Source organism: Columba livia, chromosome 27 (assembly GCF_036013475.1).
Source record: "Columba livia isolate bColLiv1 breed racing homer chromosome 27, bColLiv1.pat.W.v2, whole genome shotgun sequence".
Taxonomy (NCBI): Eukaryota; Metazoa; Chordata; class Aves; order Columbiformes; family Columbidae; genus Columba; species Columba livia.
In genome coordinates, this window is record NC_088628.1 from 4,542,771 (window position 1) to 4,610,772 (window position 68,002).

A 68,002-nucleotide genomic window follows, 5' to 3' on the forward strand; every position below is an offset into this window, starting at 1 on the left:
TAGACAAGTCCCATTCCCTTCCCTTCCCAGGGACAGAGATAGGCTGACCACCCTGTAATTCTCCCACTTCTCATTCCTGTCATTTTTGAAGATGAGTTTGTTGTCTGCTGAGATGAATGTCACCGGACCAGTGGGGTTTGTTCCTAGAGTCACACACAAAAATGTCAAGGCAGCCACATCTGGCCTTGTGAACTCCTTAAGCACCCAGGGATGCTCAGGGGCAAAGTCTTCCCCTTCTGCTAACAGAGGCAGGAGTGACAGTGTCTCTCCGATCTCTGGTTCCCACTACCAAAGGATAGGTGGCAGCTCAGCCCTGTGGTGTGCCTTGTTAGTGTAGAGTCATCTGAAATGTCCCACTTCATGAGGAACGGGCATGGGGACATTGGTTTGAGGAAGCACACTGCAGTGCTGCATTTACGTGGTTTCCCATGGGCTGTTGCTCAGAACATGAAGTGACCTTGAGATATTGTCTGTCCCTCAGGCCTTCGTGGAACACTGAGGAACAGCTGACTCAGAATGTGCTCACTCGGGTTCATCTCACTTCCCGTACATGATATTGTGCTGGTTTGACTGAAAATGGGTTCATTTTCTTCATGCAGTTAGAAACCTTTCTTTTTCATAGCTAACATGCTCTCTATTTGGACTTAGCTTGAGAACGAGCAGATACCACCCCAGAACAGTTATTATGTTCAATTGCTCTGCTTTGAGAGCCAAGGACACTTTGAGAGCTCTGCCGGCAGGTGTGAGGCATGAGAGAGGTGGGGCAGAGGTTGACTGACATCCACATTGATCAATAAGAGTATTCCATCCCATTAGCGTCATGCTAGTGATTTAAGGAGTGTTGCTGTTCCGGGTTTCTCCCTTTTCCCCTTCTTCCACCATCTCTTGCTCTTGCTGACGAGCTGGGGGAGTTCGGTTAGGATGTTTAGCTTGGCCTTTTGTCATCCTGCAGAGACCGCTGGGCTTTTCTGGCTTTTTCCTCTTTCTCTCTGGGATCAGCTTCAGGACCAGGTGTGACTTGCTGGGCTTGCCTGCTCAGTTGTGGACGGAGTTTGTTTGGAATTGACTTGAGTATCTTTTATTTCTATTATATCTATATATATGTATGTATTGACTAATTGTGTATTAGTATTTTGTTACCTTATTTAACTGTGTTTATCTCAATGCAAGTCTCTCCCTTCCCTTTTGATTTTCTCCCCTGTTGGGGTGGTAAGGGAGGGTGGTGAGCGGCTATCATGGTGGTATTGCCAGCTCGGGTTAAACCACAACAGAAGTGCATGCTCACATCTCCTCTGTACAATGCAAACATGGACTTCTGACCTACTCATGCAGTGTCGTTCCATGGAAGGACAAAGATCTTTCACCAGGCCTTAGGGAAAGGTTCTCAGGAAAAATACCTGCTGCAAGGCCTTTTAATTTGTTTCAACACACGTAGAGCAAAGCTCCTCATTTACACAGCCGCTCAGTCAAGAAGTCACTGCATCCTTGAGCTCCTGGTTCCTCATGCAGTAGATGAGGGGGTTCAATGTTGGAGGCACCAATGAGTAGAGAGCTGTCATTGCCAGGTCCAGGGATGGGATGGAGAACGAGGGGGGCTTCAGATTGGCATACATGGCAGTGATCAAAACCAGGGAGGCCGCGGCCAAGTGAGGGAGGCACGTGGAAAAGGCTTTGTGCCGTCCCTGCTCAGAGGGGATCCTCAGCACGGCCCTCAAGATCTGCACATAGGACACCACGGTGAACACAAAACAGCCAAAGAACAAAAAGTCGCTAATCACAGGAAGCCAGACTTCCCTGAGGTGGGTGTCTGAGCAGGAGAGCTTGAGGATGTGGGGGATTTCACAGAAGAACTGGCCCAGGGCGTTGCCCTTGCAAAAGGCAGTGAAAATGTGCTGACCGTGTGCAGCAGAGCACTGAGAAATCCAGTGGCCCAGGCAATGCCGCCGTGTGGACACAAGCTCTGCTGCCCAGGAGGGTTCCGTAGTGCAGGGGTTTGCAGATGGCAACGTGGCAGTCATAGGACAGGACAGTGAGGAGAAAATACTCTGCTGAAGCTAAAAAGAAAACAGAAAGACTTGAGAAGCACACCCTGTGTAGGAAATGGCCCTGGTGTCCCACAGGGAGTTGACCATGGATTTGGGAAGAGTGGTGGAGATGCAGCCCAGGTCGAGGAAGGAGAGGCTGAGCAGGAAGAAGTACATGGGGGTGTGGAGGTGCTGGTCGCAGGCTATGGTGGTGATGATGAGGCCGTTTCCCAGGAGGGCAGCCAGGTAGATGCCCAGGAAGAGCCAGAAGTGCAGGAGCTGCAGCTCCCGTGTGTCTGTGAACGCCAGGAGGAGGAACTGGGTGATGGAGCTGCTGTTGGACATTTATATGTGCATTTACACTCTAAGGCTTGATAGCCCATCCACAAGCACATACCTAAGTGGTTCAGATGAAGGATGGTCTTGCACAAGTCACCCTTTGTGTCCCCCGGTGCCATGGACACAGGGCTGGTCTCTCCAGAGAGTGGCAGAGGATGCACTGGATCCCCTTCTCAGGACAGACCCCTTGCCGGAAAGACACAGGCACGGGGGTAACTCTGAGTAACTCATTCAGATGAAAAATATCTGAACAGCACCGCAGCCATTGGTCCCAGCCAGCGCGGGTTCCTGAGGGGATCTGGGGGTTCTGGTTGACAGCAAGTTGAACATGAGCCACTTTTGTCTCTGGCAGCCAGGACATTCTCTGATTCCATTATTCTGCCACGGTGCAGGATCGGGCCCATGGCAGGCAGCACTTCACTCGAGGCTCCTGGTGATGCAGCTCCTGGGAGAGCTCAAGAAACGGCGGCAGTTGCCCATAAGTGCAATTTTTGGTCTCTCCCCATCGCTCTCTGGCCGGCTCCCTGCCCCCATTCTGTAATTCCCCCCTCTCTGTCTTTAGCCCATTGTGCTGGTTTAACTGCAATCGAGTTACTTTTCTTCAGACACTTAGAAACTCTTTTGGTTTAGTTTGGTTTTGGTTTGGTTGTCATAGCCAGCACAGCCATTGTTTGGGTTCTCTTTGGGAACAATAAGATAGGATCCCATGACAGAATTAATGTTTTTCTTCAAGTAACTTTCCAGTACTCTTGAGGTTATTTCTTTAACTGTATTTATCTCAATCCACAAGATCGTCCCTTCCCTTTTGATTCTCTCCCCTATTTGGAGGTGGGGAGTGAGAGAGCGGCTACCGTGGATGTGATTGCTAGCTTGAGTTAAATTCCTTTAGTAATATATTAATTTCTTAATTCATTTAACAAATAATTTACAAAGGGCAAACCCTGGCCAATAGATGAAGGGGATTATAGCAGTTCATACATGGAAGTACGGAAAGAGGAGGGGTAGTTACTGAGGATGCACTGGATAGTGTGGCACCTGAGCATGGCACAAATGGCATGAAATGGCAGGAGAACCCCAACAGCATCCTGGGACACCCACTCACCAGCCCCGTCTCTCAGGAGCCCCTCGGAATCCTCCAGCAACCCCCAGGAAATGCTCTTGGCCGTCAGCGAGCTGCCCCGACCCCCTGCCCATCCTACACGCTGTTACAGCTGCCAGGAACACAGAGTTCCAACTCTCCCCCCCAGCCCTGGAATGCCAGTGCCGAGGGGAGGGCAGAATAACAAGGGGCAAAACACTTCAAAATTCCGCGTCGACACTAATTAACCCGACACAAACGAACCTCTGACACAGATGAGCCAGATCAAGAACAGGAACGTTCATGGGCTGAGGAATCAGGTTTGCACATCTTCTACACCGATCTGAACCGACACAGCATTTTTTATTTTTTGCCTTTGTTTCTGCTCTGGTTTCAGCTGAGGCTTTCTGGTTTTGCCATCTTCCCGTGAACCCGCACTCGATAAATGCAGGTATACTTCGGGTTTCCCCAGTTGCTCTTGACAAGAAATTTGACGTATGAAAAGGCTCTGGGCAGCGCCTGTGAAGAAAAGAGGCAAAAGGAAATGGAGGCGTTAAGAGCCAGAGTGCAGTCAATGGATCTGCCCCTGCCAGCCCGGCTCCTGCGCAGGAACCAGCTCCCAGAAGTGCTGCGGGCCCCTGTGCCCAGCGAGAAAGCGTTCACGCTCTTCCTGCTGCGGACGTGCGGGCAAACCTGCTTTGCTCCCTGGCATCTTTCCCCCGCGTGTGGACCGTACCTTCAGCGGGAACGTCTGGATGGGCTCTTTCGCCACGTTGTACATGAACATCCCAAGCAGAGTTTCCTCTTCTCCATCCGCATCCAGTCCCTCAGGGGCAAAGCACAAGGAGAGCAGCTCAGACTCATCCCAGCACCGCGGGGACATACGCGCTGGATCAGCCCCGTCCCGTTCCCAGCCTCTCCTGGGACCCCAGCGCTCGTCTGGTACTGGTTGGGCTGGAGCTCAGTCTCCGCCTGGAGTTTTGGCGAAGAACCCTGAGGTGCCCTGGCCAGACTAAGTCTTGAGACCAAGGAAACCTCTCGAGCCCTTGAAGTGTCATGCCAGGGCATGGCCGGGCTCAGGAGAGAGCGGGACACAAACCTCTGAGGATGCACAAAGTCACTGTCACGGCTTGGCCCCAGGGCAGAAGCGCCCAGCAGACACTTACAAAGACGGCGACATCTCTGGGGGCGCTAATGACGGACCCAGAGGGAGAGGCTTCCTTGGAGATGTGCTGCACGGTGACGGCGCTCAGGTGGACTCGTGCTGGCAACCGGATGACCACCTGGCCGTGACGCCCTTGGAAAGGCCAGCAGTTCCCTGGGGAAACATCGGGCTGCACCCAGAACAGCAGAGAAATGAAGCGTGAGAGAGCGCTGGGGCCAACACAACTGCTCCTGGAGCTTGCAGCACAGGCACCGGAGTGTCTGTGGGGTCTGCTGCAGCTGGGAAACGCCCCTGAGATAGGCTCCAACTTCCCAGGAAGGAAGGAAACCAGGACTGAGGATTTCTGCTGCCATACCTGCAGAACAGCCTCAGGAGGGTTGGCAGCATGAAATAACTGTATAACGCCGCAGATCCAATTCCCTTGGCAGCCGTAGGTCTGGGAAGTTCTCCGCGTGTCGATGGCAGCACCTGGAAGGAAGTGGGGGCATTTGACTGCAAGCGGAGCACTCGGTGCTCAGACGCGACCTGTGAGGCCGCTGCCAGCTCCTCGTTTTTCAGTCCTGTCCTCATCACCAGTTTGGAGAGCAGCGCCGGGAGCACGGCTGGGCTGCTTGTGTCCGTACCAGCGCTCTGCAGGGCCCAGTCAGACATCTCCACGGAGACTTGCGAAGCCGCCTCGGACGCTGCCTGGTTGAGGAACAGCACGGTCAGCAGTCCAAGCCCACCAACAACCCCAAGGAGGCTTTCTCGGGGCTTCTGCCCAGCCAAACCTCCTTCCCCAAATGCACGCTCACCTTCCTCGCGCTGATGAGCTGCACCCTCAGCTGAGCCACCTCCTGCAGCAGACGCCGCATATTTTGATTTTGTGCCACCAGCAAAGCCTGGTAATCGCTGAAGGACCAGGAAAGCAGATCTCGTCAGAGAGATGTCCATCCCCTCTGGGGAGCGCCGGAGCTCAGCACGGAGCACAGACACGTGTGCTCGTCCGGCTTTGCCAGCGCTTCCCTCCTCACCAGGCTGAGCAATGCAAAGGCCAGAGGGAAGGACGAGAGCCCTGGCTTTAGAAAAACGGGTGCAGGTAGCATAAGGTGTTGGCTGAGGCTTCTGCACAGACCCAGTTGCAGCTCATGAAACATCTCTTACCTCTGGATCTTCCGTTCGATTGCGGACCCACAGATCTGCTCCTGAAAGGGAACAATTCCCCGTTAGAGTCTCCACCACCAGAGCTGCCAGGGCTCCCCGGGGGAGGCTTCCCCAGGAGACACGGCTCAAGCTGCTCTTTCTTTGGGTCGCCCTGCACGGAAGCAGAAGAGCCCGTGATTTCTGCAGCCCCTGTCAGCAGCGCTCCCTTGCAGGAGTCACCCACCTCCATCCATCCCTTTGCCTGTGTTGTCCACCCTGGCATCGAGGTTGTGCAGTAAATGCCAAGAGCCACCAGAAGCAACAGGAGGATGACTCGGAAGCACCTCATGTCCCTCAAGAACTGCATCCTCTGCCTGTCCATCACAAACCAGTTCTTTTTTGGGGCCATCTTGTGCCTGAAAATGAGAGTCCAGGGGCTGTCAGGGAACCAAGTGTCGAGTGAACCCCTTCACAGCTGGATTTGCATTCTTAGGCTGAAAAGCTGGAGGAACATGATTTCTGTCCACACTGCTCAACGCTACTGGCAGCTCTTCCCCAGAGGAAGAGCTGCAGGAGCACCTTCTGAAAGAGAAGGAAAATAATCCATAAAGAGCAAATGAAGACTCTTGTCAGCAGCCTTGTGGTGTGGACCTCGCTCTCTCTTTGGCTGAGAAACCAGGATTGTTCTCACATAGAATCACAGAATAGTTTGGGTTGGAAGGGACCTTCAAAGCTCGTTGAGTGCCACCTCCTGCCATGAGCAGGAACGTCTTCACCCTGATCGGGTTGCTCAGAGCCCCATCCAGCCTGGCCTGGGGTGTCTCCAGGGATGGTTCATCCACCACCTGGGTACCTGGGCCAGGCTCTCACCACCCTCAGGGGCCACGATTTCTCCCTCATGTCTGGGCTGGGGAACACGCCCTGTTCTCCCCTTTGCTTGCACTGGCCCTGGACATCCCCTTCCCCCCGTCCACAGCAGAAACCTGCACTACGTACATGGCAAAGACGGACACACTCGGCAGACATGTCCACAGGGAGACCAGGGCACCTGCCCCACGGCAAGTGAGGCTGAAGACAATCCCTGGGCAAAAAAAACCAGAGACAAGTCAGGCCTGTCTCTTGAGGTCTCCTCTCCAGGAGTTCACCCCAAGCACGTCACAGCGAGCAGCAGTGGCTGAGCTTACATGCAATTTTTGTGGCCTCATTGCGCCACTTTGCAAATCCCTGAGTGGCAGAGCCGGGACTTGACTTCCAGAATCGCGTCACCAGCTCCAACCTCGTGCCGGCGCTCCTGCAGGAGGACAAAGGGAGATGCCGCTTGCCCACCAGCCCCACGCTGTGTGAACCGAGGCCCTGGCCAGAGCTCGGCCTCGGGAAGCCTCGCAGGGGACGTCCCAGCTGCGGGGCCAGAGGCAGCCCCTTCCCCAGCTCCGTTTCTCTCTCCAGAAGCCTCTGTCATCTTCCCCACGCTGCTCCCCACCCCACGGGTCGTGTCCGGCCGCGTCCCAGCTCCCACCCCAACCCGCCGCCCCAGGCAGGAGCAGCCAATTCTTACCCACTCGTCTGGCAGCGGCTCGGCCCCGCTGCCTCCCCTGCCGGCTCTTGGTCGGCCTTGGCCTCCAAGGAGCCTTTGGAGGCCCCTCGGCATCTTCTCTGGGGTGCCTTTCTCCTGGCCATGGCTGGCAAGGGCGGGCTCCCCGCTCAGCGCAGCACTTGGCCTGTCCAGGCACCAACAGCTTGAGCAGCCCAAGAGCACCCGCAGCAGGAGCTGCCTGCCCAGGGCAACAGCCAAATGGCAGCTGGGGCTCCTTCCCTGGGCGGGAAGGCCACGCTGGCCAACTCTGACCTCACAGTGGTGGCTCTGACGTCACACTGGGGTCCCCAGGGCTGAGCAGGGCGGGGACACCCTGTGGGCTCTGCTGGGGCGACACGGCTACCGCCTGCCCGGGCACAAACGCCCCTCAGCAGAGGAGCCGGATGGAGAACGGGGACGTTCATGTGGTCAGGAATGTGGTTTCCAACAGCCCGTGCAGAAGGAGACGGGACGAGCACAGGTTCTGAGATGCAGACGGGCAAACTTGGGACTCGTCCTGTGGCTTCGAGTGGGGGAGCTGCCAGAGGCATCAACCCCCCAGCCAAACCAGCAGCAGTTTGGTGCAGGCTCCAGAGGAGGGAAAGGCCAGAGCAGCAGTTGAGCCCAGAACTCCCGCTGGGAAACCCCGAGGAAGCAAACAACACACTGAACTGCACCAACGAAGGCCAATGGCATCCTGGGGTGGATCAGAAGGGGGCTGGTTAGGAGGTCCAGAGAGGTTCAAGATGTGGGTGCACAGAGCCTCGTGCAGACCTTTCCCAGGGTCTGCCACTGGACTACAAAACAGCCACTTTGTTCCATCAACACGGCAGCCTGGGGAGCTGCTGTGAGCTCTCTGCTGAACAAGCTGCCCGTACAGCAATGGTTGTGCTGCTCACGGGTCAGTGGACGAGCCCAATTTAAGTGTTACATCAATCACCTGGCTTAATTAAAAGCCTCCTAGATAGAACGAATCACCCAGCATGAAAAGGTGGTGTGATTTTTAATATCCTCTTTGCTTCATGGTACTTAGTGAGCTGAATTTGCAGAAATCTGAAGCAGTAAAATTCTGCTGGTATTCACCAAAACGGCTCCAGACTGCAGTGACCACCTCTGAGACCAGGTCTGGTTCCCACTTTGCTGGGAAGAACGGAATCGACTGGGGAGAAAAGAACGACTTCAAGGCTAAAGGGAAGACATGACCGGGCCTGTTCTGCACTTTGCTGGGAAGAAAAGGATTTATTCAGACTAAACCCCTTCAAGGTGATGGACTAGAAACGATATCGGCAGTTTAACAAAACAAAGGCTCATCTGAGATCAGTGAAAAAAGATCCAACGAGAAGCAAGAAGAGCCCAGACTCAAAGAAGGAGTGGTTGTTTTTTTTTTTTTTTTTCTCCTAATTTCTCCTTTCCCCTGTGGGGATAAGCCCTGTACCCTGATTTTAGAATCACAGGATAGTTTGGGTTGGAGGGACCTTCCCAGCTCCCCAGTGGCACCATCCAGAGCCCCGTCCAGCCTGGCCTGGGATGTCTCCAGGGATGGTTCATCCACCACCTCTCTGGCCAACCTGGGCCAGGCTCTCACCACCCTCAGGGCAACAATTCCTTCCTCATGTCCAGCCTGAATCTCCCTCCTTTAGTTCAGAATCATCACCCCTTGTCCTATCGCAACACTGGGCTGTACAGCAGAGGGTTTGCAGTGCTGTGAGCTCCCAGAGAGGAGCATCGTGCAAATTTGCCAAGTTCTGAGTCCCCCACGCAGGGCGAGGTGCTCATTGGAAGGCTGAGCAGCAGCTTCTACTGTCGCCATTGGGGTTTGGCTCACACCCGAGCAGAAGCAGCAGGAATTGTTTCCTCCTCCTGCTTGGGCTAAAAAGGCTGCATCCTACCAGAAACCTTTTTGGAAAGAGTGTTTGCAACAGACCAGGTTTGCAAGGGTGACTACAGCAGCCTGGAACAGAGTCACCACCCAGCAAGAGAGGGGCGGAACCTGCCCCGAGCCCTCGTGAAGTTCAGCAGAGCTGGGCAAAGGAATGGAGGGGTCTGATCCTGGTGTGTTTGTCCCGTCCCACCGGGTGAGATTAGGGATGAGTTAACTTTGAATAGTCTGCATGTCAGCAGGACCGCCCAGAGGAAGAGAAGCAGGGGGCTGAGAAATTGCTCAAGAAATGTTCTGGTACTATGATTATATGACTTGCAAAGTCACGCTAAGGAGAGCAACGTGGGTCACGTAACCCTCCCTTCAGTAGATCTACTACTAAATATACGATTCTTTGGCCACATCATTTACAAAGAGGTCTAAGTACTTCAATAAAAAGAGAAGACGAATGTCAAGGACAGAATGATTTATTCCACTGTACTCTGAGACATTATAAAAACCAAAATAAAATAAAGACAGTGTTTGGATGAGAACACTTGCAAGCATTTCACACACCACGTTGTGGCGTGGAGCCAATCACAGTATCACAGTATGTTTGGGATTGGAAGGGACCTCAAAAAATCATCCAGTCCAATCCCCCTGCCAGAGCAGGAACGCCTCAGATGAGGTCACACAGGAACATGTCCAGGCAGGTTTTGAATGTCTCCAGGGAAGGAGACTCCACAACCCCCCTGGGCAGCCTGGGCCAGTGCTCCGCCACCCTCACTGAGAAGAAGTTTCTTCTCAAATTTAAGCGGAACCTCTTGTGTTCCAGCTTGATCCCATTACCCCTTGTCCTATCATTGTTTGCCACTGAGAAGAGCCTGGCTCCATCCTCATGGCACTCACTTTTTATATACTTATAGACATTAATAAGGCCCCCCCTTAGCCTCCTCTTCTCCAAACTAAAGAGACTCAGCTCCCTCAGCCTTTCTTCATAAGGGAGATGCTCCAGTCCCTTAATCATTTTTGTTGTCCTACACTGGACTCTCCATCAGTTCCCTGTCCTTCTTGAACTGAGAGGCCCAGAACTGGACACAGTACTCCAGATGGGGTCTCACCAGGGTGGAGTAGAGGGGAAAGAGAACCTCTCTTGATCTACTAACCACCCCTCTTCTAATACACCCCAGGATGCCATCGGCCTTCCTGGCCACAAGGGCCCAGTGCTGGCTCGTGGTCATCCTGTTGTCCACCAGGACCCCCAGGTCCCTTTCCCCTACACTGCTTTCTAATAGGTCATTCCCCAGCCTATACTGGAATCTGGGGTTGTTCCTGCCCAGATGCAGGACTCTACACTTGCCCTTGTTTCATCAGGTTATTCCCCACCCAACTCTCCAGCCTGGCCAGATCCCGCTGGATGGCAGCACAGCCTTCTGGCGTGTCAGCCACTCCTCCCAGCTTACTGTCATCAGCAGACTTGCTGATAGTACACTCAATTCCCTTGTCTAAATTGTTAATGAATATATTGAATAATATTGGCCCCAGTACTGACCCCTGAGGCACTGCACTCGATACTGGCCTCCAACTGGACTCCGCACCATTGACTACGACTCTCTGGCTTCTCTCCTTAAGCCAGTTTGCAATCCACCTCACTACTCTATTGTCCAGACCACACTTCCTCAACTTAGCAACTAGGATGCTATGGGAGACTGTGTCAAACACTTTGCTGAAGTCAAGGTAGACAACATCCACCGCTCTGCCATCGTCCATCCACCTTGTTACATTCTCATAAAAGGCTATGAGGTTGGTCAAGCATGACTTACCCTTAGTAAAGCCATGCTGACTGCCACTAATAATCCTCTTATCCTTGATATCACATAATCACAGAATCGCAGAATCGACTGGGTTGGAAAAGACCTCAGAGATCATCGAGTCCAACCCTTGGTCCGACTCTAGTCCGTTTACTAGATCACGGCACTAAGTGTCATGTCCAATTTCAGTTTAAAAACCTCCAGGGACGGCGAGTCCAGCACCTCCCTGGGCAGGCCATTCCAATGCCTGATCACTCTCTCTGTAAATAATTTCTTTCTAATATCCAGCCTAAATTTCCCCTGGCAGAGTTTAAGCCCATGCCCCCTTGTCCTATTGCTAACTGCCTGGGAGAAGAGACCAATCCCCACATGGCTATAACTTCCCTTCAGGTAGTTATAGAGAGTGATGAGGTCACCTCTAAGCCTCCTCTTCTCTAGACTAAACAAGCCCAGCTCCCTCAGCCTCTCCCCATAGGTTTTATGTTCAAGTCTCTTCCCCAGTCTTGTTGCTCTTCTCTGGACCCGCTCCAGCACTTCAATGTCTTTCCTGAACTGAGGGGCCCAGAACTGAACACAATACTCCAGGTGTGGCCTCACCAGTATGCCTTGAGATGGCGCCAAGGACAAGCCGTTCCATTACTTTCCCAGGGACGGAGGTGAGGCTGACGGGTCCTATAGTTACCAGGGTCCTCCTTCTTGCCCTTTTTGAAGACTGGAGTGACATTTGCTTTCCTCCAATCCTCGGGCACCTCTCCCGTTTCCCAAGACTTGGCAAAGATGATGGAGAGCGGTCTAGCAATGACTTCAGCCAGCTCCCTCAGCACCTGCGGGTGCATCTCATCTGGACCCATGGATTTATGGATGTCCAGACTACTTAGTTGCTCCCTAACCCAGTCCTCATCGACTATAGCAAACTCCTCCATTGACCTGGCTTCATCCGGGGTCTCAGGGGTACAGGGCTCCCCAGGACAGCCTCCGGCAGAGTAGACAGAGACAAAGAAGGCATTCAGTAATTCTGCCTTCTCTGTATCTTCTGTCACCAGGGCACCCACCCAATTCATCAGTGGGCCTACATCGCCTCTGGTGTTAGTCTGCTATGTATTTGAAGAAGCTCTTTTTGCTGTCCTTGACCCCTTTCACCAGGTTTAATTCTAAGGAGGCCTTGGCTATCTTAGCTGCCTTCCTACATCCTCTAACAGCAGCCTTATATTCCACCCAAGTGGCCAGCCCCTGCTTCCATGACCTGTAAACTCACCTCTTCTGCTTGAGCATACCCAACAGATCCCTATTTAACCACGCAGGTCTCCTAGCTCCCTTCCTTGACTTCCTGCATGTGGGGATGTTCTGATCCTGAGCTTGGAAGCAGCAAGCCCAGATTTTGTTTCAAACAATAAAAAAAAAAAAAAAAGGCATAAGAAATGAAAAGAACACCTGCTAGTCCTAAGAATAAAACATTTTCTGTACGTACCTTTCCTCTTCTCCTTCCAGGAGTTTTCGGTAAGCACTGATCTCCACGTCCAGCGCTAATTTAACGTCGAGCGGCTCCTGGTACTCGATCAGTTGCTGCTGCATCTGGTCCCTCATGCCTGTCATCTCCCTCTCCTTTGCATCCAGCATCTTCCTGATCTTCTCCCGCTCGCCAGCCATCATTTCCTCCAGCTCGCGAATGCGATCTTCCACGGTGCTGGCCTGTGAAAAACACAGTTGGCATCTATGTGGGTACAATAAAAACGTTCAAAAATCCATCTCCCTCCCAAATAGACGTCAAGATTTCTGTCCGCAAAATTCAGGGAACGCAAAGGGACGGAAATGTCAATCCATCCAAACACCACAGTGCTCTGGATTAGTTAGCAAATGGATTAGAGAGCAAATGTTGTGCCTTTACCTGTTTCTGAAGGTCAGAGAGCTGGTAGCTGAGAGCTTCTATTCTCATTCGAGCCTCTTTCAGCTCCTCTCGTGCCGCACCAGCCGCTTTGTTGTTTTGGTCAGAGGACAGTTTGGCATTTTCCAGCTGGAAGGCAAGTTTGATACACGTCACTTGCACCGAGCTGGATATTCTGCAAATATCCTTTCAGTACAAAATAGAAGCTATTTAATCTCTAATAGTTTTAAATGGAAATCTGGGAAGTTTATTAGAAGAATTGCATAACGTTAAGGAAATGCCCCAAGTACCAGGAAAATCTATTTCAGTCCTATTCCTATAGGATTTGCTTATAGAGTCACTACCTAGATCACATCTAACAGGGGGGCTGTTGCTGCCCGGAGATGCCCCCATGGTGGCTGAAGTGCCCAGGATGTTCAGCGCTGCCCACTGCCCACCGACGGCCATTGGCAGCTCCAGAGGTGATGGGGCCGCCGCATTCCCCTCTGTGCTGCTGTCACCCAGGTCCCCAGGCACGGGGCTGCTGCCTGGACCATCCTGGCTGGACTCCACCACCCCCAGGGAGCAGCCGAGCAGCTGCAGGGCCTCTTGGAGCAGCTCATCCTCCGGGATGGCCAGTTCAGCTGCCAGGTCTGCAGAGGCTGGTTCGGCAGCAGAGGGGCCGGATGGAGCGTCAAAGCCATCGATGGGGTTCTCAGGGGCTTCATTGAGGAGGGCAGCAGAGGGGCTGCTCCGGGGGATGTTCCTGCCCCCAGATGCCCCCATGGCGGTGGCCGTGCTGGGAACCCTGATCGGTGCCCATTGCCTGTGGACGTGCCAGTAGCCGGGGATGGAGGTCGGCAGCACCGGGGGTCTGGGGCCACCACTGTGCCCCGTGGGATGGTCCACTGGATGTGAAACACCCGGGGGTCAAACCACCCAAGTAAAACGAAAAACCCTCTGTGCCTGTTTATGTTGAGTTCTTTAAGGAAAGTAGGTAGGAATTCCTGCAACGAAGTTCTGACAATCAGTTGCAAACTTGAGTGGAGAAGCCTGAAAAGTGCTCCTTGAAAATGTCCTCTTTACCTTACATCCTGAAACCTCTCTAATTTGCTGTATAAGTCTTCAGGACTTGAAGAAAATGATGAAAGAGACACAGCTTGTCAGGCTTTTTGCCATTTTAAGAAGCCCATTTGTGTGTTTGAGGCTGCGTCCATGAATCACAGGTACTGAGAAGAGACTGGAAAAAAGCCTCAAGGACCCAAAGTCAAACCCAAAACCTCAGAGTTCCTTGAAGCATTAATGGGCCCCACTGAGGACTCTTACTGACAAAGCCTCCCCAAGGGCTCGTTAGAGCAGATAATTGGAGGCTGTTATGAGAGGTGGGCCAAGGCCCTGTGCAGGTGGCTCTGATGCTCAGAAACCCCTTGGTTTCCTTTCTGAAGCAGAACGGAGAAGCCCTGACCTCCAGTCAATGGGAAGGGGGATCCTGTCCCTTACACGCGGCTCAGGGCTCTTCCTGGGACCGTGGGATGTGGGTGTGCAAGGCCGAGGGATGGACAACACTGGTACAACAACTTCCAGCTTCCCCGTGGGGCTGCAAGGAGGCAACGAGGCCCCAGTGCCATGAGGACAACGTCTTCTCCCAGGCCTCAGTGGCAGAGACAACTGCCATGGCCAAGGGACAAAGACATGGGTCCTGTTGGTCCCTTCCAGGCTTGCCAGCACCCTTTGCCATCTCCACCTCAGGCTGTTCTTTACAGTCCTACCCCTGCCCCTCTTTCCCTGCAGGCTGCAGACACCCATCTCGTTTCCCCACCTGCTCTGACCCCAGCATTTCTGCACCTTCACTGCTGTGTCTGAACCCTCTCTGGCTGTTCTTTGGAACACAAACCATGGGCTGATCCAGACTCCCTCCTGGTGACATCTTGCACCACAACACTGCCCTTCCAGTGAAATTTTTTCCTCTTGATACCCAGTCTTCACCTTCCAATCTGCATTTGGTGGCTTTTTCTTCTTTCTCCTGCTTTTTGCGACTACCAAGGAAAGCTCACCCACCTCAGAAATTGCCCTTCAAACAGGGAACCCAACCTGTTAGGCTTTTTGCGGTCTTTCACTTGACCAGAGAGAAGTAACCTCGGCATGATCTTCTAGATCCCACGAGTGCTGCTGGCCTTTCAGCTTCTCTGACAGACACGACCATGTCCCTGGGCACTTGGGCAGAGGTTCTTTCCCAGCCATGTCCCTGCTCCTGGGCTGTCACCTCCAGACACAGAATTGACCTCACAGTCCCCTTCACAGCCACATGCATCCTACTGGATTAAGAGTTTCTGAGACACAACTGACCTCGTAAATCACCCTCCGTATGGCCCAGGACCTGACCAGATAAAAGTATGTTTCTTTTATGAATTTGATGAAATCTGTTTCCTGCAAATGATTGGAGTGGAGAAACATTCTTCACAGGAGCTGCTGTATTTATGTTGACACTTTTTAGTTCTCTTCCTCTGCCTCTTCTTTGTTTTTTTTTTCCTTCTTCCACCACATGTTCCATTTTCAAAAGCCTCTCCAATGTGAAGATTCATTGAATCATAGAATAACTCAGGTTTGAAGAGAGCCCTGAATATCACCTTGTCTCACTCTCCTGTTCAAGGCCAGCTGAACCAGGTGAAGTTTTTCGGGGCCTCTGCCCAACGTTGCATCTTCCACAAAGGAACTGAAAGTGCACTGCGTCACATCATTGAGAAGGAGAATAAAGATGATGGCCCAAGTGCTGGTCGCTGAGGGATGCTACTAATAACTGGCTGCAGAGAGGACTTTGTACCACTGGCGACATGTGGACTTGACCGTTGGGCCAACTTCCCACCCAGCGTCCACTTCTTCAGCCCAGAGAACGCCAATCTGGCTGTAATGACACCACAGGAGACCGTTCTTTCCCCTGATTATTTGGGCTCAACAATCCCTTTCTTGTCCTTCAAGTGCCTGAAATGGCTACAGGTAGACGAGTCCCATTCCCTTCCCTTCCCAGGGACAGAGATAGGCTGACCACCCTGTAATTCTCCCACTTCTCATTCCTGTCATTTTTGAAGATGAGTTTGTTGTCTGCTGAGATGAATGTCACCGGACCAGTGGGGTTTGTTCCTAGAGTCACACACAAAAATGTCAAGGCAGCCACATCTGGCCTTGTGAACTCCTTAAGCACCCAGGGATGCTCAGGGGCAAAGTCTTCCCCTTCTGCTAACAGAGGCAGGAGTGACAGTGTCTCTCCGATCTCTGGTTCCCACTACCAAAGGATAGGTGGCAGCTCAGCCCTGTGGTGTGCCTTGTTAGTGTAGAGTCATCTGAAATGTCCCACTTCATGAGGAACGGGCATGGGGACATTGGTTTGAGGAAGCACACTGCAGTGCTGCATTTACGTGGTTTCCCATGGGCTGTTGCTCAGAACATGAAGTGACCTTGAGATATTGTCTGTCCCTCAGGCCTTCGTGGAACACTGAGGAACAGCTGACTCAGAATGTGCTCACTCGGGTTCATCTCACTTCCCGTACATGATATTGTGCTGGTTTGACTGAAAATGGGTTCATTTTCTTCATGCAGTTAGAAACCTTTCTTTTTCATAGCTAACATGCTCTCTATTTGGACTTAGCTTGAGAACGAGCAGATACCACCCCAGAACAGTTATTATGTTCAATTGCTCTGCTTTGAGAGCCAAGGACACTTTGAGAGCTCTGCCGGCAGGTGTGAGGCATGAGAGAGGTGGAGCAGAGGTTGACTGACATCCACATTGATCAATAAGAGTATTCCATCCCATTAGCGTCATGCTAGTGATTTAAGGAGTGTTGCGGTTCCGGGTTTCTCCCTTTTCCCCTTCTTCCACCATCTCTTGCTCTTGCTGACGAGCTGGGGGAGTTCGGTTAGGATGTTTAGCTTGGCCTTTTGTCATCCTGCAGAGACCGCTGGGCTTTTCTGGCTTTTTCCTCTCTCTCTCTCTCTGGGATCAGCTTCAGGACCAGGTGTGGCTTGCTGGGCTTGGCTGCTCAGTTGTGGACGGAGTTTGTTTGGAATTGACTTGAGTATCTTTTATTTCTATTATATATATATATATGTATGTATTGACTAATTGTGTATTAGTATTTTGTTACCTTATTTAACTGTGTTTATCTCAATGCAAGTCTCTCCCTTCCCTTTTGATTTTCTCCCCTGTTGGGGTGGTAAGGGAGGGTGGTGAGCGGCTATCATGGTGGTATTGCCAGCTCGGGTTAAACCACAACAGAAGTGCATGCTCACATCTCCTCTGTACAATGCAAACATGGACTTCTGACCTACTCATGCAGTGTCGTTCCATGGAAGGACAAAGATCTTTCACCAGGCCTTAGGGAAAGGTTCTCAGGAAAAATACCTGCTGCAAGGCCTTTTAATTTGTTTCAACACACGTAGAGCAAAGCTCCTCATTTACACAGCCGCTCAGTCAAGAAGTCACTGCATCCTTGAGCTCCTGGTTCCTGATGCGGTAGATGAGGGGGTTCAATGTTGGAGGCACCAATGAGTAGAGAGCTGTCATTGCCAGGTCCAGGGATGGGATGGAGAACGAGGGGGGCTTCAGATTGGCATACATGGCAGTGATCAAAACCAGGGAGGCCGCGGCCAAGTGAGGGAGGCACGTGGAAAAGGCTTTGTGCCGTCCCTGCTCAGAGGGGATCCTCAGCACGGCCCTCAAGATCTGCACATAGGACACCACGGTGAACACAAAACAGCCAAAGAACAAAAAGTCGCTAATCACAGGAAGCCAAACTTCCCTGAGGTGGGTGTCTGAGCAGGAGAGCTTGAGGATGTGGGGGCTTTCACAGAAGAACTGGCCCAGGGCATTGCCCTTGCAAAAGGCAGTGAAAATGTGCTGACCGTGTGCAGCAGAGCACTGAGAAATCCAGTGGCCCAGGCAATGCCGCCGTGTGGACACAAGCTCTGCTGCCCAGGAGGGTTCCGTAGTGCAGGGGTTTGCAGATGGCAACGTGGCAGTCATAGGACAGGACAGTGAGGAGAAAATACTCTGCTGAAGCTAAAAAGAAAACAGAAAGACTTGAGAAGCACACCCTGTGTAGGAAATGGCCCTGGTGTCCCACAGGGAGTTGACCATGGATTTGGGAAGAGTGGTGGAGATGCAGCCCAGGTCGAGGAAGGAGAGGCTGAGCAGGAAGAAGTACATGGGGGTGTGGAGGTGCTGGTCGCAGGCTATGGTGGTGATGATGAGGCCGTTTCCCAGGAGGGCAGCCAGGTAGATGCCCAGGAAGAGCCAGAAGTGCAGGAGCTGCAGCTCCCGTGTGTCTGTGAACGCCAGGAGGAGGAACTGGGTGATGGAGCTGCTGTTGGACATTTATATGTGCATTTACGCTCTAAGGCTTGATAGCCCATCCACAAGCACATACCTAAGTGGTTCAGATGAAGGATGGTCTTGCACAAGTCACCCTTTGTGTCCCCCGGTGCCATGGACACAGGGCTGGTCTCTCCAGAGAGTGGCAGAGGATGCACTGGATCCCCTTCTCAGGACAGACCCCTTGCCGGAAAGACACAGGCACGGGGGTAACTCTGAGTAACTCATTCAGATGAAAAATATCTGAACAGCACCGCAGCCATTGGTCCCAGCCAGCGCGGGTTCCTGAGGGGATCTGGGGGTTCTGGTTGACAGCAAGTTGAACATGAGCCACCTTTGTCTCTGGCAGCCAGGACATTCTCTGATTCCATTATTCTGCCAGGGTGCAGGATCGGGCCCATGGCAGACAGCACTTCACTCGAGGCTCCCGGTGACGCAGCTCCTGGGAGAGCTCAAGAAACGGCGGTAGTTGCCCATAAGTGCAATTTTTGGTCTCTCCCCATCGCTCTCTGGCCGGCTCCCTGCCCCCATTCTGTAATTCCCCCCTCTCTGTCTTTAGCCCATTGTGCTGGTTTAACTGCAATCGAGTTACTTTTCTTCAGACACTTAGAAACTCTTTTGGTTTAGTTTGGTTTTGGTTTGGTTGTCATAGCCAGCACAGCCATTGTTTGGGTTCTCTTTGGGAACAATAAGATAGGATCCCATGACAGAATTAATGTTTTTCTTCAAGTAACTTTCCAGTGGTCTTGAGGTTATTTCTTTAACTGTATTTATCTCAATCCACAAGATCGTCCCTTCCCTTTTGATTCTCTCCCCTATTTGGAGGTGGGGAGTGAGAGAGCGGCTACCGTGGATGTGATTGCTAGCTTGAGTTAAATTCCTTTAGTAATATATTAATTTCTTAATTCATTTAACAAGTAATTTACAAAGGGCAAACCCTGGCCAATAGATGAAGGGGATTATAGCAGTTCATACATGGAAGTACAGAAAGAGGAGGGGTAGTTACTGAGGATGCACTGGATAGTGTGGCACCTGAGCATGGCACAAATGGCATGAAATGGCAGGAGAACCCCAACAGCATCCTGGGACGCCCACTCACCAGCCCCGTCTCTCAGGAGCCCCTCGGAATCCTCCAGCAACCCCCAGGAAACGCTCTTGCCCGTCAGCGAGCTGCCCCGACCCCCTGCCCATCCTACACGCTGTTAGAGCTGCCAGGAACACAGAGTTCCAACTCTCCCCCCCAGCCCTGGAATGCCAGTGCCGAGGGGAGGGCAGAATAACAAGGGGCAAAACACTTCAAAATTCCGCGTCGACACTAATTAACCCGACACAAACGAACCTCTGACACAGATGAGCCAGATCAAGAACAGGAACGTTCATGGGCTGAGGAATCAGGTTTGCACATCTTCTACACCGATCTGAACCGACACAGCATTTTTTATTTTTTGCCTTTGTTTCTGCTCTGGTTTCAGCTGAGGCTTTCTGGTTTTGCCATCTTCCCGTGAACCCGCACTCGATAAATGCAGGTATACTTCGGGTTTCCCCAGTTGCTCTTGACAAGAAATTTGACGTATGAAAAGGCTCTGGGCAGCGCCTGTGAAGAAAAGAGGCAAAAGGAAATGGAGGCGTTAAGAGCCAGAGTGCAGTCAATGGATCTGCCCCTGCCAGCCCGGCTCCTGCGCAGGAACCAGCTCCCAGAAGTGCTGCGGGCCCCTGTGCCCAGCGAGAAAGCGTTCACGCTCTTCCTGCTGCGGACGTGCGGGCAAACCTGCTTTGCTCCCTGGCATCTTTCCCCCGCGTGTGGACCGTACCTTCAGCGGGAACGTCTGGATGGGCTCTTTCGCCACGTTGTACATGAACATCCCAAGCAGAGTTTCCTCTTCTCCATCCGCATCCAGTCCCTCAGGGGCAAAGCACAAGGAGAGCAGCTCAGACTCATCCCAGCACCGCGGGGACATACGCGCTGGATCAGCCCCGTCCCGTTCCCAGCCTCTCCTGGGACCCCAGCGCTCGTCTGGTACTGGTTGGGCTGGAGCTCAGTCTCCGCCTGGAGTTTTGGCGAAGAACCCTGAGGTGCCCAGGCCAGACCAAGTCTTGAGACCAAGGAAACCTCTCGAGCCCTTGAAGTATCATGCCAGGGCACGGCCGGGCTCAGGAGAGAGAGGGACACAAACCTCCGAGGATGCACAAAGTCACTGTCACGGCTTGGCCCCAGGGCAGAAGCGCCCAGCAGACACTTACAAAGACAGCGATGTCTCTGGGGGCGCTAATGACGGACCCAGAGGGAGAAGCTTCCTTGGAGATGTGCTGCACAGTGACGGCGCTCAGGTGGACTCGTGCTGGCAACCGGATGACCACCTGGCCCTGACGCCCTTGGAAAGGCCAGCAGTTCCCTGGGGAAACATCGGGCTGCACCCAGAACAGCAGAGAAATGAAGCATGAGAGAGCACTGGGGCCAACACAACTGCTCCTGGAGCTTGCAGCACAGGCACCGGAGTGTCTGTGGGGTCTGCTGCAGCTGGGAAACGCCCCTGAGATAGGCTCCAAATTCCCAGGAAGGAAGGAAACCAGGACTGAGGATTTCTGCTGCCATACCTGCAGAACAGCCTCAGGAGGGTTGGCAGCATGAAATAACTGTATAACGCCGCAGATCCAATTCCCTTGGCAGCCGTAGGTCTGGGAAGTTCTCCGCGTGTCGATGGCAGCACCTGGAAGGAAGTGGGGGCAGTTGACTGCAAGCGGAGCACTCGGTGCTCAGACGCGACCCGTGAGGCCGCTGCCAGCTCCTCGTTTTTCAGTCCTGTCCTCATCAGCAGTTTGGAGAGCAGTGCCGGGAGCACGGCTGGGCTGCTTGTGTCCGTACCAGCGCTCTGCAGGGCCCAGTCAGACATCTCCACGGAGACTTGCGAAGCCGCCTCGGACGCTGCCTGGTTGAGGAACAGCACGGTCAGCAGTCCAAGCCCACCAACAACCCCAAGGAGGCTTTCTCGGGGCTTCTGCCCAGCCAAACCTCCTTCCCCAAATGCACGCTCACCTTCCTCGCGCTGATGAGCTGCACCCTCAGCTGAGCCACCTCCTGCAGCAGACGCCGCATATTTTGATTTTGTGCCACCAGCAAAGCCTGGTAATTGCTGAAGGACCAGGAAGGCAGATCTTGTCAGAGAGATGTCCATCCCCTCTGGGGAGCGCCGGAGCTCAGCACGGAGCACAGACACGTGTGCTCGCCCGGCTTTGCCAGCGCTTCCCTCCTCACCAGGCTGAGCAATGCAAAGGCCAGAGGGAAGGACGGGAGCCCTGGCTTTAGAAAAATGGGTGCAGGTAGCATAAGGTGTTGGCTGAGGCTTCTGCAGAGACCCAGTTGCAGCTCAGGAAACATCTCTTACCTCTGGATCTTCCGTTCGATTGCGGACCCACAGATCTGCTCCTGAAAGGGAACAATTCCCCGTTAGAGTCTCCACCACCAGAGCTGCCAGGGCTCCCCGGGGGAGGCTTCCCCAGGAGACACGGCTCAAGCTGCTCTTTCTTTGGGTCGCCCTGCACGGAAGCAGAAGAGCCCGTGATTTCTGCAGCCCCTGTCAGCAGCGCTCCCTTGCAGGAGTCACCCACCTCCATCCATCCCTTTGCCTGTGTTGTCCACCCTGGCATCGAGGTTGTGCAGTAAATGCCAAGAGCCACCAGAAGCAACAGGAGGATGACTCGGAAGCACCTCATGTCCCTCAAGAACTGCATCCTCTGCCTGTCCATCACAAACCAGTTCTTTTTTGGGGCCATCTTGTGCCTGAAAATGAGAGTCCAGGGGCTGTCAGGGAACCAAGTGTCGAGTGAACCCCTTCACAGCTGGATTTGCATTCTTAGGCTGAAAAGCTGGAGGAACATGATTTCTGTCCACACTGCTCAACGCTACTGGCAGCTCTTCCCCAGAGGAAGAGCTGCAGGAGCACCTTCTGAAAGAGAAGGAAAATAATCCATAAAGAGCAAATGAAGACTCTTGTCAGCAGCCTTGTGGTGTGGACCTCGCTCTCTCTTTGGCTGAGAAACCAGGATTGTTCTCACATAGAATCACAGAATAGTTTGGGTTGGAAGGGACCTTCAAAGCTCGTTGAGTGCCACCTCCTGCCATGAGCAGGAACGTCTTCACCCTGATCGGGTTGCTCAGAGCCCCATCCAGCCTGGCCTGGGGTGTCTCCAGGGATGGTTCATCCACCACCTGGGTACCTGGGCCAGGCTCTCACCACCCTCAGGGGCCACGATTTCTCCCTCATGTCTGGGCTGGGGAACACGCCCTGTTCTCCCCTTTGCTTGCACTGGCCCTGGACATCCCCTTCCCCCCGTCCACAGCAGAAACCTGCACTACGTACATGGCAAAGACAGACACACTCGGCAGACATGTCCACAGGGAGACCAGGGCACCTGCCCCACGGCAAGTGAGGCTGAAGACAATCCCTGGGCAAAAAAAACCAGAGACAAGTCAGGCCTGTCTCTTGAGGTCTCCTCTCCAGGAGTTCACCCCAAGCACGTCACAGCGAGCAGCAGTGGCTGAGCTTACATGCAATTTTTGTGGCCTCATTGCGCCACTTTGCAAATCCCTGAGTGGCAGAGCCGGGACTTGACTTCCAGAATCGCGTCACCAGCTCCAACCTCGTGCCGGCGCTCCTGCAGGAGGACAAAGGGAGATGCCGCTTGCCCACCAGCCCCACGCTGTGTGAACCGAGGCCCTGGCCAGAGCTCGGCCTCGGGAAGCCTCGCAGGCGACGTCCCAGCTGCGGGGCCAGAGGCAGCCCCTTCCCCAGCTCCGTTTCTCTCTCCAGAAGCCTCTGTCATCTTCCCCACGCTGCTCCCCACCCCACGGGTCGTGTCCGGCCGCGTCCCAGCTCCCACCCCAACCCGCCGCCCCAGGCAGGAGCAGCCAATTCTTACCCACTCGTCTGGCAGCGGCTCGGCCCCGCTGCCTCCCCTGCCGGCTCTTGGTCGGCCTTGGCCTCCAAGGAGCCTTTGGAGGCCCCTCGGCATCTTCTCTGGGGTGCCTTTCTCCTGGCCATGGCTGGCAAGGGCGGGCTCCCCGCTCAGCGCAGCACTTGGCCTGTCCAGACACCAACAGCTTGAGCAGCCCAAGAGCACCTGCAGCAGAAGCTGCCTGCCCAGGGCAACAGCCAAATGGCAGCTGGGGCTTCCTCCCTGGGCGGGAAGGCCACGCTGGCCAACTCTGACCTCACAGTGGTGGCTCTGACGTCACACTGGGGTCCCCAGGGCTGAGCAGGGCGGGGACACCCTGTGGGCTCTGCTGGGGCGACATGGCTACCGCCTGCCCGGGCACAAACGCCCCTCAGCAGAGGAGCCGGATGGAGAACGGGGACGTTCATGTGGTCAGGAATGTGGTTTCCAACAGCCCGTGCAGAAGGAGACGGGACGAGCACAGGTTCTGAGATGCAGACGGGCAAACTTGGGACTCGTCCTGTGGCTTCGAGTGGGGGAGCTGCCAGAGGCATCAACCCCCCAGCCAAACCAGCAGCAGTTTGGTGCAGGCTCCAGAGGAGGGAAAGGCCAGAGCAGCAGCTGAGCCCAGAACTCCCGCTGGGAAACCCCGAGGAAGCAAACAACACACTGAACTGCACCAACGAAGGCCAATGGCATCCTGGGGTGGATCAGAAGGGGGCTGGTTAGGAGGTCCAGAGAGGTTCAAGATGTGGGTGCACGGAGCCTCGTGCAGACCTTTCCCAGGGTCTGCCACTGGACTACAAAACAGCCACTTTGTTCCATCAATACGGCAGCCTGGGGAGCTGCTGTGAGCTCTCTGCTGAACAAGCTGCCCGTACAGCAATGGTTGTGCTGCTCACGGGTCAGTGGACGAGCCCAATTTAAGTGTTACATCAATCACCTGGCTTAATTAAATGCCTCCTAGATAGAACGAATCACCCAGCATGAAAAGGTGGTGTGATTTTTAATATCCTCTTTGCTTCATGGTACTTAGTGAGCTGAATTTGCAGAAATCTGAAGCAGTAAAATTCTGCTGGTATTCACCAAAACGGCTCCAGACTGCAGTGACCACCTCTGAGACCAGGTCTGGTTCCCACTTTGCTGGGAAGAACGGAATCGACTGGGGAGAAAAGAACGACTTCAAGGCTAAAGGGAAGACATGACCGGGCCTGTTCTGCACTTTGCTGGGAAGAAAAGGATTTATTCAGACTAAACCCCTTCAAGGTGATGGACTAGAAACGATATCGGCAGTTTAACAAAACAAAGGCTCATCTGAGATCAGTGAAAAAAGATCCAACGAGAAGCAAGAAGAGCCCAGACTCAAAGAAGGAGTGGTTGTTTTTTTTTTTTTTTTTCTCCTAATTTCTCCTTTCCCCTGTGGGGATAAGCCCTGTACCCTGATTTTAGAATCACAGGATAGTTTGGGTTGGAGGGACCTTCCCAGCTCCCCAGTGGCACCATCCAGAGCCCCGTCCAGCCTGGCCTGGGATGTCTCCAGGGATGGTTCATCCACCACCTCTCTGGCCAACCTGGGCCAGGCTCTCACCACCCTCAGGGCAACAATTCCTTCCTCATGTCCAGCCTGAATCTCCCTCCTTTAGTTCAGAATCATCACCCCTTGTCCTATCGCAACACTGGGCTGTACAGCAGAGGGTTTGCAGTGCTGTGAGCTCCCAGAGAGGAGCATCGTGCAAATTTGCCAAGTTCTGAGTCCCCCACGCAGGGCGAGGTGCTCATTGGAAGGCTGAGCAGCAGCTTCTACTGTCGCCATTGGGGTTTGGCTCACACCCGAGCAGAAGCAGCAGGAATTGTTTCCTCCTCCTGCTTGGGCTAAAAAGGCTGCATCCTACCAGAAACCTTTTTGGAAAGAGTGTTTGCAACAGACCAGGTTTGCAAGGGTGACTACAGCAGCCTGGAACAGAGTCACCACCCAGCAAGAGAGGGGCGGAACCTGCCCCGAGCCCTCGTGAAGTTCAGCAGAGCTGGGCAAAGGAATGGAGGGGTCTGATCCTGGTGTGTTTGTCCCGTCCCACCGGGTGAGATTAGGGATGAGTTAACTTTGAATAGTCTGCATGTCAGCAGGACCGCCCAGAGGAAGAGAAGCAGGGGGCTGAGAAATTGCTCAAGAAATGTTCTGGTACTATGATTATATGACTTGCAAAGTCACGCTAAGGAGAGCAACGTGGGTCACGTAACCCTCCCTTCAGTAGATCTACTACTAAATATACGATTCTTTGGCCACATCATTTACAAAGAGGTCTAAGTACTTCAATAAAAAGAGAAGACGAATGTCAAGGACAGAATGATTTATTCCACTGTACTCTGAGACATTATAAAAACCAAAATAAAATAAAGACAGTGTTTGGATGAGAACACTTGCAAGCATTTCACACACCACGTTGTGGTGTGGAGCCAATCACAGTATCACAGTATGTTTGGGATTGGAAGGGACCTCAAAAAATCATCCAGTCCAATCCCCCTGCCAGAGCAGGAACGCCTCAGATGAGGTCACACAGGAACATGTCCAGGCGGGTTTTGAATGTCTCCAGGGAAGGAGACTCCACAACCCCCCTGGGCAGCCTGTTCCAGTGCTCCGTCACCCTCACTGAGAAGAAGTTTTTTCTCAAATTTAAGCGGAACCTCTTGTGTTCCAGCTTGATCCCATTACCCCTTGTCCTATCATTGTTTGCCACTGAGAAGAGCCTGGCTCCATCCTCATGGCACTCACCTTTTATATACTTATAGACATTAATAAGGCCCCCCCTTAGCCTCCTCTTCTCCAAACTAAAGAGACTCAGCTCCCTCAGCCTTTCTTCATAAGGGAGATGCTCCAGTCCCTTAATCATTTTTGTTGTCCTACACTGGACTCTCCATCAGTTCCCTGTCCTTCTTGAACTGAGAGGCCCAGAACTGGACACAGTACTCCAGATGGGGTCTCACCAGGGTGGAGTAGAGGGGAAAGAGAACCTCTCTTGATCTACTAACCACCCCTCTTCTAATACACCCCAGGATGCCATTGGCCTTCCTGGCCACAAGGGCCCAGTGCTGGCTCATGGTCATCCTGTTGTCCACCAGGACCCCCAGGTCCCTTTCCCCTACACTGCTTTCTAATAGGTCATTCCCCAGCCTATACTGGAATCTGGGGTTGTTCCTGCCCAGATGCAGGACTCTACACTTGCCCTTGTTAAATTTCATCAGATTATTCCCCACCCAACTCTCCAGCCTGTCCAGATCCCGCTGGATGGCAGCACAGCCTTCTGGCGTGTCAGCCCCTCCTCCCAGCTTACTGTCATCAGCAGACTTGCTGATAGTACACTCAATTCCCTTGTCTAAATTGTTAATGAATATATTGAATAATATTGGCCCCAGTACTGACCCCTGAGGCACTGCACTCGATACTGGCCTCCAACTGGACTCCGCACCATTGACTACGACTCTCTGGCTTCTCTCCTTAAGCCAGTTTGCAATCCACCTCACTACTCTATTGTCCAGACCACACTTCCTCAACTTAGCAACTAGGATGCTATGGGAGACCGTGTCAAACACTTTGCTGAAGTCAAGGTAGACAACATCCACCGCTCTGCCATCGTCCATCCACCTTGTTACATTCTCATAAAAGGCTATGAAGTTGGTCAAGCATGACTTACCCTTAGTAAAGCCATGCTGACTGCCACTAATAATCCTCTTATCCTTGATATCACATAATCACAGAATCACAGAATCGACCGGGTTGGAAAAGACCTCAGAGATCATCGAGTCCAACCCTTGGTCCGACTCTAGTCCGTTTACTAGATCACGGCACTAAGTGTCATGTCCAATTTCAGTTTAAAAACCTCCAGGGACGGCGAGTCCAGCACCTCCCTGGGCAGGCCATTCCAATGCCTGATCACTCTCTCTGTAAATAATTTCTTTCTAATATCCAGCCTAAATTTCCCCTGGCAGAGTTTAAGCCCATGCCCCCTTGTCCTATTGCTAACTGCCTGGGAGAAGAGACCAATCCCCACATGGCTATAACTTCCCTTCAGGTAGTTATAGAGAGTGATGAGGTCACCTCTAAGCCTCCTCTTCTCTAGACTAAACAAGCCCAGCTCCCTCAGCCTCTCCCCATAGGTTTTATGTTCAAGTCTCTTCCCCAGTCTTGTTGCTCTTCTCTGGACCCGCTCCAGCACTTCAATGTCTTTCCTGAACTGAGGGGCCCAGAACTGAACACAATACTCCAGGTGTGGCCTCACCAGTATGCCTTGAGATGGCGCCAAGGACAAGCCGTTCCATTACTTTCCCAGGGACGGAGGTGAGGCTGACGGGTCCTATAGTTACCAGGGTCCTCCTTCTTGCCCTTTTTGAAGACTGGAGTGACATTTGCTTTCCTCCAATCCTCGGGCACCTCTCCCGTTTCCCAAGACTTGGCAAAGATGATGGAGAGCGGTCTAGCAATGACTTCAGCCAGCTCCCTCAGCACCTGCGGGTGCATCTCATCTGGACCCATGGATTTATGGATGTCCAGACTACTTAGTTGCTCCCTAACCCAGTCCTCATCGACTATAGCAAACTCCTCCATTGACCTGGCTTCATCCGGGGTCTCAGGGGTACAGGGCTCCCCAGGACAGCCTCCGGCAGAGTAGACAGAGACAAAGAAGGCATTCAGTAATTCTGCCTTCTCTGTATCTTCTGTCACCAGGGCACCCACCCAATTCATCAGTGGGCCTACATCGCCTCTGGTGTTAGTCTGCTATGTATTTGAAGAAGCTCTTTTTGCTGTCCTTGACCCCTTTCACCAGGTTTAATTCTAAGGAGGCCTTGGCTATCTTAGCTGCCTTCCTACATCCTCTAACAGCAGCCTTATATTCCACCCACGTGGCCAGCCCCTGCTTCCATGACCTGTAAACTCACCTCTTCTGCTTGAGCATACCCAACAGATCCCTATTTAACCACGCAGGTCTCCTAGCTCCCTTCCTTGACTTCCTGCATGTGGGGATGTTCTGATCCTGAGCTTGGAAGCAGCAAGCCCAGATTTTGTTTCAAACAATAAAAAAAAAAAAAAAAGGCATAAGAAATGAAAAGAACACCTGCTAGTCCTAAGAATAAAACATTTTCTGTACGTACCTTTCCTCTTCTCCTTCCAGGAGTTTTCGGTAAGCACTGATCTCCACGTCCAGCGCTAATTTAACGTCGAGCGGCTCCTGGTACTCGATCAGTTGCTGCTGCATCTGGTCCCTCATGCCTGTCATCTCCCTCTCCTTTGCATCCAGCATCTTCCTGATCTTCTCCCGCTCGCCAGCCATCATTTCCTCCAGCTCGTGAATGCGATCTTCCGCGGTGCTGGCCTGTGAAAAACACAGTTGGCATCTATGTGGGTACAATAAAAACGTTCAAAAATCCATCTCCCTCCCAAATAGACGTCAAGATTTCTGTCCGCAAAATTCAGGGAACGCAAAGGGACGGAAATGTCAATCCATCCAAACACCACAGTGCTCTGGATTAGTTAGCAAATGGATTAGAGAGCAAATGTTGTGCCTTTACCTGTTTCTGAAGGTCAGAGAGCTGGTAGCTGAGAGCTTCTATTCTCATTCGAGCCTCTTTCAGCTCCTCTCGTGCCGCACCAGCCGCTTTGTTGTTTTGGTCAGAGGACAGTTTGGCATTTTCCAGCTGGAAGGCAAGTTTGATACACGTCACTTGCACCGAGCTGGATATTCTGCAAATATCCTTTCAGTATGAAATAGAAGCTATTTAATCTCTAATAATTTTAAATGGAAATCTGGGAAGTTTATTAGAAGAATTGCATAACGTTAAGGAAATGCCCCAAGTACCAGGAAAATCTATTTCAGTCCTATTCCTATAGGATTTGCTTATAGAGTCACTACCTAGATCACATCTAACAGGGGGGCTGTTGCTGCCCGGAGATGCCCCCATGGTGGCTGAAGTGCCCAGGATGTTCAGCGCTGCCCACTGCCCACCGACGGCCATTGGCAGCTCCAGAGGTGATGGGGCCACCGCATTCTCCTCTGTGCCGCTGTCACCCAGGTCCCCAGGCACGGGGCTGCTGCCTGGACCATCCTGGCTGGACTCCACCACCCCCAGGGAGCAGCTGAGTAGCTGCAGGGCCTCTTGGAGTAGCTCATCCTCCGGGATGGCCAGTTCAGCTGCCAGGTCTGCAGAGGCTGGTTCGGCAGCAGAGGGGCCGGATGGAGCGTCAAAGCCATCGATGGGGTTCTCAGGGGCTTCATTGAGGAGGGCAGCAGAGGGGCTGCTCCGGGGGATGTTCCTGTCCCCAGATGCCCCCATGGCGGTGGCCGTGCTGGGAACGCTGATCGGTGCCCATTGCCTGTGGACGTGCCAGTAGCCGGGAATGGAGGTCGGCAGCACCGGGGGTCTGGGGCCACCACTGTGCCCCGTGGGATGGTCCACTGGATGTGAAACACCCGGGGGTCAAACCACCCAAGTAAAACGAAAAACCCTCTGTGCCTGTTTATGTTGAGTTCTTTAAGGAAAGTAGGTAGGAATTCCTGCAACGAAGTTCTGACAATCAGTTGCAAACTTGAGTGGAGAAGCCTGAAAAGTGCTCCTTGAAAATGTCCTCTTTACCTTACCTCCTGAAACCTCTCTAATTTGCTGTATAAGTCTTCAGGACTTGAAGAAAATGATGAAAGAGACACAGCTTGTCAGGCTTTTTGCCATTTTAAGAAGCCCATTTGTGTGTTTGAGGCTGCGTCCATGAATCACAGGTACTGAGAAGAGACTGGAAAAAAGCCTCAAGGACCCAAAGTCAAACCCAAAACCTCAGAGTTCCTTGAAGCATTAATGGTCCTCACTGAGGACTGTTACTGACAAAGCCTCCCCAGGGGCTCGTTAGAGCAGATAATTGGAGGCTGTTATGAGAGGTGGGCCAAGGCCCTGTGCAGGTGGCTCTGATGCTCAGAAACCCCTTGGTTTCCTTTCTGAAGCAGAACGGAGAAGCCCTGATCTCCAGTCAATGGGAAGGGGGATCCTGTCCCTCACACGCGGCTCAGGGCTCTTCCTGGGACCGTGGGATGTGGGTGTGCAAGGCCGAGGGATGGACAACACTGAAACAACAACTTCCAGCTTCCCCGTGGGGCTGCAAGGAGGCAACGAGGCCCCAGTGCCATGAGGACAACGTCTTCTCCCAGGCCTCAGTGGCAGAGACAACTGCCATGGCCAAGGGACAAAGACATGGGTCCTGTTGGTCCCTTCCAGGCTTGCCAGCACCCTTTGCCATCTCCACCTCAGGCTGTTCTTTACAGTCCTACCCCTGCCCCTCTTTCCCTGCAGGCTGCAGACACCCATCTCGTTTCCCCACCTGCTCTGACCCCAGCATTTCTGCACCTTCACTGCTGTGTCTGAACCCTCTCTGGCTGTTCTTTGGAACACAAACCATGGGCTGATCCAGACTCCCTCCTGGTGACATCTTGCACCACAACACTGCCCTTCCAGTGAAATTTTTTCCTCTTGATACCCAGTCTTCACCTTCCAATCTGCATTTGGTGGCTTTTTCTTCTTTCTCCTGCTTTTTGCGACTACCAAGGAAAGCTCACCCACCTCAGAAATTGCCCTTCAAACAGGGAACCCAACCTGTTAGGCTTTTTGCGGTCTTCCACTTGACCAGAGAGAAGTAACCTCGGCATGATCTTCTAGATCCCATGAGTGCTGCTGGCCTTTCAGCTTCTCTGACAGACACGACCATGTCCCTGGGCACTTGGGCAGAGGTTCTTTCCCAGCCATGTCCCTGCTCCTGGGCTGTCACCTCCAGACACAGAATTGACCTCACAGTCCCCTTCACAGCCACATGCATCTTACTGGATTAAGAGTTTCCAAGACACAACTGACCTCGTAAATCACCCTCCGTATGGCCCAGGACCTGACCAGATAAAAGTATGTTTGTTTTATGAATTTGATGAAATCTATTTCCTGCAAATGATTGGAGTGGAGAAACATTCTTCACAGGAACTGCTGTATTTATGTTGACACTTTTTAGTTCTCTTCCTCTGCCTCTTTTTTGTTTTTTTTTTTCCTTCTTCCTCCACATGTTCCATTTTCAAAAGCCTCTCCAAGGTGAAGATTCTTTGAATCATACAATAACTCAGGTTTGAAGAGAGCCCTGAATATCACCTTGTCTCACTCTCCTGTTCAAGGCCAGCTGAACCAGGTGAAGTTTTTCGGGGCCTCTGCCCAACGCTGCATCTTCCACAAAGGAACTGAAAGTGCACTGCGTCACATCATTGAGAAGGAGAATAAAGATGATGGCCCAAGTGCTGGTCGCTGAGGGATGCTACTAATAACTGGCTGCAGAGAGGACTTTGTACCACTGGCGACATGTGGACTTGACCGTTGGGCCAACTTCCCACCCAGCATCCACTTCTTCAGCCCAGAGAACGCCAATCTGGCTGTAATGACACCACAGGAGACCGTTCTTTCCCCTGATTATTTGGGCTCAACAATCCCTTTCTTGTCCTTCAAGTGCCTGAAATGGCTACAGGTAGACGAGTCCCATTCCCTTTCCTTCCCAGGGACAGAGATAGGCTGACCACCCTGTAATTCTCCCACTTCTCATTCCTGTCATTTTTGAAGATGAGTTTGTTGTCTGCTGAGATGAATGTCACCGGACCAGTGGGGTTTGTTCCTAGAGTCACACACAAAAATGTCAAGGCAGCCACATCTGGCCTTGTGAACTCCTTAAGCACCCAGGGATGCTCAGGGGCAAAGTCTTCCCCTTCTGCTAACAGAGGCAGGAGTGACACTGTCTCTCCGATCTCTGGTTCCCACTACCAAAGGATAGGTGGCAGCTCAGCCCTGTGGTGTGCCTTGTTAGTGTAGAGTCATCTGAAATGTCCCACTTCATGAGGAACGGGCATGGGGACATTGGTTTGAGGAAGCACATTGCAGTGCTGCATTTACGTGGTTTCCCATGGGCTGTTGCTCAGAACATGAAGTGACCTTGAGATATTGTCTGTCCCTCAGGCCTTCGTGGAACACTGAGGAACAGCTGACTCAGAATGTGCTCACTCGGGTTCATCTCACTTCCCGTACATGATATTGTGCTGGTTTGACTGAAAATGGGTTCATTTTCTTCATGCAGTTAGAAACCTTTCTTTTTCATAGCTAACATGCTCTCTATTTGGACTTAGCTTGAGAATGAGCAGATACCACCCCAGCACAGTTAATATGTTCAATTGCTCTGCTTTGAGAGCCAAGGACACTCTCAGAGCTCTGCCGGCAGGTGTGAGGCATGAGAGAGGTGGAGCAGAGGTTGACTGACATCCACATTGATCAATAAGAGTATTCCATCCCATTAGCGTCATGCTAGTGATTTAAGGAGTGTTGCTGTTCCGGGTTTCTCCCTTTTTCCCTTCTTCCACCATCTCTTGCTCTTGCTGACGAGCTGGGGGAGTTCGGTTAGGATGTTTAGCTTGGCCTTTTGTCATCCTGCAGAGACCGCTGGGCTTTTCTGGCTTTTTCCTCTCTCTCTCTCTCTGGGATCAGCTTCAGGACCAGGTGTGGCTTGCTGGGCTTGGCTGCTCAGTTGTGGACGGAGTTTGTTTGGAATTGACTTGAGTATCTTTTATTTCTGTTATATATATATATATGTATGTATTGACTAATTGTGTATTAGTATTTTGTTATCTTATTTAACTGTGTTTATCTCAATGCAAGTCTCTCCCTTCCCTTTTGATTTTCTCCCCTGTTGGGGTGGTAAGGGAGGGTGGTGAGCGGCTATCATGGTGGTATTGCCAGCTCGGGTTAAACCACAACAGAAGTGCATGCTCACATCTCCTCTGTACAATGCAAACATGGACTTCTGACCTACTCATGCAGTGTCGTTCCATGGAAGGACAAAGATCTTTCACCAGGCCTTAGGGAAAGGTTCTCAGGAAAAATACCTGCTGCAAGGCCTTTTAATTTGTTTCAACACACGTAGAGCAAAGCTCCTCATTTACACAGCCGCTCAGTCAAGAAGTCACTGCATCCTTGAGCTCCTGGTTCCTCATGCAGTAGATGAGGGGGTTCAATGTTGGAGGCACCAATGAGTAGAGAGCTGTCATTGCCAGGTCCAGGGATGGGATGGAGAACGAGGGGGGCTTCAGATTGGCATACATGGCAGTGATCAAAACCAGGGAGGCCGCGGCCAAGTGAGGGAGGCACGTGGAAAAGGCTTTGTGCCGTCCCTGCTCAGAGGGGATCCTCAGCACGGCCCTCAAGATCTGCACATAGGAAAACACGGTGAACACAAAACAGCCAAAGAACAAAAAGTCGCTAATCACAGGAAGCCAAACTTCCCTGAGGTGGGTGTCTGAGCAGGAGAGCTTGAGGATGTGGGGGCTTTCACAGAAGAACTGGCCCAGGGCGTTGCCCTTGCAAAAGGCAGTGAAAATGTACTGACCGTGTGCAGCAGAGCACTGAGAAATCCAGTGGCCCAGGCAATGCCGCCGTGTGGACACAAGCTCTGCTGCCCAGGAGGGTTCCGTAGTGCAGGGGTTTGCAGATGGCAACGTGGCAGTCATAGGACAGGACAGTGAGGAGAAAATACTCTGCTGAAGCTAAAAAGAAAACAGAAAGACTTGAGAAGCACACCCTGTGTAGGAAATGGCCCTGGTGTCCCACAGGGAGTTGACCATGGATTTGGGAAGAGTGGTGGAGATGCAGCCCAGGTCGAGGAAGGAGAGGCTGAGCAGGATGAAGTACATGGGGGTGTGGAGGTGCTGGTCGCAGGCTATGGTGGTGATGATGAGGCCGTTTCCCAGGAGGGCAGCCAGGTAGATGCCCAGGAAGAGCCAGAAGTGCAGGAGCTGCAGCTCCCGTGTGTCTGTGAACGCCAGGAGGAGGAACTGGGTGATGGAGCTGCTGTTGGACATTTATATGTGCATTTACGCTCTAAGGCTTGATAGCCCATCCACAAGCACATACCTAAGTGGTTCAGATGAAGGATGGTCTTGCACAAGTCACCCTTTGTGTCCCCCGGTGCCATGGACACAGGGCTGGTCTCTCCAGAGAGTGGCAGAGGATGCACTGGATCCCCTTCTCAGGACAGACCCCTTGCCGGAAAGACACAGGCACGGGGGTAACTCTGAGTAACTCATTCAGATGAAAAATATCTGAACAGCACCGCAGCCATTGGTCCCAGCCAGCGCGGGTTCCTGAGGGGATCTGGGGGTTCTGGTTGACAGCAAGTTGAACATGAGCCACCTTTGTCTCTGGCAGCCAGGACATTCTCTGATTCCGTTATTCTGCCAGGGTGCAGGATCGGGCCCATGGCAGGCAGCACTTCACTCGAGGCTCCCAGTGACGCAGCTCCTGGGAGAGCTCAAGAAACGGCGGCAGTTGCCCATAAGTGCAATTTTTGGTCTCTCCCCATCGCTCTCTGGCCGGCTCCCTGCCCCCATTCTGTAATTCCCCCCTCTCTGTCTTTAGCCCATTGTGCTGGTTTAACTGCAATCGAGTTACTTTTCTTCAGACACTTAGAAACTCTTTTGGTTTAGTTTGGTTTTGGTTTGGTTGTCATAGCCAGCACAGCCATTGTTTGGGTTCTCTTTGGGAACAATAAGATAGGATCCCATGACAGAATTAATGTTTTTCTTCAAGTAACTTTCCAGTGGTCTTGAGGTTATTTCTTTAACTGTATTTATCTCAATCCACAAGATCGTCCCTTCCCTTTTGATTCTCTCCCCTATTTGGAGGTGGGGAGTGAGAGAGCGGCTACCGTGGATGTGATTGCTAGCTTGAGTTAAATTCCTTTAGTAATATATTAATTTCTTAATTCATTTAACAAATAATTTACAAAGGGCAAACCCTGGCCAATAGATGAAGGGGATTATAGCAGTTCATACATGGAAGTACAGAAAGAGGAGGGGTAGTTACTGAGGATGCACTGGATAGTGTGGCACCTGAGCATGGCACAAATGGCATGAAATGGCAGGAGAACCCCAACAGCATCCTGGGACGCCCACTCACCAGCCCCGTCTCTCAGGACCCCCTCGGAATCCTCCAGCAACCCCCAGGAAACGCTCTTGGCCGTCAGCGAGCTGCCCCGACCCCCTGCCCATCCTACACGCTGTTACAGCTGCCAGGAACACAGAGTTCCAACTCTCCCCCCCAGCCCTGGAATGCCAGTGCCGAGGGGAGGGCAGAATAACAAGGGGCAAAACACTTCAAAATTCCACGTCGACACTAATTAACCCGACACAAACGAACCTCTGACACAGATGAGCCAGATCAAGAACAGGAACGTTCATGGGCTGAGGAATCAGGTTTGCACATCTTCTACACCGATCTGAACCGACACAGCATTTTTTATTTTTTGCCTTTGTTTCTGCTCTGGTTTCAGCTGAGGCTTTCTGGTTTTGCCATCTTCCCGTGAACCCGCACTCGATAAATGCAGGTATACTTCGGGTTTCCCCAGTTGCTCTTGACAAGAAATTTGACGTATGAAAAGGCTCTGGGCAGTGCCTGTGAAGAAAAGAGGCAAAAGGAAATGGAGGCGTTAAGAGCCAGAGTGCAGTCAATGGATCTGCCCCTGCCAGCCCGGCTCCTGCGCAGGAACCACCTCCCAGAAGTGCTGCGGGCCCCTGTGCCCAGCGAGAAAGCGTTCACGCTCTTCCTGCTGCGGACGTGCGGGCAAACCTGCTTTGCTCCCTGGCATCTTTCCCCCGCGTGTGGACCGTACCTTCAGCGGGAACGTCTGGATGGGCTCTTTCGCCACGTTGTACATGAACATCCCAAGCAGAGTTTCCTCTTCTCCATCCGCATCCAGTCCCTCAGGGGCAAAGCACAAGGAGAGCAGCTCAGACTCATCCCAGCACCGCGGGGACATACGCGCTGGATCAGCCCCGTCCCGTTCCCAGCCTCTCCTGGGACCCCAGCGCTCGTCTGGTACTGGTTGGGCTGGAGCTCAGTCTCCGCCTGGAGTTTTGGCGAAGAACCCTGAGGTGCCCTGGCCAGACTAAGTCTTGAGACCAAGGAAACCTCTCGAGCCCTTGAAGTATCATGCCAGGGCACGGCCGGGCTCAGGAGAGAGTGGGACACAAACCTCCGAGGATGCACAAAGTCGCTGTCACGGCTTGGCCCCAGGGCAGAAGCGCCCAGCAGACACTTACAAAGACGGCGACGTCTCTGGGGGCGCTAATGACGGACCCAGAGGGAGAGGCTTCCTTGGAGATATGCTGCACGGTGACGGCGCTCAGGTGGACTCGTGCTGGCAACCGGATGACCACCTGGCCCTGACGCCCTTGGAACGGCCAGCAGTTCCCTGGGGAAACATCGGGCTGCACCCAGAACAGCAGAGAAATGAAGCATGAGAGAGCGCTGGGGCCAACACAACTGCTCCTGGAGCTTGCAGCACAGGCACCGGAGTGTCTGTGGGGTCTGCTGCAGCTGGGAAATGCCCCTGAGATCAGACCCCAAGTTCCCAGGAAGGAAGGAAACCAGGACTGAGGATTTCTGCTGCCATACCTGCAGAACAGCCTCAGGAGGGTTGGCAGCATGAAATAACTGTATAACGCCGCAGATCCAATTCCCTTGGCAGCCGTAGGTCTGGGAAGTTCTCCGCGTGTCGATGGCAGCACCTGGAAGGAAGTGGGGGCAGTTGACCGCAAGCGGGGCACTCGGTGCTCAGACGCGACCCGTGAGGCCGCTGCCAGCTCCTCGTTTTTCAGTCCTGTCCTCATCAGCAGTTTGGAGAGCAGCGCCGGGAGCACGGCTGGGCTGCTTGTGTCTGTACCAGCGCTCTGCAGGGCCCAGTCAGACATCTCCACGGAGACTTGCGAAGCCACCTCGGACGCTGCCTGGTTGAGGAACAGCACGGTCAGCAGTCCAAGCCCACCAACAACCCCAAGGAGGCTTTCTCGGGGCTTCTGCCCAGCCAAACCTCCTTCCCCAAATGCACGCTCACCTTCCTCGCGCTGATGAGCTGCACCCTCGGCTGAGCCACCTCCTGCAGCAGACGCCGCATATTTTGATTTTGTGCCACCAGCAAAGCCTGGTAATTGCTGAAGGACCAGGAAAGTAGATCTTGTCAGAAAGATGTCCATCCCCTCTGCCGAGCGTCGGAGCTCAGCAGAAAGGCAATGCAAAAGGGCAAGGCAAGGCAAAAGGTGAAACAAAGCAAGGCCGTGTAAAAGGGCAAGGGAAGAAAAAAAAGCCAAGGCAAGGAGAAGCAGGGGAAAAGGGCAAAACAAGGGAAAAGGGCAAAGCAAGGAAAAAGGGCAAGGCAAAACAAGGCAAATGGGCAAGGCAAAGCAAGGCAAGAAAAGACAAGGCAAAAGGTCAAGACAAAGTAAGGCAAGGCAATAGCGGAAGGCAAGGAAAGACAAGGCAAAAGGCAAGGCAAGGGCAAGCAAAAGAGAAGGCAAGACAGGCCAAGGTAAAAGGTCAAGGCAAAGTAAAGCAAGGCAAAAGTGGAAGGCAAGGCAAGACAATGGAAAAGGGCAAGGCAAGGCAAGTCAAAAGGGAAGTGCAAGGCTAGGCAAAAGGGAAAAGCAAGGCAAGGCAAAAGGTCAAAGTAAAGGAAGGCAATGCAAAAGAGCAAGGCAAGGCAAAAAGGACAATGGAAGGCAAGGCAAGGCAAAACGGCAAGGCAAGGCAAGGCAAAAGGGCAAGGCAAGGAAGGGCAAAAGAGCAAGGCAAGACAACGCAAGGAAAATGTGCAAGGCAAGGCAAGGCAAAAGCGCAAGGCAAGGCAAAGTAGGCAAGGGAAATGAGGAAGGAAAGGCAAGGCAAAAGGGCAAGGCAAGGAAAAGCAAAGGCAAGGGAAAAGAGCGAGGTAGGCAAGGCAAAAGAGCAAGGCAAGGCAAAAGGGCAAGGCAAGAAATGGCAAGGAAAAAGGTTAAGGCAAGGCAAGGAAAAGGGCAAGGCAAGGAAGGGCAAAAGAGCAAGGCAAGACAGGGCAACGCAAATGGAAAAAAAGCAAGGCAAGGGAAAAGAGCCAGGCAAGGCAAGGCAAAAGGGCAAGGCAAGGCAAAAGGGCAAGGCAAGGCAAAAAAGCAATGCAAGACAAGGCAAGGCAAAAGGTCAAGGCAAAGCAAGGCCAGGCAAAAGCGGAAGGCAAGGCAAGACAAGAAAAATGGAAAGGCAAGGCAACGCAAGGCAGGGGAAAAGGCCAAGGCAAGGAAAAAGGGCAAGGCAGGGGAAAAGGGCAAGACAAGACAATGCAAGAAGGTAAGGCAAGAAGCGAATGCAAGAAGGCAATGCAAGAAGGGAAAAGGGCAAGGCAAAGCAAAGCAATAGGGCAAGGCAAGGCAAGGGAAGGCAAAAGGGCAAGACAAGGCAAGGCAAAAGTGGAAGGCAAGGAAGACAAGGGAAAAGGGCAAGGAAATGCAAGGCAAAAGGTAAAAGCAAGGCAAGGCAAAAGGGAAAAGCAAGGCAAGACAAAAGAGCAATGCAAGGCAGGGCAAGACAGGGGAAAAGGCCAAGGCAAGGAAAAAGGGCAAGGCAGGGGAAAAGGGCAAGACAAGAAAAGGCAAGAAGGCAAGGCAAGGCAAAATGGCAAGGCAAGGCAAAGCAAGAAAAAGGGCAAGGCAATGCAAGTCAAAAGAGCAAGGCAAGGCAAGGCAAAGCAAAAGGGCAAGGCAAGGCAAGGGAAAAGTGCAAGGCAAGGCAAGGGAAAAGGGGAAGGCAAGGCAAGGAGTAAGGGCAAGGCAAAGCAAGGCAAAAAAAGCAGGGCAAGGCAAAAAAGAGCAAGGCAAAAGTGAAAGGCAACACAGAAGGCCAAGGCAAGGCAATGCAAAAGGGCCAGGCAAAGCAAGGCCAAAGGCTAAGGCTAAGCAAGGCACGGAAAAAAAGGAAGACGAGGCTGGGGAAAAAGGCAAGGCAAGGCAAAATAGCAAGGCAAGGGAAGAAAATGAAAAAAAGCAAAGCAAGGAAAGGCAAAGCAACAGGGCAAGACAAGACAGGGGAAGGAAAAAGGCGAAGGCAAGGCAAGGCAAATGGCATGGTAAGGCAAGGCAAAAGGGCAAGGCAAGGCAAGGCAAGGGAAAAGAGCAAGGCAGGCAAGGCAAAAGGGCAAGGCAAGGCAAAAGGGCAAAGCAAAAGATCAAGGCAAGACCAGGGAAAAGAGCAAGGTAGGCAGGGGAAATGAGCAAGGCAAGGCAAAACGGCAATGCAAGACAAAGCAAGGTAAAAGATCAAGGCAAAGCAAGGCAAGGCAAAAGGTCAAGGCAAGGCAAGAGAATGGAAAAGGGCAAGGCAAAGCAAGGCAAGGCAAAAGGGCAAGGCCAGGCAAAAGGGCAATGGAAGACAAGGCAAGGCAAAAGGTCAAGGCAAAGCAGTGCAAGGCTTAAGCGGACGGCAAGGCAAGACAGGGGAAAGAGGCAAGGCAAGGCAAGGCAAAAGGGAAAAGAAAGGAAAGACAAAAGGGCAATGCAAGGCAAGGCAAGGCAGGCAAAAAGGCTAAGGCAAGGAAAAAGGGCAAGGCAGGGGAAAAGGGCAAGACAAGACAACCCAAGAAGGCAAGGCAAGGCAAGGAAAAAGGGCAAGGCAAGGCAAGACAAGGAAAAAGAGCAAAGCAAGGCAAGGCAAAGTAAAAGGGCAAGACAAGACAGGGCAAGGAAAAAGGGGAAGGCAAGGCAAGGCAAAATGGCATGGCAAGGCAAGGGAAAAGAGCAAGGTAGGCAAGGAAAAAGGGCAAGGCAGGGGAAAAGGGCAAGACAAGACAACCCAAGAAGGCAAGGCAAATGGGCAATGCAAAAGGGCAAGGGAAGGCAAAAGCGGAAGACGAGGCAAGACAAGGGAAAAGGGCGATGCAAGGCTAAAGGGAAAAGCAAGGCATGGAAAAAGGGAAAAGCAGAGCAAGGCAAAAGCAAGGCAATGCAAAAAGGCAAGGCAATGCAAAAGGGCATGGCAAGGAAAAAGCAGAACGCAAGGAAAGACAAAGAAAGCGCGTTCAGGGCAGCTCAGGCTGCCCACGGGTCAAGAAAAAGGGCCTGGGGTCAGAAAATAAGCGCTCGCGCTGCGGGACCCGGGGGCACTGCGGGACCACGCTCGGTGCAGCCATCTCGTGGCCACAGGCCGGTACTGCAACTGGGGAGCGGCGCCCCGTGCCCGTGCTGGGGGGGCGATAGGGGCGCTGCCACTGCGGGCAGGGTCGTGCCCGTCAGAAAAGGGGGGTGGGGGCAGCAGTCGGACGAGCTGCCGGGAAAAAAAGAGGGCCCCGGCTCTCCCAGGGCAGCCCCGCTGCGAGGGGGAATGGGTGAAGTGGCAGCAGCAGGCGGTGGCGTCTCCTCGGTCCTGGGCACAGGGTAGAGAAACCTGCCGGCTGAAGCTCCTTAGGGCTGAGTGTTTCTCTTCTTTTTGTTCACAGTGAATTTATGGGCATGCTGATGTAGGTCTTCGCTTTCATTCCTTTCCCCACCACTCCCTCATGTTTGGGAGCTCCACGATTTTTTTTTTTTCACAGAATCACAGAATCACAGAATCACAGAATCGACTGGGTTGGAAGAGACCTCAGAGATCATCGAGTCCAACCCTTGGTCCAACTCTAGTCCGTTTACTAGATCATGGCACTAAGTGCCATGTCCAATCTCAGTTTAAAAACCTCCAGGGACGGCGAGTCCACTACCTCCCTGGGCAGGCCATTCCAATGCCTGATCACTCTCTCTGTAAAGAATTTCTTTCTAATATCCAGCCTAAATTTCCCCTGGTAGAGTTTAAGCCCATGCCCCCTTGTCCTATTGCTAACTGCCTGGGAGAAGAGACCAATCCCCACATGGCTATAACTTCCCTTCAGGTAGTTATAGAGAGTGATGAGGTCACCTCTAAGCCTCCTCTTCTCCAGACTAAACAACCCCAGCTCCCTCAGCCTCTCCTCATAGGTCTTATGTTCAAGTCCCTTCACCAGTCGTGTTGCTCTTCTCTGGACCCGCTCCAGCACTTCAATGTCTTTCCTGAACTGAGGGGCCCAGAACTGAACACAATACTCCAGGTGTGGCCTCACCAATGCAGAGTACAGGGGAAGAATCACTTCCCTTGTCCTGCTGACCACGCTGTTTTTGATACAGGACAGGATACCGTTGGCCTTCTTGGCCACCTGGGCACACTGTTGGCTCATGTTGAGCTTCCTGTCAATTAGGACCCCCAGGTCCCTTTCTGTCTGACTGCTCTCCAGCCACTCTGCGCCCAGCCTGTAGCGCTGCAGGGGGTTGTTGTGACCAAAGTGCAGCACCCGGCATTTGGCCTTGTTGAACTTCATCCCATTGGAATCAGCCCATTTTTCCAGTCTATCCAGATCCCTCTGCAGAGCCCTCCTGCCTTCCAGCAGGTCGACACTCCCTCCCAACTTGGTGTCATCAGCAAATTTGCTGATGATGGTCTCAATCCCCTCGTCTAAATCATCAATAAAGATGTTAAACAGGACTGGACCCAACACTGACCCCTGGGGAACACCACTAGTGACTGGCCGCCAGCTGGATGCAGCCCCATTCACCAGCACTCTCTGGGCCCGGCCCTCCAGCCAGTTCTTAACCCAGCGTAGAGTACACTTGTCCAAGCCATGGGCTACCAGCTTTTGCAAGAGTATATTATGGGAGACAGTGTCAAAGGCCTTGCTGAAGTCCAGATAGACCACATCCACAGCTTTCCCCTCATCCACCAGGTGAGTCACCTGATCATAGAAGGAGATCAGGTTGGTCAGACAGGACCTGCCCCTCCTAAACCCATGCTGGCTGGGTCTGATCGCTTGTCCATCCTGAAGGTGCTGTGTGATTCCATTCAGGATGATCTGCTCCATAACCCTGCCAGGCACCGAGGTCAGGCTGACAGGCCTGTAGTTGCCAGGGTCAGCTCTGCAGCCCTTTTTGTGGACTGGGGTAACGTTGGCCAATTTCCAATCATATGGGACCTCCCCAGTGAGCCAGGACTGTTGGAAGATGATGGAGAGCGGCTTGGCAAGTTCTTCTGCTAGCTCCCTCATCACCCTAGGATGGATCCCATCTGGTCCCATAGACTTGTGAGGATCCAGATGGCTCAGTAAATCACCAACTATGTCCTCCTGGAATACAAGGGGCCTATTTGGCTTCCTATCTCTGCCAACCACCTCCAGAGATGAGTTGTCCTGAGGGCCACCTGTATTACTGGTAAAAACTGAGGTAAAGTAGGTATTAAGTACCTCAGCTTTCTCCTCATCTTTGTTAACTATATTTCCTTCAGAGTCCAACAGAGAATGGAGGTTTTCCTTGCCCCTCCTTTTGTTATTAACATATTTGAAGAAGGACTTTTTATTATCCCTGACAGAATTGGCCAAGTTAACTTCAAATTGCACTTTTGTTTCCCTGATCTTTTTTCTGCATGATCTAGCTATTTCCATAAATTCTTCATAAGTAGCCAGCCCTTTTTTCCACAGTCGGTAAAGTCTCTTTTTATTTCTGATTTCATTCAAAATCTCCCTGTTTAGCCAAGCCGGTTGTCTTCCCTACCGGCTAGCCTTTCGGCACACTGGTATAGCCTGTTCCTGTGCACTCAAAACCACCTGCTTGAAGAATGTCCAACCCTCCTGGGCCCCCTTGTTTTTAAGCATTGTTTCCCAGGGTATGCTCTGAACTAGACTTCTGAATAGGCAAAAATCTGCCCTCCGGAAGTCCAGCGTAGAGGTTTTGTTAATGGTTCTCCCTGCATCTCTGAGTATTGAAAATTCTATTATTTCATGGTCGCTATGCCCCAGGCGGCCTCCAACCACCACATCTCCCACCAGCCCTTCTCTGTTTGTAAACAGTAGGTCTAGCGGGGTCTTGCCCCTGGTGGGCTCATTTACCAGCTGATGAAGGAAATTGTCCTCTATACACTCTAGGAACTTCCTAGACTGCCTCTTCTGTGCAGTATTGAGCTCCCAGCAGATATCTGGCAGGTTAAAGTCACCCACAAGAACAAGGGCCGTCGATTTTGAGACATCTGCCAGCTGCTTGTAGAATATTTCATCTCCTTCATCGTCCTGGTTGGGTGGTCTGTAACAGACACCCACGAGGATGTCAGCCTTGTTGGACTTCCCCCTGACTCTGGTCCACAGGCACTCAACCTTGTCACTGCTGACCTCAAGTTTAACAGAGTCGAGTGACTCTCTAACATATAAAGCCACCCCTCCACCTCTCCTACCCTGCCTATCTTTTCTGAAGAGCTTGTAGCCACACATAGCAGCACTCCAGTCATATGAGTCATCCCACCATGTTTCTGTGATGGCAACTATGTCATAGCTTTCCTGCTGCACGATGGCTTCCAGCTCCTCTTGTTTGTTGCCCATACTGCGTGCATTAGTGTACATGCACTTCAAGTGGGCTGCTGATTTCCCTCTTAATTTGGGCTTTCCATCCGTAGGCTGATTTTTGGAGAGCCCAGTTTCAATCCCTTCCCCCTTCAAACCTAGTTTAAAGCCCTCCTGATCAGCCCTGCCAACTTATGGGCTATAGTCCTCTTGCTCCCCCTAGAAGGATGAAGCCCATCTGATTTGAGGAGACTGGGTACCACGAAGCTTGGCCCATGGTCAAAAAACCCAAAATTTTGACGGTGACACCAATCCTTAAGCCACCTGTTGATGAGATGGGCTTTTCTGCTCCTCTCTTTATTTAGTTCCTCATCCATCCCAGCTAGCACAGGAACTGAGGCAAATATCACTTGTGCTCCCGTCCCATGAACTGACTGACCCAGTGCTTTAAAGTCCTTTTTAATTATCTTGATACTTCTTCTGTTGATGTCCTCGCTGCCAGCTTGGACTACTAACAGGGGATAGTAGTCTGAGGGCTGAATTAGCTCTGGAAGTCTTCTATTAATGTCCCTCACCCTGGCCCCAGGAAGGCAGCAGACCTCCCTGTGGGATGGGTCTGGGCGACATATAGGGCCCTCTGTTCCCCTCAGAAGAGAGTCGCCGACTACTACCACTCTTCTTTTTTTTTTTCCTCTTACAGCTGCAGTTATGATTCTTTTTGTTGATGAGGTCCATCCAGAGGGCTCTCCAGGTGGATCTTCTTGGCTATCCTCTGCCTGATTTTCAGGGTCCAGGGCCTCATATCTATTTGTTAGGGGCACCAAGGGTGGTGATGGGGTTCGAGAGAGGGTTCTTTTACCTCTCCGATCAGGGACCTGTTTCCATTCCCCCCCATTAATTAGATCTGCTGTATCCGCCTTATGGCAGGAGGGACAAGGCTTTGTCATCTCCTGTTGCACACCCTTAGGAGTCAAAAGAGCCTGACCCCACCAGTCTATTTCTTTTTCACTCTCCCTAATGCTCCTTAGTCTCTCCACCTCTTCCTTAAGCTCTGCCACTAGGCACAGTAAGTCATTCACCTGGTCACATCTTACACAGGTGTCTCCCATACCATTCTCGGATACTAATGCCAGGCACAGACACTCTGCGCAGCCAGAAGCCTGGGTGGCTGCATCCTTCTTGGCAGGTAGTGTCTGTGTAGACACACTCTTTGTATTAACGGCAGCAACAGCTTTCCTTTTTCTAGAAACCATTGCTACCCTTAGCTAAATTGGGGACAAGAAAACAAATGTAACCCCGGACAAACTCACCTACAAGAGCTAGTTGTGTCCAGTCTACTTGCCCTGCCACACCCCAGTCTGTGTCACCAGCAGCAAGTGAGAGGTCTAACAGCGAGGAGTGACAGAACCTCTGAGCCCCACTGCACAAGCAGCCCCAGTCGCTGCTGCTGCAGCACCGTGTGGGTGGTGCTCACCTGCCTCACAAGCACTTCACCTTCCAGCGCCTGGTGGGCTCCAAGAGGCTTTTTCAAAGCAAGGGGGAGGGGTGTGACTTCCGTCACCGTGGTAACGGTCGCGCCACGTCAGCCGGTTCCGCAAGGGCTGCCGGGGACTCCCGGGTAGCGGAATCGAAAACGCGACCAGAAACCCCTCTCTTTACCCTCTCTTACCTCTGTAGCTTCGAGATTTCGCTCCCGGCTCCGGCAGAGCTGGCTTCAGTCAGCTGATCCGAGGAACTGAGGGGCGCTGCCACTCTATCACTAAGATGTGTTTTTCCCCAAGGAGGAAGTGCTTAATAATGAATTTGTTTCCGCACAAAAGTGCAAGTCCGTTTGCGTAACATAAACAAAACCCCAGCCTAGTCAAGTTCTGAGAGTGTGTCTGGCAGATGGCTGGCTTAATTTTAAGAGTTCACACCTATGCAACTGCAATGCCAAAGGGAAATGCAAGATACAAGGTTTTTTTCTGTTGTAGGTAACCACCTGCACCCCTTTTCAGCGTAAAGCAAATGAGCGCAGTTTGTGGTTTCGTTTTAAATGTGGCTGTTTGAAGCTGCACGGCCAAAGGGCGTGGGGGTCCTGGCAGGGATGCAGGTGGGATGGCTTTTGTTTGGGCCTGATCTAAAAGGTCTGATGGATTTCCGCCTGGTCTGAAGCCACGCACAGTATCCCACCCATCAACAGACTTCCTTAGCCTCAAGCAGGAAAGTGCATTTCAAGTGCATCTTTCTGTAAAGAGAGGTGAGAGGGCGTGCTTGCGGAAGTGTGTGTGTGTGAGTGACCATGCCTTTGCTTCTATATCAGTGTGCGCAAAGTTATGTGCTTTTCTGTAGCTGCGTGTGCATGCACGTGGTGGTGGGTGCACATACCTGGACGCTTGTGGAAACGTTTCCGCGTGTTTTCGGTGAGGAATCCTATGTGTGCACGTAGAGAGAGAGAAGGGAGAGCAACTAGTTTCCAACACTGAAGAAGGCAGATGGCAACATTTCCTACACTATCTCTTTCTTTCGGTATACCTAGTCGTACAAAGAAAACCGCTAAGCCTGCGATCGGAAAGTGAAACGCAAGAAGACACGCCGCACAGACCAAAAAATGGCAGGGCTGTTCACAACCTTGTTTGTGACGAAGGCTGAACACCAAGACGTTGGTGCTTCTGTGACATTTAACACTGCCGTCTAAATTTGTGATTGCGCACACTGCTGCAAGTGGCTGCAAATACATTCGGTCTTGGGGTGTAAGGCTTTCAGAAGGGTGTCTGTAGGCATGTCTGAATATATGCTGCTGTCTGAACACCCCCACTCAGTGGATTGCACACAGGTTGTCACTGTTTATAAGCGACAATGAAATGGCACATGCCCACACATAGAAAAGAGGTCCACTTTGCCTTTGCGTGAACATGCAAATTCATACGCAGGTGTCTGTACACTCCCAAGCACACGAACTTGCATATATGTAGTCACATAACCACCAGCTTTTTAAGACAGGCTCTACTGGATTTGGAACTATTCAGGCACACTTCCGAAAGCCGCGCACTCCAGGATTGTATACACGTACAACCACTTGCAGCAGTGTGCCACATCATGAACTTACATGGACGGATTCTATCTCACAGAAGCAGGAATGTGTTTGCTTTCCACTCTACGTCACAGATAAGCATGTCAACATACACTGCGCTGTTTCTCCTGTGTAAGGCATGTTTTGTTAAATGTCTCATGCAGACCGAGCATTTAGTCGTTTTCTTTGTAGGACTAGGTATGCAAAAAGAAAGAGATTGCATAGGAAAACTCGCTGTCTGCCTTCATCAGTGTAGGAGCCTACTGCTCTCCCACATGCACACATAGGATTCCTCACCGAAACACAGGCAAAGGGGTTTGCGCAAGCACACCGATATGAGCAAAATCTACCACCTGCATGCACACGCAGCTACACAGAAGCACCTACCTGCTCACACAGTGATGCAGAATGTTTCCAAATGGGTCATTTAGCCAAAGAAGAGCAGAGCCTGATATCAGGCAAAAATCATATCTGAAAGAACTTGGGCCGCTTCCTGCCAGTAAGGAAAAGCTTCCATGCTCTGCACTTCCTCTTTATTTCTGCTTTAGACCACATTCTGGTCATTTTCCTTTCCCTTACATTTGCCTACAATGTGCCAGTGCTCCCCTCCCTTCCAGGCCCTCTCATCAGCACTTCTGGGATACGCGTGGAGGGAGCTCTGCATGCACACAACAGGTCTTGGACCCCACACACAGCGTCCTCCTATTCCTCCCATTGGAGAGAATACCGCACCAGCGTAGAGCAGTTCCAGTACTCACACGTGTGTGACCAGCACAGCTCAAGTGTGGAAAGGATCAGCGTGCTTTGAATGTCTCATCCGTGCGTTCTCTTCTGGGAGTAAGGATGGCTAGGAAAGAGAGCCATAGCAGGGGCTCTTAGCCTGCTTTATTTCCTGCACTTCTCGATCTGAGGATAGCAGTTGGTATGGACAGGGATTGGTTTCTTCTCTGTGTGTGCATACATACCCTAGGCAGGTCTGTGTAACCAATGGATTTTGTGGCTCTGTCTTTATGTGTAGGAAATAGTATGTGTATCACGCTGTGTGATCACAACTCTGCCTGTGTTTTCAAGAACTGTGTGCAGCTTGATTTGTGCTTGCAAGTATGGAATGAGTGCGGATGAAACATTAGGGTTAGACCGGAGTTATTGATATTACAGTCTTTGCTGCCATCTAGCCTCTCTACACAATAATGCAGCCTGTTTCTGCGGGCCTTTTGAGGGTTTATTCATTTTTCCACAGATCGATTTCTCCACATTGCAGCTCTCCTCGGAAGCGCAACCACTACACACTTAAGTAATTGATTAGTTTCTTACTTACCATGCACCTATTAATTTCTAGTCGAGCCTAAGCTAAGCACCCTGCGTCTATACAACTTCATCTTCTGTCTCCAGCTTGTCATGCAGGAGGATCTGAATTTTGAAAACTGTCCCTTCACTTTGCAGGTGGTTAGAAAGCATTTACCATGGCGTTGGTTACTGACAGACAGGTCCTTTGTACCTTAATCGCACTGTACATTATGTTAGCAGCTTCTCTTCATATCGCTTTCGTGTCCACATGCAAGCAGAGGAATAGTACTGTAGCACACCGTTCAGTTCTGCCTATGTCTGTCTCTGATCTTTTACTAGCAGAGCTCCCTTGGGTCTGTCCTCACGAGAAATGCCGGACTGTGCAACTAGATAAGTGCGGAACCTTTCCAACAAACAGCACGCTGCCTACGCTCACTTGAGCTTAAGCGTGAACGGAGCCCACATCAATGCACGCCCATGTGCACAGACAAGCAGTTATAAGCACAGCTGCTTCCATTCACAGGATCATCCAAGAACACGTAGATAGCTGCAGGTACCCTGCAAATGTGTATTCTCATGTAGCCACTTGCAGTATCCCAACCATCAACAGATGTCTTTAGCATCAGGCAGGAAAGTGCGTTTCACGTACTTCTTTCTGGAAAGAGAGGTGACTAAGGAATTATTTTTCTACTGTACTTTCACAATCTGCTGGCAGTACAAAAAAATAAGATGCAGATCTCCTTAGGCTGAACCATGGTGTTTTGGTGCAGGGATTATGCATATCATGGGAATATTTCACCTTTTCTGTTCTGGTTTTCAGTGTATTACACCAAAACACCCACCTGATGACATCATTTCAACAACAAAAGCAGCAATTTGCAGAATTCAGCTTCTTTGGGGAACTGAGAAATTGCTGAGCTGACACCAAGTCCTGCAATGTCCCTGTCACCTGCAGAGTCACCGCATCCTTGCCACGGTAGCGGACATTGTGACAAAGGTTCAATGTCAGCTGGGTGTGGCAGCAGAGCGCCCCCTAGGGGAGGTTGAGCCTGTCAGCCCCGGGCCTGTCACTGCCTGCTGTCCCTCCTGTCACCAGCCAGGCCTCGGAAAACAGGTCAAAACATGCCCAGATTTGGTCCAAACTGGCCCAAACTCTCCAAGAGAAAAGACGGGATGAAGGATATGGGACAGAGGGAGAAAGAGAATGGTGCAGGATAAAGGGAGGGAAGAGGAAAAGCTAGTGCCGGGCTGCAGGAGTGAGATGGAGGAATTGAAAGAAAAGAGGCAGGAAGCAGGAGAGTGAGGGAAAAGGAAAGAAGAGAGGAAAGAAGGGACATCCAGCCAGACGAGGGGTTAGTGAGAGAGGATGGGACAGAGAACAGGATGAGAAGGAAATAAGGCAAGGCAAGGACAGGCAAGGACAGGCTAGGCTGCAGGACGTTTTTTGCTTTATAGTTTCTACCACATTCGTCTTCAGATGAGGAGGAAAGCCATAAGACCTTATGGATTAGGCCCAAACAAAAACCCCAGCTACTTGAGACACCTAGACTAAGCCTAAAATGCAAAGATCTCTCCATAAGGATCGTTTTTATACTCTACTTCCACAATCTCCTGGCAGTACAAAAAAATAAGCTGCAGATCTCCTTAGGCAGAGTCATGGTGTTTTGGTGCAGGGATCATGCATATCATGGGAATATTTCACCATTTTTGCTCTGGTTTTCAGTGTATTACACCAAAACACCAACCTGATGACACCTTGCCCTTTTTTCTTGCCTCACCTTGCCCTTTTGCCTTGCCTTGCCCTGCCATTTTGCCTTGCCTGCCTTCCCCTTTTTCCTTGCCCTGTCTTGTCTTGCCCTTTTGCTTAGCCTTGCCTCGACAGTTGTGATACTCGCGCGTCTGTTTGCTTCGGATATTATTTAGTTGTATTAAGGCAAAGTGAATTACACTGATTTAAAGATGTTATGGCATAAGTTGTATCAGTTATTTTCTACATTGTGCTCACTGATTCCATATCTGTGTTGGGCCTTCTTTTTAAATCGAAATATTCATTATATAACAACTAGGAACTGGACAATGGTCATGATTATATTGTGTGGTTTGTCACTGGTTTATTTCATTATACTGCAGCCGCTAATTAATTTCTACTCGCTTCTGCTTTACCTTGAAAAGCCTCCAGGAGAGATTAAAGTGCAGTACGGCTCTGTGTTTGCTAATTGGTCAAGCGAATCTTCAGAAAGGCTGACTAACAATACTTTTGTTTTTTTCGCTGGGACAGTTCGCAAATGTTTTAGACAATTTTGAATATCCTTGGAGCTTTGATAGAACGGTGATGGTGTTATCTGGTTTGCTGAATGTGTGTCTTATTTTCCCGGCAGCTCGTCCAACTGCTGCCCCCCGCCACCTTTTCTGACGGGCACGACCCTGCCCGCAGCGGCAGAGCCCCTCTCGCCCCCCACAGCACGGGCATGGGGCGCACTTTTTTTCTGCCCCAGGCCCTTTTTCTTGACCCGTGGGCAGCCTGAGCTGCCCTGAACGTGCTTTCCCAGAGCCGCACAGATGGCAGACACTCAGATAAAAAATAAAAGCCTGACATTTCTAAAATTTTTTTTTCCTAAAGATGCCTTCTGGCCTAATAAAATATATTGCCTCTCCCTAGGCCCCGTGTCTTGTCTGCAACAATAACTCCACTCATCTGCACCTGTAGCAGCTCTGCTGCTCTTACAGGGTCAGTTCCAGCCCTTACCCACGGCTGAGCAGCAGCTGGGCAGGTGTTGCTGTTCTGGGTGCTTCGCATCCTTCAGGGACGGTTCTCAAACGATCCTGTGCAACGATGTCCAGAGCCAGGGCAGCCCGCGGTGGTGGGACAGGAGCACACGGCCAGGGGCACATCCTGGCTCGGGGCTGTTTCCGCAGTCGCTGTGGGTTGCTCCGTGAGCTGGAACCAACCTCCTGATGCCCCGGCCCGGCCCTTTCTCCCCAGCTTTCCCAGGGCAGGTCAGCGGGCTGGGTCACACAAACTGTTCTCTGCTGGCACCACCCAGCCGGGTCACCTGTGTCTGTGGTTGTGGGGACACCCCACGGGCTCCCTGGAAAACAGACATCACAGCACTGAGAGGGGGCGTTCAGGAGCCTCTGCGCTTTTGGGTTGGTTTGTTTGGGTTTTTTTTGCCTCTTTTGTTGTTTTGATCATTAGCTTCTTGTTGGTTGGTTTGTTTTTAAGCTGTTACTCTATATAGCTCATTGATAGTGCTTATAGAGTATGGATAAATCTACCCTGCTTCCTCACAGATGACAATCTTGCTTTACAACAAGTGATCGAATCTGCTATAGAAAAGATCAACCACCTCCTGTATAGTACAGGATAAAAGAAAGTACGGATTTTTGTTGCATCTAATCCATAACGCAAGTACCAATTAAAAATACATTAGCAGTGGGTTCCTTCAAATATTCACTGTGAAGGTAGTTCCTGGCACAATTATATTAGCGTTCTTACTATTTTACAGGAGAAACACAGGGCACAGCTGATTTTGCCCACGTGCAGCGCAATGATCACACGAGTGTGGTGAACCGGCTAAAAGGCCCTAGAAAAGGAAAATCAGGCTCAGTGTGCAGAGCCAAAACAGAAATCCTTTTCAAACTATTGAATTTTTAAAAGCTACAATGGGTATAAAGCAGAAAAAAGAGCAGTGAATGTGTATAATAACACAATTAGATGGTTTTTCAGTTTCATGATGTGCTCTTTTACTAAAAAGTGTCTGCTGGAGTGGATATCCTGGACACAAACAGGCAGGTTCCTGGTGTTGTGCCCATGGTGATTAATTCACTGTGGCCGTGGGTGTCAGGCCTTGATACAATATACACAAAACCTTAGGAGGGAGGTAATCACAGTAAAACACTTAAAGATAATGAGGTAGCAGATTTGATTTAATCTTTATTTAAAAATACACATGGCTGCTGTCTTTTTTCCAGTTTAGCTAGGACAGGCTTCAATATCTCTATTAATTCTAATTACAATATATGACAAAAATTAGGGGAGAAAGCTTTATTTTTACAATGGTAAATACAGTCTAAATCGTAATTTGGGAAACAGATAAAGGGGTGTAGCAAATGAGGCAAAGAGTCTCTTTAAGATGTAGAGAGACATTTAATACAAACTCAGGTTTGCATTTGAAACATTGGGTACCTCTATCCTTGATGTACTGATCCTGTATCAATCCCTCTTTCCCTGATGGTTCACGTCCCATACAGTCTTTGCTGCTTGTGTTATTCCACCAGCGCTTGTTCTCACATTGTGACTCTTGCAGTTTCTCACAGGGCTGGTGTCACAATACTGCCACATCTCCCCCTTCTTTGTTTAACAATTGCACAGCCATAGCAGCATGTAACTGGACAGCCATTGCACCATTAAAGCTTTTTTCAATCATTCGTTGTACACAAGATAAGATACATGGTATACAAATCAGTAAGTAAAAGACTCCACATATAAACATACTAAGCAGTGGGTTAAAGAAGGGCCGTGTTTCGCAATTTTTGTGGCACCCATAACTGTTACAGAATCACTACTTAATATGCCCTGCATAGTGTTTAATACAGAATAATGAGCTCCTAGTCAACTAAGAACTCTATTTCTCTGTTCTCTAAGTCAGGATCTATATTAATATATTTTTGAGCTGTCTGTTTAAGGTGGTGTAAGAACTCAGTGGGAGATTCCTCATGATCTTGTTTAATCTCAAAAGGTTTTGGCATATTTACAGCTTTAGGCACAGTATGTCTAATCCCATATAAAATGCACTGGCGATACCAATTCGGCCTGTTCCCCGATATAAGGCTACTAGGATGCCACCCTGGATTGGCGGAGGGACAATTTTGATCTAATGTTCTCTGTGTATTCTATACTAATATCTGTTCTTCAACAAACCTTTTACTGGTTTCAATTTCTTTCCCTGATTATCCTTTTTCAAAACAAATGGATCTGAAGGGGATGAATACAATGCATATGTAACATGTATTGTGCAATATGCCTTATGTAATAGGCAATATATGATTTAAAATATATATCTTATTATATATTGCATGTAATGCATTACTATACTACACATCTGCAAAGACGCAAATGAAGACCCAAGGCCCTGGTTTCACCACACGTCTTCTGTAGGCAGTATGCAAACCAAACCAAACAATAAAAGTGCCTTATCTCGTTGATGGGGCATGTCCACCCACGTCCCGAGCTGGTCCAAGGATCTGTGGTCCCTTCCAGGAATTCCCCGGTGCTGGCATAAGGTCCCAGAGATCCTGGGATCCATGGGAGGTCAGGCAGATTATCCCATCCTTGTCACCAGAAAATGATACCAAAAAGTCAGCAAACAGACTCTTTAATACTGTTTTGAAAGTGTTAAAAAGCAGGCACTTTTATTACAGCGCACTGGGCACTCGGGGAATCGCTCCTCTAATTGGGTGTGTGTCCCGCTTTCCTCTGTTTTTACATATCACGGAACTCCTAAAACTGCAAAACATATCAACCAATGTTTACAGATGTCACATGCTCTTTCACCAGCATGTGCAGTAGCAATGAGAAATCTGGAATGAGCATCTACAGAAACATGTACGTATTTACCCAATTCAGAACAGTGCGTTACATCAGTTGGCTGTACTTCATTGGCAGTAATCCCTCCTGGATTAACACCCTCTTTGGATGGCACAGATGCCAACTGTTGACAGTCAGGGCTGGACATAAGAACGCTCCTGGCCTGATTCACTCTAATTTGAAATTGTTGTTTTAACACCTTTGCACTTTGGTGAAAGAATTGATGTGATAATTTAGCTTGCTCCAAGGCTTTAGGCACAGTGAGCGGCACAGCTTGTGCATTGGCCCTCCTATTGCCTTCCGCAAGTGATCCTGGAAGGGCCACTGCGAGACCGGGTGTGCATTGCATAATAACCATAATGTCTATGATTTATTAGAAACCATAGCATTCTCAATTCAGCCATCAAAAGAGTATTATCCTCTTCCTTAAGAAAAGAAGCTTCCAGGCGGTTAAGTATGCCAGCTGCATAATATGAGCTAGTTACAACATTCAAAGGTTTGTTACAGAACACCTCAAAAGCGATCCTAACAGCTGTTAGCTCAAGAACTTGTTTGACCCTTGGTCTCTTTTTTCTGCCTTGTGTTTGCAACACTGGGTATCTGAGTTTAGCCATGTAATTACAACTTTACGTGAGCGACCAGAGGCATCAGTAAATACAGTCTTGTCGCTTACTGGTCGTTGCTGACAGCAGCATTTGCTGTACAATGGTAAATTACCAATTTCAGCCCACAGTTTATGCTGAGGGTAACAAACTGATATGTTCCCTGCATATGTTGCCAATGCAATCTGGAAATTCACATCTTCAGTCAATAACCATTGCAAATTCTCTTTTGTTGGGCAAATCCCACAAACCATCATTTGCCAAAAGCGTTCACTGTAGTGTACATGCAGGGGCTTTGTTATCAGCCAACCCTTTCTCTGCTACTGCATCCGTGGTTAGTGCATTTTTGCCTGATAGATCTACAAGATCCCCCTCCTTCCCTGGCAAGGGAGGAGCAGAAGGTTCACGGTTAGTTGCGACCTGTGCAGCTGCTTCCTTCTGAGCTGCTTTTAAAGTAGTCATAATTTTTCCCCAAGTAAAAAAATGTTCGCAAGCAGCTTTATCTGCAGTCGCGCTGCCTGTTCATATAATTCTTGTTCAACTTTGTGCCATGCCTCCAACTGAAATGTACTGCTTGTAGGAAAGACTGGCACGTGATTAGCAATCCATTCTTATAAAGTCACTAATCGGACTACTGGTACATCGTGACTTTGCTTTCTTAATAAACATTGAAGAACATCTAGGGTTTGTTTGCTTCACGGGAAAACTTCCCTCCCATGGTTCCTGGTTCCTGGTCTGAGGACTCTGTGTCCAGCAAGAGAGCAAGAGAACAAGAGTCGAGCAGCCTACGTGTCTTACATGACTTTGTACCTTGAGTGAAACAAAAGAAAGACTGTCTAGTGAAAAAAAGAGTCAGCAAGTCAGCTATAATATAAATACATTTTGCTTAATATTAGAGCTTGTGCAGAAATGTATAATCCAATCACCTATTAGTTTGTGGCACGTGAGCAGTAGCTATTGAGCAATTACAAGCAGCCTTCTGATGCGTGGACGGTGCGTGGACAGGTCAAAAGATACTTAAGGAGAGTTGTAACAAACAATAAATGGCTTCACTTAAATTCACATTGGATTGTGTGGAGTCCATGATTTTTCGCCCTCACACCACATCCCCCACTCACCTGCTCCCTCACCCGCATCACCAACCCCTGGTCACTCTGGGATGCCACAAGTGACACCATCAAACAAAACAAGGGAAACAGCCCCAACAGGCAGCTACTTACTCTCATAATGCCATTTACATATGTACATACCACAACCCCCAAAAAGTGGGGTGGCTCCCTGAGGAAAACAAAAGGGGGGCAGCACCCCAAACAGCCGCAGCCCCCATCCCACAGGCCAGCAGCTGCCCCGTGGCATGGTGGGAACAGAGGACAGTGCCATGTCTCCCGCTTGGGCACTGTCCTCACGTTCTGTTCCCTGCCTGGGCCGGGAGGTCTGTGAGCATCAGGCGTTCATTGCCAAACAAAGCCTGACAGAGAGTGACAGAGACTGACAAAACCTGACAGAGCCAGATGGAGCCTGACAAAGCCTGACAGAGCCCAACAAACCCGACAGGGATTGGAAAAGCCTGACAAGGCCCGACAGTGCCTGAAAAAGCCCATCAATGCTCAACAGGGCCCGACAGAGACCGACAAATCCTGACGCCTCAGAGGCCTGTTCAGTTCGGTTCCATACAATGTCCTTTAACTTCAAGAAAATCCCCCAAATCTCCCACAATGTGGGGGTCAAAAGGGAGTCCCCCTGAAAAGAGAGTGTCACAGTCCAAAAATGCCCGAAAATTCCTGGGGAAGGATAAAACGTATTAAACCCTGTAAAGATGAGTGTGAGGATTTCAAACAGAGAGAAATCTGTCATTTTTATTTATATATTGCCCTGCCCTGCCCGGTCTGCTCCGCTCCTTCTCAGAGAGCCACCCTGGAGAGTCGGGTCTGGCAGCTGTGTTTTTGGGAAAAATATGCCCAAATTGCGTGGTCCTCGGTCTGGTGCGTCCCGAGAAGGGTTTGTGGGGGCGGAGCAGTGAATGGGAATACGCGGTGGGGTGGAAGGCAGCCAATCAGAGCGCACCGGCTTCTTCCAGTGCCAGTAGCTGCATCCCGTGTGTCCGTGGGGTCTCAGGGGGCACCGGGGGTGGGACAGGATGGGACGTGATGGGAGGCTGTGGAGCGCTTGCTATGGCTGGCTCCCGGGGGTCTGGAGGCAGGTGGCTCAGGGCAGCCCCCGCGGAGGGCCCCGGAACCGGCAGAGGAGCAGGAGGCGACAGCCGGCCAGGGGCAGATGCTGGGTGCATCCCCAGCTCGCCAGACCTCCCCCTGAGCCTTCTCCCGTGGCGCCGCTTGCCCCATGCAGCCTCCCCCAGCTCTGGCAGCTCCTGCGAACCCATCCCGTGTTCCTGGGCTGCTTCCGAGCCCCATGATGAAGGTGGCAAGCTGGCATTTGACACTCTCCGATGGCCCCTGCAGAAGGAGCAGACTCAGGCAGGGGTGTGCTACGGTGCTAATGGCCGCTGCTTCTTCTTTCCCTCTCCTATATCCTCCTTCCCTAACCTCTGTCCCATATCCTTTCAAGGCAAAAGGTGAAAGCAAAGCAAGACCATGTAAAAGGGCAAGGCAAGGCAAAAGCAGAAGGCAAGGAAAGACAAAGCAAAATTGCAAGGCAAGGCAAGGCAAAAGGGCAATGCAAGAAAAGGCAAGGCAAAAGGTCACAACAAAGCAAGGCAAAGGAAGAAAAAAAGCCAATGCAAGGTAAGAGAAAAGGGCAAGGCAAAGGGAAATGGCAAGGCAATGCAAGGCAAGGCAAAAGGACAAGGCAAAGCAAGGCAAAAATGATAAGGCAAAGAAAGGCAAGTAAAAAAAGGAAGGCAAAGCAAGGCAAAAGGGCAAAGCAAGGGAAGGCAAAAGGGGAAGGCAAGGCAAGGCAAAAGGGCAAGGCAAGGGAAGACAAGGAAAAAGAGCAAAGCAAGGCAAGGCAAAGCAAAAAGGGCAAGACAAGACAGGGCAAGGAAAATGTGGAAGGCAAGGCAAGGAAAAACGACATGGCAAGGCAAGGCAAAAGCGCAAGGTAGGCAAGGCAAAAGGGCAAGGAAAGACAAAAGGGCAAGGCAAAAGGGCAATGCAAGACAGGGCAAGGCAAAAAGTCAAGGCAAAGCAAGGCAATGCAAAAGGTCAAGGCAATGCAAAAGGAAAATGCAAGCAAAGACAAGGCAAAAGGGCAAGACAAGGCAAAAGGGCAAGGCAAGGCAAAGTGAAAGGGCAAGGCATAACAAGGCTAAAGGCTAAGGCTAAGCAAGGCAAAGAAAAAGGGGAGGGCAAGGCAGGGGAAAAGGGCAAGGCAAGTCAAAAGGGCAAGGCAAAGCAAGGCAAGGGAAAAGAGCAATTTAGGCAAGGCAAATGGGCAAGGCAAGGCAAAATGGCAATGAAAGACAAGGCAATGGAACAGGTCAAGGCAATGCAAAAGGTCAAGACAAAGCAAGGCAAGGCAAAAACGGAAGGGAAGGCAAGACAAGGGAAAAGGGCAAGGCAAGGCAAGGCAAAAGGGAAAAGCAGGGCAAGGCAAAAGGGCAAAAGAGGGCAAGGCAAAATGAAAGGCAAATGAAGGTAATGCAAAAGGGCAAGGCAAGGCAAAAGCAGAATGCAAGGAAAGACAAGGCAAAAGGGCAAGGCAAGGCAAGGCAAAATGTCAAGGCAAAGCAAGACCATGTGAAAGGACAAGGCAAAAGCAGAAGGCAAGGAACGACAAGGCAAATTTGCAAGGCAAGGCAAGGCAAAAGGGCAAACCAAAGCAAGGCAAAGCAAAAGGGCAAGACAAGACAGGGCAAGGAAAAAGGGGAAGGCAAGGCAAGGCAAAATGGCATGGCAAGGCAAGGCAAAATTGCAAGGCAAAACGGCATGGCAAGGCAAGGCAAAAGAGCAAGGTAGGCAAGGCAAAAGGGCAAGGAAAGACAAAAGGGCAAGGGAAAAGGGCGATGAATAAGGTCAAGGCAAACTAAGGCAAGGCAAAAGCGGAAGGCAAGGCAAGACACGGGAGAAGGGAAATGCAAGGCAAAAGGGAAAAGCAAGGCAAGACAAAAGGGAAAAGCAGGGCAAGGCAAAAGGTCAAGGCAAAGCAAGGCAATGCAAAAGGTCAAGGCAACACAAAAGCAGAATGCAAGGAAATACAAGGCAAAAGGCCAAGGCAAGGCAAAAGAGAAGGCAAGGCAAGGCAGGCAAAAGGGGAAGGCAAGGCAAGGCAAAAAACGCAAGGAAAGGCAGGGCAAGGCAAAAGGGCAAGGCAATGCCGAAAGGCAAGGCAAAGCAAGGCAAGGGAAAAGAGCAAGGTAGGCAAGGCAAAAGGGCAAGGTAAGGCAAAATGGCAATGAAAGACAAGGCAATGCAAAAGGTCAAGGCAAAGCAAGGCAAGGCAAAAGTGTAAGGCAAGGCAAGACAAGGGAAAAGGGCAAGGCAAGGCAAGGCAAAAGGGAAAAGCAAAGCAAAAGGGCAAAAGAGGGCAAGGCAAAATGTCAAGGCAAATGAAGGCAATGCAAAAGGGCAAGGCAAGGCAAAAGTAGAATCAAGGAAAGGTAAGGCAAAAGGGCAAGGCAAGGAAAGGAAAGGCAAAGCAAAAGGGCAAAGCAAGACAAAGGAAGAAAAAAAGCCAAGGCAAGGCAAGGCGAGGAAAAAGGACAAGACAAGGGAAATAGCAAGGCAAGGGAAAAGGGCAAGGTAAGGCAAAGCAAGGCAAAAAGGCAAGGCAAGGCAAAAAGGCAAGGCAAGGCAAAAAGGAAAGGAAAGACAAGGCAAAAAAGGCAAGACAAGGAAAGGCAAAAGGGCAAAGCAAGGAAAAGGGCAAGAGAAAGCAAGGCAAAAAAGACAAGGCAAGACAAGGCAAAAGGGCAACGCAAAGCATAGCAAGGGAAAACATCAAGGTAGGCAAGGCAAAAGGGCAAGGAAAGGCAAAAGGGCAATGCAAGAAAAGGCAAGGCAAAAGGTCAAGGTAAAGCAAGGCAAGGCAAAAGTGGAAGGCAAGGGAAGACAAGGCAAAAGAAAAAGGCAAGGCAAGGAAAAAGGAAAAGCAAGGCAAGGCAAAAGGGAAATGCAACGCAAGACAAAAGGGAAAAGTAAGGCAAGGCAGGGGAAAAGGCCAAGGCATGGAAAAAGGGCAAGGCAAGGCAAGGCAAGAAGGCAAGGCAAGGCAAGACAAAGCAAAAGGGGCAAGACAAGGCAGGGCAAGGCAAAAGGGCAAGGCAAGGAAAGGGAAAAGGGATAAGCAAGGCAAGACAAAAGGGCAATGCAAGGCAAGGCAAGGCAAGGCAAAATGTCAAGACAAAGCAAGACCATGTAAAAGTGCAAGGCAAGACAAAAGCAGAAGGCAAGGAAAGAAAAGGCAAATTTGCAAGGCAAAGCAGGGCAAGGCAAAAGGGCAATGCAAGAAAAGGCAAGGAAAAAGGTCACGGCAAAGCAAGGCAAAGGAAGAAAAAAAGCGAAGGCAAGGCAAAGCAGGGTAAAAGGGCAAGGCAAGGAGAAATGGCAAGGTAAGACAAGGCAAAAGGGCAAGGCAAGCCAACGTAAAAAGGCAAGGCAAGGCAAGGCAAGGCAAAAACAGGAAGGCAAAGCAAAGCAAGACAAAAGGGCAAAGCAAGGCAATGCAAAAGGGCAAGGCAAGGAAAGGTAAAAGGGCAAGGCAAGGCAAGACAAAGCAAAAGGGCAAGACAAGACAGGGCAAGAAAAAAGGGGAAGGCAAGGCAAGGCAAAACGGCATGGCAAGGCAAGGAAAAAGGGCAAGGCAAAACGGAATTGCAAGGCAAGGGGAAAGAGCAAGGTAGGCTAGGCAAAAGGGCAAGGAAGGGCAAAAGGACAAGGCAAATGGGCAATGAAAAGTTCAAGGCAAAGCAAGGCAAGGCAAAAGCGGAAGACAAGGCAAGACAAGGGAAAAGGGCAATGCAAGACAAAAGGGAAAAGCAGGGTAAGGCAAAAGGTCAAGGCAAAGCAAGGCAATGCAAAAGGTCAAGGCAATGCAAAAGGGCATGACAAGACAAAAGCAGAACGCAAGGAAGGACAAGGCAAAAGAACAAGGCAAGTCCAGGCAAAAGAGAAGGCAAGAAAAGGCAATGCAAATAGGGAAAGCAAGGCAAGGCAAAAGGGGAAAGCAAAGCAAAGCAAAAGGGTAATGCAAGACAAGGCAAGGCAAAGGTCAAGACAAATCAAGGCAGGGCAAAAGCGGAAGGCAAGGAAAGACAATAGAAAAGGGCAAGGCAAAGCAAGACAAAAGGGAAATGCAAGGCAAAAGGGAAAAGCAATGCAAGGCAAAAGATCAAGGCAAAGGAAGGCAAGGCAAAATTGGAAGGCAAGGCAAGACAGTAGAAAAGGGCAAGGCAAAGCAAGGCAAAAGGGAAATGCAAGGCAAAAGGGAAAAGCAATGCAAGGCAAAAGGTGAAGGCAAAGGAAGGCAATCCAAAAGGGCAAGGCAAGGCAAAAGCAGAAGGAAAGGAAAGATAAGGCAAAAGGGCAAGGCAAGTAAAGGCAAGGCAAAAGGGCAAAGAAAGGCAAGGGAAGAAAAAAGCCAAGACAAGGCAAGGCGGGTGAAAAAAGATATGGGACAGAGGCAGAAAGCGAAGGGAGCAGGAGAAAGGGAAGGAAGAATAGAAAGTATGTTGGGCTGCAGGAGTGAGAAGGAGGAATTGAAAGAAAAGAGGCAGGAAGCAGGAGAGTGAGAGAAAAGGAAAGAAGAGAGGAAAGAAGAGACATGCAGCCAGACGAGGGGTTAGTGAGAGAGGATGGGACAGAGAACAGGATGAAAAGGAAATAAGGCAAGGCAAGGACAGGCAAGGACAGGCAAGGCAAGGCTAGGCTTCAGGACATATTTTTGCTTTATAGCTTCTAACACATTCGTCTTCAGATGAGGAGGAAAGCCATAAGACCTTATGGATTAGGCCCAAACAAAAGCCCCAGCTACTTGAGACACTTAGACTAAGCCTAAAATACAAGGATCTCTCCATAAGGATGGTTTTTATACTCTACTTCCACAATCTGCTGGCAGTACAAAAAAATAAGCTGCAGATCTCCTTAGGCAGAGTCATGGTGTTTTGGTGCAGGGATCATGCATATCATGGGAATATTTCACCATTTCTGCTCTGGATTTCAGTGTATTACACCAAAACACCCACCTGATGGCAGAATTTCAAGAGCAAAGGCAGCAATTTGCAGAATTCCGCTTCTTTGGGGAACTGAGAAATTGCTGAGCTGACACCAAGTCCTGCAATGTCCCTGTCACCTGCAGAGTCACCGCATCCTTGCCACGGTAGCGGGCATTGTGACAAAGGTTCAATGTCAGCTGGGTGTGGCAGCAAAGCGCCCCCTAGGGGAGGTTGAGCCTGTCAGCCCCGGGCCTGTCACTGCCTGCTGTCCCTCCTGTCACCAGCCAGGCCTCGGAAAACAGGTCAAACCATGCCCAGACTTGGGGCCAAAGTGGCCCAAAGTCTCCAAGAGACAAGTCGGGAAGAAAGATATGGGACAGAGGGAGAAAGTGAAGGGAGCAGGAGAAAGGGAAGGAAGAATAAAAAGTAGTGTTGGGCTGCAGGAGTGAGATGGAGGAATTGAAAGAAAAGAGGCTGGAAGCAGGAGAGTGAGAGAAAAGGAAAGAAGAGAGGAAAGAAGAGACATGCAGCCAGACGAGGGGTTAGTGAGAGAGGATGGGACAGAGAATATGATGAGAAGGAAATAAGGCAAGGCAAGGACAGGCAAGGCAATGCTAGGCTGCAGGACACTTTTTTGCTTTATAGTTTCTAGCACATTCGCCTTCAGACGAGGAGGAAAGCCATAAGACCTTATGGATAAGGCCCAAGCAAAAACTCCAGTAACTTGAGACACTTAGATTAAGCCTAAAGAACAAGGGAAAGGCAAGGCAAGGCAAGACATGGCAAAAGGGCAAAGCAAGGCAAGGCAAGGCAAAAGGGCAAACCAAGGGAAGGCAAGGCAAAAGGGCAAACCAAGGCAAGGCAAGGCAAGGCAAGGCAAAAGGGCAAAGCAAGGCAAGGCAAGGCAAAAGGGTAAACCAAGGCAAGGCAAGGCAAGGCAAAGGGGCAAATCAAGGCAAGGGAAGGCAAAGGGGTAAAGGAAGGCAAGACAAGGCAAAAGAGTAAAGCAAGGCAAGGCAAGGCAAGGCAAAAGGGCAAAGCAAGGGAAGACTAGGCAAAAGAGCAAAGCAAGGCAAGGCAAGGCAAAAGGGCAAACCACGGCAAGGCAAGGCAAGGCAAAAGGGCAAAGCAAGGCAAGGCAAGGCAAGGCAAAAGGGCAAAGCAAGGCAAGGCAAGGCAAAAGAGCAAAACAAGGCAAGGCAAGACAAAAGGGTAAAGCAAGGCAAGGCAAGGCATGGCAAAAAGGCAAGGCAAGGCAAGGCAAAGGGATAAAGCAAGGCAAAGCAAGGCAAGGCAAGGCAAAAGGGCAAAGCAAGGCAAGGCAATGGAGGCAAAGGGGCAGAGCAAGGCAAGGCAAGGCAAAAGGAGAAAGCAAGGCAAGGCGAGGCAAAAGGGTAAAGCAAAGCTAGGAAAGGCAAGAGGGAAAGCAAGGCAAGGCTAGGCAAAAGGGCAAAGCAAGGCGAGGAAAGGCAAAAGGGGAAAGCAAGGCAAGGCAAGGCAAAACAGCAAAGCAAGGCAAGGCAAGGCAAAAGGGCAAAGCAAGGCAAGACAAGTCAAGGCAAAAGGGCAAAGCAAGGCAAGGCAGGGAAGGCAAAAGACGAAAGCAAGGCAAGGCAAGGCAAAGGGGCAAAGCAAGGCAAGCAAGGCAAAAGGGCAAAGCAAGGCAAGGCAAGGCAAAAGGGCAAAGCAAGGCAAGGCAAGGCAAGGCAAAAGGGTAAAGCAAGGCAAGGCAAGGCAAAAGGGCAAAGCAAGGCAAGGTAAGGCAAGGCAAGGCAAAAGGGCAAAGAAAGGCAACGCAAAGCAAGGCAGAAGCGGAAAGCAAGGCAAGGCTGGGCAAAAGGGCAAAGCAAGGCAAGGCAAGGCAATAGGGCAAAGCAAGACAAGGCAAGGCAAAAGGGTAATGCAAGGCAAGGCAAGACAAGGGAACAGGGCAAGGCAAGGCAAGGCAAGGCATGGCAAAATGGCAAGGCAAGGCAAGTCAAAAGGGCAAAGCAAGGAAAGGCAAGGCAAAAGGGCAAAGCAAGGCAAGGCAAGGCAAGGCAAGGCAAAAGGTCAAACCAAGGCAAGGCAAGTCAAGGCAAAAGGGGAAAGCAAGGCAAGGCTAGGCAATAGGGCAAAGCAAGGCGAGGAAAGGCAAAAGGGGAAAGCAAGGCAAGGCAAGGCAAGGCAATACGGCAAAGGAAGGCAAGGCAAGGCAAAAGGGCAAAGCAAGGCAAGGCAAGGCAACGCAAAAGGGCAAAGCAAGGCAAGGCAGAGAAGGCAAAAGGGCAAAGCAAGGCGAGAAAAGGCAAAACGGAAAAGCAAGGCCCGGCAAGGCAAAAGGGCAAAGCAAGGCAAGGCAAGGCAAGGCAAAACAGCAAAGCAAGGCAAGGCAAGGCAAAAGGGCAAAGCAAGGCAAGGCAAGGCAAAAGGGTAAAGCAAGGCAACGCAAGACAAGGCAAGGCAAAAGTGCAAACCAAGGCAAGGCAAGGGAGGCAAAGGGGCAAAGCAATGCAAGGCAAGGTAAGGCAAAAGGGGAAAGCAAGGCAAGGCAAGGCAAAGGGGTAAAGCAAGGCAACGCAAGGCAAGACGAAAGGGGAAAGAAAGGCAAGGCAAAGCAAGACAAAAGGGCCAAGCAAGGCAAGGCAAGGCAAGGCAAGGCACAAGGGCAAGGCAAGGCAAGGCAAGGCAAAAGGTCAAACCAAGGCAAGGCAAAGCGAAAGGGGAAAGCAAGGCAAGGCTAGGCAAAACGGCAAAGCAAGGCAAGGCAAGGCAAAAGGGCAAAGCAAGGCGAGAAAAGGCAAAACGGGAAAGCAAGGCAAGGCAAGGCAAAAGGGCAAAGCAAGGCGAGAAAAGGCAAAACGGGAAAGCAAGGCAAGGCAAGGCAAAACGGCAAAGCAAGGCAAGGCAAGGCAAAAGGGCAAAGCAATGCAAGACAAGTCAAGGCAAAAGGGCAAAGCAAGGCAAGGCAGGGAAGGGAAAAGGGCAAAGCAAGGCAAGGCAAGGCAAAAGGGGAAAGCAAGGTAAGGCTAGGCAAGGCCAAAGTGCAAAGCAAGGAAAGGCAAGGAAAGGCAAAAGGGGAAAGCAAGTCAAGGCAAGGCAAAAAGGCAAAGCAAGGCAAGGCAAGGCAAAAGGGCAAAGCAAGGCAAGGCAAGGGAAGGCAAAAGGGCAAAGCAAGGCAAGGCAAGGCAAAAGGGCAAAGCAAGGAAAGGCAAGGGAAGGCAAGGCAAAAGGGCAAAGTAAGGCAAGGCAAGGCAAAAGGGGAAAGCAAGGTAAGGCAAGGCAAGGCCAAAGGGCAAAGCAAGGAAAGGCAAGGAAAGGCAAAAGGGGAAAGCAAGGCAAGACAAGGCAAAACGGCAAAGCAATGCAAGGCAAGGCAAGATAAAAGGGCAAAGCAAGGCAAGGCAGAGAAGGCAAAAGGGCAAGGCAAGGCAAGGCAAAAGGAAAAACCAAGGCAAGGCTAGGCAAAAGGGCAAAGCAAGGCAAGGCAAGGCAAGGCAAAACGGCAAAGCAAGGCAAGGCAAGGCAAAAGGGCAAAGCAAGGCAAGGCAAGGCAAAAGGGTAAAGCAAGGCAAGGAAAGGGAAAGGGGTAAAGCAAGGCAAGGCAAGGCAAGGCAAGGCAAAAGGGCAAAGAAAGGCAATGCAAAGCAAAGTAAAAGGGGAAAGCAAGGCAAGGCAAGGGAGGCAAAGGGGCAAAGCAAGGCAACGCAAACGGAGAAAACAAGGCAAGGGTTGGCAAAAGGGCAAAGCAAGGCAAGCAAGGCAAAAGGGCAAAGCAAGGCAAGGCAAGGCATGGCAAAAGGGCAAAGCACGGCAAGGCAAGGCAAAGGGGAAAAGCAAGGCAAGGCAACGCAAGGCAAAAGGGCAAAGAAAGGCAAGGCAAGGCAAAAGGGCAAAGGAAGGCAAGGCAAGGCAAAAGGGCAAAGCAGGCAAGGCAAGGCAAAAGGAGAAAGCAAGGCAAGGCAAGGTAAAAGGGGAAAGCAAGGCAAGGCAAGGCATGGGAAAAAGGCAAGACAAGGCAAGGCAAAAGGGCAAAGCAAGGCAAGGCAAGGCAAAAGCGCAAAACAAGGCAAGGCAAGACAAAAGGGTAAAGCAAGGCAAGGCAAGGCATGGCAAAAAGGCAAGGCAAGGCAAGGCAAAGGGATAAAGCAAGGCAAAGCAAGGCAAGGCAAGGCAAAAGGGCAAAGCAAGGCAAGGCAATGGAGGCAAAGGGGCAGAGCAAGGCAAGGCAAGGCAAAAGGAGAAAGCAAGGCAAGGCAAGGCAAAAGGGTAAAGCAAGGCTAGGAAAGGCAAGAGGGAAAGCAAGGCAAGGCAAGGCAAAACAGCAAAGCAAGGCAAGGCAAGGTAAAAGGGCAAAGCAAGGCAAGACAAGTCAAGGCAAAAGGGCAAAGCAAGGCAAGGCAGGGAAGGCAAAAGACGAAAGCAAGGCAAGGCAAGGCAAAGGGGCAAAGCAAGGCAAGCAAGGCAAAAGGGCAAAGCAAGGCAAGGCAAGGCAAAAGGGCAAAGCAAGGCAAGGCAAGGCAAGGCAAAAAGGCAAAGCAAGGCAAGGCAAGGCAAAAGGGCAAAGCAAGGCAAGGTAAGGCAAGGCAAGGCAAAAGGGCAAAGAAAGGCAACGCAAAGCAAGGCAAAAGCGGAAAGCAAGGCAAGGCTGCGGAAAAGGGCAAAGCAAGGCAAGGCAAGGCAATAGGGCAAAGCAAGACAAGGCAAGGCAAAAGGGTAATGCAAGGCAAGGCAAGACAAGGGAAAAGGGCAAGGCAAGGCAAGGCAAGGCAAGGCATGGCAAAATGGCAAGGCAAGGCAAGTCAAAAGGGCAAAGCCAGGAAAGGCAAGGCAAAAGGGCAAAGCAAGGCAAGGCAAGGGAAGGCAAGGCAAAAGGTCAAACCAAGGAAAGGCAAGTCAAGGCAAAAGGGGAAAGCAAGGCAAGGCTAGGCACTAGGGCAAAGCAAGGCGAGGAAAGGCAAAAGGGGAAAGCTAGGCAAGGCAAGGCAATACCAAAGGGAAAAGCAAGGAAAGGCGAGGAAAGGCAAAAGGGGAAAGCAAGGCAAGGCAAGGCAAGGCAAAAGGGCAAAGCAAGGCAAGGCAGAGAAGGCAAAAGGGCAAAGCAAGGCGAGAAAAGGTAAAAGGGGAAAGCAAGGCAAGGCAAGGCAAAAGAGCAAAGCAAGGCAAGGCAAGGCAAAGGGGTAAGGCAAGGCAAGACAAGGCAAGGCAAAAGGGCAAAGCAAGGCAAGGCAAAAGGGCAAAGCAAGGCAAGGCAATGCAAAAGGGGAAAGCAAGGCAAGGCAAGGCAAGCGAAAAGGGCAAGGCAAGGCAAAAGGGCAAAGCAAGGCAAGACAAGGTAAGGCAAAAAGGGAAAAGCAAGGCAAGGCAAGGCATTGCAAAAGGGCAAAGCAAGGCAAGGCAAGGCAAAAGGGTAAAGCAAGGCAAAGGAAGGCATGGCAAAACGGCAAGGCAAGTCAAGGCAAAACGGCAAAGAAAGGTAAGGGAAAGCAAGGCAAAAGGGCAAAGCAAGGCAAAAGGGCAAAGCAAGGCAAGGCAAGGCAAAAGGGCAAAGCAAGGCAAGGCAAGGCAAAAGGGTAAAGCAAGGCAAGGCAAGGCAAAAGGGCAAAGCAAGGCAAGGCAAAGCTAAGTGATAAAACAAGGCAAGGCAAGGCAAAAGGACAAAGAAAGGCAAGGCAAGGCATGGCAAAAGGGCAAAGCAAGGCAAGGCAAGGTAAAACGGTAAAGCAAGGCAAGGCAGGGCAAGGCAAAACGGCCAGGAAAGGCAATGCAAAAGGGCAAAGCAAGGCAAGGCAAGGCAAAAGGGCAAAGCAAGGCAAGGGAATGCAAAATGGCAATGCAAGGCAAGGCAAGGCAAAAGGGTATAGCAGGGCAAAGCGAGGGAAAAGGGTAAAGCAAGGCAAGGGAAGGCAAAAGGGCAAAGCAAGGCAAGGCAAGGCAAGTTAAAAGGGGAAAGAAAGGCAAGACAAAGCACGAGAAAAGGGCAAAGCAAGGCAAGGCAAGGCAAGGCTAGGCAAAACGGCAAAGCAAGGCAAGACAAATCAAGGCAAAAAGGCAAAGCAAGGCAAGGCAGGGAAGGCAGAAAGGCAAAGCAAGGCAAGGCAAAACAAAAGGAGAAAGCAAGGCAAGGCTAGGCAAAAGGGCAAAGCAAGGCAAGGGAATGCAAAACGGCAAAGCAAGGCAAGGCAAGGCAAAAGGGTAGAGCAAGGCAAGGCAAGGGAAAAGGGTAAAGCAAGGCAAGGCAAGGCAAAAGGGCAAAGCAAGGCAAGGCAAGGCAAAAGGGCAAAGCAAGGCAAGGCAAGGCAAAAGGGGAATGCAAGGCAAGGCAATTCAAGGCAAAACAGCAAAGCAAGGCAAGGCAGGGAAGGCAAAACGGCAAAGCAAGGCAAGGCAAGGCAAAAGGACAAAGAAAGGCAAGGCAAGGCATGGCAAAAGGGCAAAGCAAGGCAAGGCAAGGCAAAAGGGCAAAGCAAGGCAAGGGAATGCAAAACGGCAATGCAAGGCAAGGCAAGGCAAAAGGGTATAGCAGGGCAAGTCAAGGGAAAATGGTAAAACAAGGCAAGGCAAGGCAAAAGGGAAAGCAAGGGAAGGCAGGGCAAGTTAAAAGGGGAAAGAAAGGCAAGGCAAAGCAAGACAAAAGGGCAAAGCAAGGCAAGGCAAGGCAAGTTAAAAGGGGAAAGAAAGGCAAGACAAAGCACGAGAAAAGGGCAAAGCAAGGCAAGGCAAGGCAAGGCTAGGCAAAACGGCAAAGCAAGGCAAGACAAATCAAGGCAAAAAGGCAAAGCAAGGCAAGGCAGGGAAGGCAGAAAGGCAAAGCAAGGCAAGGCAAAACAAAAGGAGAAAGCAAGGCAAGGCTAGGCAAAAGGGCAAAGCAAGGCAAGGGAATGCAAAACGGCAAAGCAAGGCAAGGCAAGGCAAAAGGGTAGAGCAAGGCAAGGCAAGGGAAAAGGGTAAAGCAAGGCAAGGCAAGGCAAAAGGGCAAAGCAAGGCAAGGCAAGGCAAAAGGGCAAAGCAAGGCAAGGCAAGGCA

At 51.1% G+C, this 68,002-nt stretch overlaps 3 protein-coding genes and 3 pseudogenes across 5 annotated transcripts; all 6 read right to left on the reverse strand.

Annotated features, from left to right (window-relative positions):
- Positions 1-1,346: 1,346 nt before the first annotated feature.
- On the reverse strand, positions 1,347-2,629 carry LOC135576458 (olfactory receptor 14J1-like; annotated as a pseudogene).
- Positions 2,630-3,568: 939 nt separating this feature from the next.
- Positions 3,569-7,573, reverse strand: LOC135576490 (sperm-associated antigen 4 protein-like). 3 transcript variants are annotated; one of them, XM_065042429.1, is made up of 10 exons: positions 6,913-7,573; positions 6,725-6,809; positions 5,973-6,144; positions 5,750-5,790; positions 5,401-5,497; positions 5,230-5,293; positions 4,962-5,074; positions 4,608-4,775; positions 4,178-4,267; positions 3,569-3,960 (listed from the first exon to the last, which is right to left on the reverse strand). In XM_065042429.1, coding segments are annotated over exons 2-10 (873 nt in total). In that variant the 5' UTR covers positions 6,727-6,809; positions 6,913-7,573; the 3' UTR covers positions 3,569-3,834. The 3 variants fall into 3 exon arrangements, with proteins under 3 accessions (XP_064898501.1, XP_064898499.1, XP_064898500.1); XM_065042427.1 differs by having other exon boundaries at positions 3,821-4,267; XM_065042428.1 differs by lacking the exons at positions 6,725-6,809; positions 6,913-7,573 and having other exon boundaries at positions 3,821-4,267; positions 5,973-6,696.
- A 9,723-nt stretch (positions 7,574-17,296) lies between these two features.
- On the reverse strand, positions 17,297-18,312 carry LOC135576459 (olfactory receptor 14J1-like; annotated as a pseudogene).
- A 2,035-nt stretch (positions 18,313-20,347) lies between these two features.
- On the reverse strand, positions 20,348-23,445 carry LOC135576460 (sperm-associated antigen 4 protein-like). The gene is made up of 6 exons (XM_065041969.1): positions 22,743-23,445; positions 22,555-22,639; positions 21,231-21,974; positions 21,060-21,123; positions 20,792-20,904; positions 20,348-20,605 (listed from the first exon to the last, which is right to left on the reverse strand). The coding sequence occupies exons 3-6, from the start codon at positions 21,288-21,290 to the stop codon at positions 20,348-20,350; spliced, it is 495 nt and encodes a 164-aa protein (XP_064898041.1). The 5' UTR covers positions 21,291-21,974; positions 22,555-22,639; positions 22,743-23,445.
- A 9,567-nt stretch (positions 23,446-33,012) lies between these two features.
- On the reverse strand, positions 33,013-35,223 carry LOC135576461 (olfactory receptor 14J1-like; annotated as a pseudogene).
- Positions 34,248-45,359, reverse strand: LOC135576491 (SUN domain-containing protein 5-like). The gene is made up of 7 exons (XM_065042430.1): positions 45,031-45,359; positions 37,068-37,164; positions 36,897-36,960; positions 36,629-36,741; positions 36,274-36,441; positions 35,844-35,933; positions 34,248-35,626 (listed from the first exon to the last, which is right to left on the reverse strand). The coding sequence occupies exons 2-7, from the start codon at positions 37,125-37,127 to the stop codon at positions 35,501-35,503; spliced, it is 621 nt and encodes a 206-aa protein (XP_064898502.1). The 5' UTR covers positions 37,128-37,164; positions 45,031-45,359; the 3' UTR covers positions 34,248-35,500.
- Positions 45,360-68,002: the final 22,643 nt, after the last annotated feature.

Coding starts and splice junctions, on each gene's coding strand:
- LOC135576490 (XM_065042427.1), bottom strand. Junction 5,498..5,749: donor ATCGAACGGAAGATCCAGAG/GTAAGAGATGTT, acceptor CTGGTCCTTCAG/CGATTACCAGGCTTTGCTGG. Junction 5,075..5,229: donor CTGGGCCCTGCAGAGCGCTG/GTACGGACACAA, acceptor ACTTCCTTCCAG/GTGCTGCCATCGACACGCGG.
- LOC135576460 (XM_065041969.1), bottom strand. CDS start 21,290: ATGCGGCGTCTGCTGCAGGAGGTGGCTCAGCTGAGGGTGCAGCTCATC. Junction 20,905..21,059: donor CTGGGCCCTGCAGAGCGCTG/GTACGGACACAA, acceptor ACTTCCTTCCAG/GTGCTGCCATCGACACGCGG. Junction 20,606..20,791: donor CTCCTGAGGCTGTTCTGCAG/GTATGGCAGCAG, acceptor TTCTGGGTGCAG/CCCGATGTTTCCCCAGGGAA.
- LOC135576491 (XM_065042430.1), bottom strand. CDS start 37,127: ATGCGGCGTCTGCTGCAGGAGGTGGCTCAGCCGAGGGTGCAGCTCATC. Junction 36,442..36,628: donor CTCCTGAGGCTGTTCTGCAG/GTATGGCAGCAG, acceptor TTCTGGGTGCAG/CCCGATGTTTCCCCAGGGAA. Junction 35,934..36,273: donor CCAGAGACGTCGCCGTCTTT/GTAAGTGTCTGC, acceptor TTTGCCCCTGAG/GGACTGGATGCGGATGGAGA.